Source organism: Rhagoletis pomonella, unplaced genomic scaffold (assembly GCF_013731165.1).
Source record: "Rhagoletis pomonella isolate Grant_MI unplaced genomic scaffold, Rhpom_1.0 Rhpom_scaffold_00004, whole genome shotgun sequence".
Classification (NCBI taxonomy): domain Eukaryota; kingdom Metazoa; phylum Arthropoda; class Insecta; order Diptera; family Tephritidae; genus Rhagoletis; species Rhagoletis pomonella.
In genome coordinates this window covers 13,805,012-13,877,100 of record NW_023458558.1, presented here as the reverse complement: position 1 = coordinate 13,877,100, position 72,089 = coordinate 13,805,012, and the positions used below count along the sequence as shown (strand labels likewise).

The 72,089-nt window shown below is 33.8% G+C and overlaps 2 protein-coding genes across 2 annotated transcripts; both read left to right on the top strand.

Annotated features, from left to right (window-relative positions):
- The first annotated feature begins 16,192 nt into the window (after positions 1 to 16,192).
- Positions 16,193 to 21,941, top strand: LOC118738114. The gene is made up of 2 exons (XM_036469034.1): positions 16,193 to 17,037; positions 21,619 to 21,941. The coding sequence occupies exons 1-2, from the start codon at positions 16,512 to 16,514 to the stop codon at positions 21,939 to 21,941; spliced, it is 849 nt and encodes a 282-aa protein (XP_036324927.1). The 5' UTR covers positions 16,193 to 16,511.
- Positions 21,942 to 42,366: 20,425 nt separating this feature from the next.
- Positions 42,367 to 46,490, top strand: LOC118738405 (glycine, alanine and asparagine-rich protein). The gene is made up of 2 exons (XM_036469331.1): positions 42,367 to 42,954; positions 45,780 to 46,490. The coding sequence occupies exons 1-2, from the start codon at positions 42,808 to 42,810 to the stop codon at positions 46,488 to 46,490; spliced, it is 858 nt and encodes a 285-aa protein (XP_036325224.1). The 5' UTR covers positions 42,367 to 42,807.
- Positions 46,491 to 72,089: the final 25,599 nt, after the last annotated feature.

Genomic DNA, 72,089 nt, shown 5'->3' with positions numbered 1-72,089 from the left:
GATTTTTTAACATATGAAAATTTTAATGTTTTTTAGTTTAAGCATAGCTGATACAATTTTTATGTTGTTAAATACTTGTAAAAAAGCGAATCTCGTACACAGTCAGCCAAAAGTATGTTTTCCTGTTCAATTCCTCGGCATTGTCTCAATATTAATATAAATACCTACTTCAAGTGGATATTTCCGTTGGTTTTTTTAGATCCCCTTTATTTAACTTTTAATCACATACCACACGTCTCACTCACCCCGCCGTGAATGCTTTTACCATCGAGTTTCGTTTCTCTACCTTTTCTCCGCATCCCTCAGTAGCGCGATAGGTATACCCAATTTTATTTAATTTGTGGGTTTATTGGGAATTTGAATAATATTCAACGTTTATTGTTCGTTGAACAATAAAGAAAAATAAAAAAAGCTCCTATTTATAACGCTAATTTTTGTGTAACTCATTTTCCACCAAGTATGTTGGTTTGTAAGCTCTTCAACAAGATATAGTGAAAGTGAATTGAAGATAAAACAAAACAAAGTAGGTTTTCTTGTCTCTTCTATTTTTCTTTAAAGTGTTGAATATATTCTTCAAATACTCTTAATAAAAAGCAACACTTTTGTTTGCTAAATTTTACAAGCGTAATTTATTTTATGTCGAGGTCCCAAAGGTGTATGATAGGTGGGTGGAAAAAGCAATATTTTACTTGGTGCTTGAAGTTGGCTGCTTTGAAATGTAAATAAAAATGCTATGGTAAACGTTTAAATGCAATGACGATGTCTTTGTCTTATATAAGCTTTATTAGTAAAATGATAAAATTTGCCACATAACTGCTAATGTTTGCTATTTTGTTGCAACAAATAAATAAACACGACTTAGAAGGGAGCACAGGATTGTATTTTCCATATTTAAATAGCCAACATTAAAATTGGCTCTAATCAAAATCACAAAAAAAAACAAATTCGTAAATTACTGGCGGGAAATATTAGATTTCACAATCGGTGATGCTATTCCTAATAGCGCTGCCCGGCTCTCAGAATATATTTTGCTTTCTCAAACGCAAATACAGGGCTACACGGAGTTTCCCCAGAGTACTCTTCTCCAATCCATCTTCGAGCCTCTCTATCGGCCAACCGCTCATTTCGCTGAATTTGGTATAGTCGTCCGGTTTGAAATATTTAGTCTAGGTTCAAAGTGGCCACTGACGACCGGAGAGTCAGTCGTATCAAAATTTTTTCTTTCTAAAGCCGAACAAATTTAGAATAAAAAACGGACTTAATTTTTTTTTCAAAATAATAATACATATGTATTTATAATTTTAAGTACCTACATATGTTTTAGAGGGCTGTATAAATTCATTCAAAACGGCTTTTGAATTATTCATATACAAAACGAATGAATGATTTTGGCTTCACCTTTTTTTTGAATTTGAGTGAATACCTTTTCCGATATGTGTGTCGACACAACAATATTCAAAGTGAAAATAAATTGAATTGAAATAAATCACAATTTTTTGTATGAATATCCAAAAATATTTTTTCTATGTAGAGCAATCGAAAATGCGACTAATACCACTTTTGATCTCTTTATATGGAATGAACTGTTCGCTTTTGTTCGAGCATGTCCTATGGAGAGACTAATTGTTCCCCTTTATACCCAAACGAGTCTAAAAAGCGCCTAGTAACTTTTGCGCCAGCTACGATTGTTAAGCGAATACTCTCTCTCTGTGCTAGCGTCGCACATGCCCGTTAGAAATGAGTCGGCGACTAATTAATGCCCAATTGTAATTGTAGAGTAATCCCGGAATACTCTCTTTAGAGATTAGACGCACAATTTTTTGCAGGAAATACGAACCAACTTGACTGATTGGAATGTTTTTATCCATTCATTCACATTCATCCATTTGAAGGTAGAAAATTTAAAACACTGAGTGTGTTGTATGTGAAGTAGAATATTAAAATCTACTGTACTCTGTTTGGCTAGAAGTTTGAATGAGTTCATGCAGCACTCTAATATGTATGCGCACCTGTGATCGCTAACTAAAAATTATTTGTAAAACTGTCAAACAGAAAGCTATTAAAAAAATATCAAGTAAACGCCATTGTTAATGCATCAATTTGCAGCGACACACGAGATTGCGGTAGCCGTAAACATTAGTGGCAGCGTGAATGGCAGTCACAGTGGCAAATGCGGTTATTGCCACAACAATTAGTCTGCCCGTCGAAATGGTCAAAACCCGTAAGCGAGGAAAAGCTAAAAAATACACAAAAATAATTATACAAAATACCAAACGAGCCGTTTATTTTGAAAGTGATATAAGTTATTTAATGCTGTTTGACTTCGGTGATCATTTACTTGTGTACCTGTAAATAGTTCTACGGTCATAAACCAATCACAAAACTGTTAACCTTTGGCTGATGAAGTGGATCGAATAACAAGCGCGTTCAGACATCGGTAAATGGTAACTGAAGTTAAACGGCATGAAATGACTTATGCGAATTTCAAAATAAACGGCGCAAATAGAAGAAACTAAACATAGAGTGTGAATGACCATATTTATTTCAAATGCAAACAATACTCGAAAAAATGTAAGGCAAAACTTTTGAAAATTTCATTTGTTCTTACATATCGATGGCCGAGTCGAAGATCGACCTATCTCGGCGGCCAGTTCGAAAACACCCTCTCTCAGAAAATTCGTTTCAAAAACGCCCTATCTTAGCGCATTGTCAATGTATTTTCGTTTGCGATAGGGCGTTTTTGAACCAAATTCTGAGCTAAGGTGTTTTTCAACAAATTTCTAAGATTAGTCCTATTTATGTATGTATATTAGGGATGCCAAGTATACGGAAAATTTTTATTCCGGGATTTCGGTATATTTTTTAAGTAATCCCGGTACAATCTCGGTATTTAACCCGGGATTCATATTGAGACATAACTTTTATGAACATGAGTAAAAATTCAATAACTGAAAGCAATTAAACATACCATGAAATAAAACTGTTTAAAATTTACGATGAACTGATTGTAAAACTCACATATTTATTAATACAGGCAAATCTTAAAGTAATACATTTTTTAAATTGTATTTAAAAAAAAATCGTGTGATTGAGGAATGCATACACTGTAATCTGAATTTTTAGAAAAATTTTGGGTATGCACGTTCATCGCCTATCTAATAAAAAAAAGTTAAAGAAAATTAAAAAAAACTTAAAGAAATTAAAAATTAATACATAAATTAATTAAATTTTTTTTACTAATATTACAATTATCTCTGAAAGTATTAGTCCTACATAATTTGGTATCACAACCTTATTTTGAAGAGCATTAGATTTACGATCGAATTATGCTAAGAAAAATTTTTTGAACACATTTAACTTTAATGGACTTGGGAAAGCCTAAGATATTGATCATAATTTATCATCTTTCGCTCAGATTTTTTTTTGCAGAGCATAATGAACTATATTTTTGCTATTAGAAGTAGAAGCACAAAATCAGATTTTCGGCCCACGCTACTGCTCACCCAAAATTTTTCTAAAACATTCAGATTAAAAATTTCAAAATTTTGGTACAAATAGCAATGATTAATAAAAAAAAATTAAACAAAAAAAATACAAAAACATTTTTATTCTGCTCCATCAAGAAATGGCGAATTTTTCGCCACATTAGCGACGCTATGAGTACAATCATTTAAATCTTCTTCAAAAAAGTCTCGGGCTGCAGTTTCAAGCTTCTTGTTAATTGTAGTCAAAACGGCATTTTACTAAAATCATAATCCAAATTCTTAAACAAGTTCTTATTATCAATGCGATATTTAAAATTTTTCGGGATCCCGGGATTAATGCAAGCAAATCACGGAATTTTCGGCTCGTAAAAAACAACGGGTTCCCGCGATCTCGGGACTGCCATCCCTAATGTACATCAGCACAGATACCAGTGATATTTTCATGTATGTATGTATGTATATAGTGCAGTTGCAGCGTCGAGGCAATCGATTCAAAGGAAGCAGCATTTACCATCGTCTGCCTGCAATCACTGCAGCAGTTGTTAATTATAGCTTTTATCAGTTTCGAATTTCACGCCAACACTCTAATAATACTGTGATGCATACAATCATGAAAGGGTTTGGCCGTATTTTTCCTTATGAATGGCTTTCTTCTTAATACATATGCACATTAGGTTGGCACTTATTTGAAAATTTCATTTATATCTTCTGCACTTGCTTTCGTTGTCCACCCATGGGTGCGGAGTCGAACGATCTGTTCACCAGAGTGTCGTCGTAATCCATCCGTAAAACATGGACAAGCGAGCGAAGTTGTTGTATTTTTAAGCGCTTAAAAATCTCATTGCGTTCGTCATTCCACCTCTTCCGGTTGATATCTGTCGCCCACTTGAACAAGGCCGTAGATCTTTCGTAGAACAGTTCCCTCGACCCTAAAGACTTATAAGTTTCATTTGGCATCATCCACTTTTTACGCCATACAAAAGAACAGCCATGATGAGGGGCTGCAGAGCGTGCTTTTTCTTCGTCGAGAGAGGGCTCTAATAGGCGTTTAATTTTTGAAGGGATCCAAAATTTAGGCATAACATCGAAGGGCTAAATTCGCTTCATGCTGTCGAAAGCCGGTTTTGAAATCGACGAAAATGTGTGTGTGTCGATATGCTAGTGTCGTTTTGAAAGTCTGGTCAGTTATTTCTTGACAAGTGGCGTAAAAAGCCGGATCTTACTTCTTGTACATTAAGCAAAGTACACTGAAATTCTAATCTTCGGGCATACCTACATGTATCCATCTGTCCGAATTGCTGATACAAGTACGCATTATCAGCTCTACACCGCCAGCTTTGATCAGATCAGCTAACCATCGCCTCCGGGGACCCCCCTATGAACTTAAAATCGTTACAGGCATCCTCATTAGACACTGCAGTGCAGGCTAATAGGTCATATGGGAATCTATAGATTCTGCGATTTAGCTGAGGCGACAGTATTACACCTGCTCCTTGAATGAATAGCATAGATTAAATGTGGCCAGAGAGAGCACTAGGTCGCGCTGCATACATCTTCAATCTATCTATTGTTCCTAGACATTAGTCTGAGTTCTTCTTCGTCAAACGATCCACTGGTGTCTCCATTCAGAAGCGTTCGTATTTCAGGCGTATTCTAAAAGTCTGCTACCGAATTTCCTATTTAGTTTATGCTCTCGATGCCCAATATTGCTTAAACAAACAACATCTCATTGCAAGGTTATAAACGGGCAACTTCTGCGACTTTCCTAAACCAAAAATCATATTTGGCCCACTGTCCGTCATTGTACATATGTAAATATAAGCTTATGCAACTCAATAACTTGATTTATCTTATATTACCTTTGCACTTATGTACGTACAATTTTCAAAGCCAAGTTACATGATCATACTTTAACCCGTTTTTGATGTGGTGGAAAAAGTTGCTTGAGTGATGTGGTAGGGTATGGCAATATGGGTAATATGACCAACCGTACTTCCTTCGAAAGTACAGTACTTCTTTTTGAGCTGTTGTACCTCGTACTTCGCAGTACAGTCAAATGTAATTCTTTGCAATTTGTACTAATATTTAAGTTGAGTTTTCGGCAACGGATTAAAAGAATTTTAAAAGGTTAGTGATTTCAGTTAAAAACGGTACTCATAGATCAACACATAAGTTATGACTGTGGAACTCTTCACTTCTCTAGCTGAGAAAAATCATTGTCAAGGGCTACTCAATCAAGAAAAATTAAAAGGTGTTTAAGGGTTTCCGGGATGCGCTTAGCTCAGCTGTTAGCGGTTAGCTACTCTAACTTCTACCGCTTAGACTTTGTTGCTTTTTCCATTTTTTATACTCGAGCGCACTTGCGCATAAGGGGGTAATGTGACCAACTAAATTACGCTCCCTTTGCACACAACGTAAATTTCAGAAATACGGAAACTTCGATATTTCGAAATTTAAGAACACAAATTTACTCAATGAAATAAGATTATTATGGGATTATGGGAAAATGGGCCCCGCACCGCTAATTTATGACAACACAAGTTTATCTCATTAAACTCCAGTTTCCCCAATCAATTTTAAAATTTATAATTTTGTTCGGAAAATTTGTCATTTTAAATTTTAACAGGGTGATGCATTTTAAATTGATTGGTGCAACCGGCCATAAGTCGAACTAAACGTACTAGCGAAGATCTTTGAAATAGGGGTAAAACCAACTCGCTTACCATGTAACGGTAGTTTTCGGAAAGGTGGAAAGCTATATTTAATAAGTGCGTCAGGTATTTAATGTTCGGCTTCGCCCGAACTTAAACTTTTTAGGCTTATATTGTTATTAAATAAAGTTTCGTTTCTAACTAATAAAATTGGTTTCTTTAATTTGTATACTGTCAACATTTTTATACCTGAGCGCACTTGTGCACTTTGTTCACACAACGGTTGTTTGTAACAGGCAAAACGAATCGAGATAGATATAGACAAATGTATACATAAATAATAAGAATGAAAAGATAAATCGATTAAGCGGTGACTGTCTGTCCGTCCGTCCGTCCGTCCGTCTGTGCACACGATAACTCGAGTAAAAATTGAGATATCTTAACGAAACTTGGTATGCGCACTTTTTTCGGGCGTAGGACGGATGGTATTGAAAATGGGCGAAATCGAACAATAACCACGCCTACCTCCCATATAACGGTAATTTTCAGAAATACGAAAACTGCGATAGTTTAGTAAGTATTGAAGATAATTCACTCAAAATTGATATTTAGAATAACTTTTAGACGAAAAATAAGAATATTAAAAATTTTTGGAAAATGGGCGTAGCCACGCCCACTTGTAGTTACATGTGTATATCTTGGTAACCGCTGCACCAATTTATTCCAAACTTGGCACAGTTTTTGACCCTGGTACAGCATACCAAATGGCCGAAAATTTTCAAAATCGGAAAATAACCACGCCCACATCCCATATAACGGTAATTTCGAGAAATACGAAATCCTCGATAAATCAGTAAATATTAAAGTTAATTTATTCAAAATTGATGATTGCAACAATACTTTACCAGGAAATACGTTTATGAAATTTTGGAAAGTGGGCGTGGCACCGCCCACTTATGATCACATCTATGTATCTCGTTAACCGTTCTAGCAATTTGTACCAATCTCGGTATGGTTTTTGTGCTTACCACATAAAAGCAAACCGTTGAAAATTGTTGAAATCTTACTAAAATTACGACCGCTTTTCATGTAACGGTAAATTTCAGAAATGCTTTAAATTTCAATTTTTCGAAATTTAAGGATGCTAGTTAACTTAAAATTTATACACCCGCTTATCATGTAGCGGTAGCTTTCGGAAAGGTGGAAAACATATATTTAATACTTACGCCGGGTATTTAATGTTCGGCTCCGCCCGAACTTAGACTTTCTTACTTTTTGTATATTCTGCTTTGGCCATTTTCTCATTGCTTTCGTACTATTTTTGGTTCTCAGGCCCGGTACTTCTGTGAGCTATGAAATAGTTGGTCACATTAGGCAAACCCCATACATACTAGATTTTATTTGTGGTTTACTTATACAACAAAAAACCGACCCACGCACCACATAACGCCTAAATTTTTGTGGAATTATTTCTTTTCATGTAAGTATTATACGTTCTACATATGAAATAACTCTGACCATAAACACGGATATTCCAAATATCTGAACTCCTGCGCCACCTATCGGGCAAAGTTTTTGGAGTTACGCTTTTTCGTGCAGGTGATATTCCTTCCAAATATGAACCACATCGCTCTATAAATATGGGGTTTTAAAATATTTCGACATCCGCGCCACCTAGCGCCTTAATTCGTATTTCACATTGCATTGTCTCCGGGTTCTGAGCTAAGTTAGATTTCATTACTCACAGGTGAAACAAGATTGTAAAAAATACTTTTTTTTTTGACATAAAAGAATACATATATGTACGGTATTTGATTAGCTATTAGAAAGCCTAAGTTATAGTGAATATTAAACAAATACATATGTATATGTTCTGGGGTATGGCATAATTTCCTACACCACAGCCAGGTTAAATAAGTAAAAAGCGTTGTAAAAAGGGAAGTTGAAGAAAAGAAGATAGCGCTGAACTCTTAAAAAAATGTAAGTATGTGCATAAACATAAATACTATATACATAGGTATGTTTACGTGCAACCAATTTCGTCAAAAGAAAGAATCCCAACAACAATGTCTACATATTATCGGAGCAACGCTGCCACAAAAACATCACATGAACATCATCTGTGTATGCATGTATGGAAATATGTTTGTAAAAAGAAATGAAATCGAAACCGAAAACACATTCGATGAGAGTGAAAGTTGGTCGAACGGTTGAATGATTGTTGGCAGCGTGACTACTGCATGATGTCGATGACGATGAAGTATTGCGCTTGTGTGAGCGTGTGCTATGAGTGTGATGCTGGTAGGTGAGGGCGGTGCCGCGCGGAGAGAGAACGAGGTGGTTACGCAGTCATTGTTCAATGTCGGCACGAAAGTTTATCGAAACATATACATACATATGTATGTATATTGTACAGCATCCCAATTGGAAAATTAATAAACCTCTGGAAAAAAGTTTCACGACTGAATAAAGTAAACGAGTTAATAATAGGTGGCGGGGCAGGAGACGAACAATTTTTTTATGAAAAAAATTTCAACTGAATGGGAAGTGTATATTTTTGTGTTAGAAAAATATAAAATACAAAAAAATGTGTCCTTTGGTATGCAAAGATGCGGCTACCGAATGGATATGCGCTTGCATTACTTTCGTAGGACATATTGTAATGGTTAGGCAAGATCACTTAGTACTCTACCAAATATTAACTTTTCGCAACGGGATATTTTAGTTTTTCACTTATATGTATGCATGTATGTAAATGCTAAGCTTTTATGTTTTTTTCTTCGTGGGTAAGTACTGTTAATTAGGCTGTTATTATATGTATATATTGCAGATGCCGTTAAACAACTCGAATTTCATCAGATACTTGCGTTTAATTGTTAAAATACATACATACGTACGTTATTTTAAGTATTGGGCAATATTGATGCGGAAAGTAGTAATTGTTCGATTCTCAAAGGAATCGACAATAGCCAGTTACTCAGTATTACTAAGTACAATGACTTACTTTTAACTTGTACTCTGTATCGTTTCCTAAAACTTAGAATGAAGCTTCCATACATCACTCCACAATAATTTTTCATATAAACGGCCTCAAGCTCAATAAAAATTGTAAAATACTATTATAAATCGAAGCTATCCTAATGACCATCATTTCATACCCAAAAACTATAAACCTAAACTTTAGAAAGTATATGCACTCCGAGCAAAGCGTGTTATACTTTGTTCTGGTACTGCGGTGCGCGCATAGCGCGGTATAGCATTTTATGAGTATGTAGTCTTAAATTTTAATTATATGTATATATGCACCTTAACATCCAATTCTTCTCACATTTATTTCAAACCCTATCATAAGGGCACTGTCCCATGTCGAGTGCGGCTGTGTGAACGCATCAGTGTTGCCATTTAGGTGCTTTGGGGTTTGATTTAGCTATTTATATTTTAAATTGCCCCATAGAAATTTGCTTTTAGCCCCTAGCTCTTTTTGAGCTCTTTTAAATTTGAAACAGCCCTTTGAGCCTCCAAAAATCTTAGCTTAATTTTAAACATTAAATTTCAACGTTTCTGCTATTTGTTTGGGTAAACACATTTTCAACTGAAAGAGCTATTGTAGCAAAAATTTAAATTGACCGCTTTTATTAAATTTCTCAAATAGTTGAAATTTTCTGTTCGATTTGGCCGTTCGTATGCCTCGCATATTCGTTATTGCGTTTTTTACCAACTGGAATGAATAAAAATGAACAATTTTCGAAAATGCTTTAAAACTTCGTCATCTTTCGAATTTATACGCCTGGAACTCAGAAAGTACTATGCCGATTGACACTAAAAATATAACAAAGCAATGAGGCTAAATATTATCTTTCGAAAGGTATGCAAAAAAGATAAGTTGTATCCGCTTTTTTAAATTTTTTTTTTTGGAAATAACTGCAAAAGAAAACATTTTCGTGTTTAGCGACCCTAAGTTAGTATAAAAAAAAATTCTTTTTAACGAAGTCCTTATTTTGTGTAAACAAGTGTAACTATTGAACTCGTAATGTATCTAAATATTTTTTATGTTTTCTTTGTTCGAGTATTAAATTCGGAATGTTTGTTTAGAATGAAAACTGCATTTGTCTGTGTACATTTGGCCTTTTCGATGTTGTGGATTCATAGTTTATATAATTTAATTCAAGCTCACTTCATATGTACATATATTCCCTGTTAAAACGCTTGACTATTGTGGCATTTTTCTTAGTTTTCTTGCTCATACAGAAGTTGGTGGGCGGTGCGTTTGCCTTTAAAATTTTTCACTTTCCACAAAATATGTGTTATTGTGGAATGTTTTGTAATTCTAGATACATGTACTAACGAGTATACATAGCGACTATAAATACATACATACATATGTATGTATATAGAAACATATCGAGATGAAAGAATATTTTCAAGCTATACAAAGTATACAAACATCTTCTCGCCTTCCTATGGTGAAACGAATACAGAAGGTGGCGCTAATTGTGATGCCGCTAACTCTCTCTTGAAAATTTTGGTAGAAGTGTGACGTCATAGCAGATTTTTTTTATTGCCTACAAATACATACTTGGAGATCTCTCTCAGCTCTCTCCACCGGCAAATCTGCTATCCACGTTACTCTCCCCAAATTTCACATCAACCAGCGCAATTTTGTATTCTATCGGTCCTGGAGTATCCCACATAATTTCTTATTCTGTCTGTTTTTCGGTTGAAGCTGTAACCGCAAAGACTTTCGTTCTCATTTGTCAACATTTTCCAGCGTAGATATTTTCTGGTTTGTGTACGAACTTATACGTTTAAGCAATTATGTAGTTATACATAACTACACATGTATGTATGTACATACGTAAATATTATCTTTAATACAATGGACTCGGCTGCTTAATAGCCATCTGTGACCAGTAGCTTTTGTGTAACATTTTGCTCATCGCACGTTTTCATAACTTTCATTCTCATAATTTAACATTTTTGGCTTTCATTCCTTCAAATAGTACTATTGTGGGTTGCTATTTTGTTATTTTTTTTATTTTTATAAAATGCAAATTATTTGTTATAATGCGAATTGTTAGGCTACTGCTGTACCATTGTTTTTAATATCGCCTACACTTTTTCCAATTTTTTTTAATTTTTACCAACATTTTTTTCGTTTGCCGCTTTCGCTTTTTATCCATTTTCGTTGTGATTTTCCTTATTTAAGTATTTTAGGTGTGTACTCTTTTCTGGTTTTAAATTATACGCCGAAATTTAAATAATTTTATCATTAATCTCAAATTGAGATCTACATATCTACTGATGGAAAAGATAACCAAATATACTACGACTACGAAGCAGGTTGTCCACAGAAATCTTGGGAAAAAAGTTTTCTTGTACATTGATTTATAGATATTGTTTTTGTATTCGTAGGCATATTGTGCAAACACACACACATGCGTAGATATAGCTTACGCTAGGCTAAGCCCGAAACAATTTATTAATAAGTTTGCGTCGAGAGGATTTTAACGCAACAAGCTTCCGCTTTGAATACAGCGCGGCATAAGCAGCAAGCCCGCCCTACCATATACAATGCAATCACTGAACAATTTAGTTCATCAACTGATTTGTTGTTCAATTCACACCTTTCAACTTTAAATTCAATTTGTACTACAACTTTTTAGCCTGCTTTATTATAGCACATTTTATATTCTCAATGAAAGTACATCACGCTTACATTGCCTAATACCCATACTCGTATAAGTCTGATAAGTCAGAACCAATGTCCTACCAAAGCCTTGATAGCCGCTTGAACAGCCAATACACGCTTGCTTCCTAGTTTGCTTGCCAGCTACATATCTCTGTATTAAGAGCTCTACCGTGATTCTGAAACATAAAATTGAGAGGACTTCTCCATCAAACCTTCTGTCAACCGTCGAAAAAGTTCACCGGCGCCTCTATCCAGCTCCAACCGCCTTTCCTTCATTCCATTCTAATATCGCAATGATCCAAATTTCAAGGAGCTCCAGTCTCATCGCATCCTTTGCTTCTGCTATCTTAACTCCGATACCGACAAACGCTCCATTAAGCATGACATTAAGTTTCAGAAAGCGTCAGACGAACACCATTAAGGGAAGATTGCTGTGAGGTATCATTACCTACCTAGTACACGAGTTTCATCTAACTAGGATTTACAGCGAGTCCTCTGTTTGCTGACCACCTAGCCAGCAGCTTAAAATAACTTTGGATCTGCCCAAAGGGGGCATTCGGAATTTTACTCCTCACTAAAAGTTCATATACATATGCAACAACTCGGCAGTCTCTACTCTTCAGTTACTCTAGCAGACCACATTTCAAAGAAGAGATAAGACAACCTCAGATTACTATATGTACATATAGTGTGTACAGTACTAAAATGGTACCATTTTGACATATCCTTCCGTGGGTAGCTTTTGTTAGCCAACATCATAGTTTACAAGTTTCAGTATTTGCGTATAGTTGTTGTGGAAACCTGTTCAATTTGAGTTTTCGCATTTTGTTTTACTTCGTATTAGAAAAGAAGATGAAAATATAATTGTGAAGGTGACAAAAGAGATGATAAAAAACGTTGAAGGTAAAAAAGTGAAAGCGAAATTAACGATAAAGACAAAAATTAAAAGAGTGACAAATGCACCTGTACCCAGGCATGCACATTAGGTTGGTCCAGGAACGCATGTGAAAAAGTAAAGTCGGAATTTTTATGCTCTCACCCCCTAAGATTGTTAATACCGAAAAAAGTATACCCCAATTTGAAATCAAAAAAATTATTAGAGGTCTCTCAAAAAAAAGGTTAAATTAACAATTGGGTATTGTTATTGGAAGTCTCCTCAAGATAATAAAATATTATTTGGGATATTTGGTCGGACATTTAAATATTTTTTGATATCAAAATAAAAATAAATTAGGGGTATAGCTTTTTCGGTATAGAACAATTCTAGCGTCTGAGAGCATTAAAAATCCGACTTTACTTTTTTTTTGTACCACCCTAATGTAATGTAATGTATATAAAAATTAGGGTAACTGAAAGGGTGTGAAAAATTACTGACATTTTTCGATGAGAATCGAAATATATTTAGTCATGAAAAATCTAGTTATCGAAGTTACCCGAATTTATCCCGTCAACGATATTTGTAATTATCGAATGTTTATCAAGTTATCGTAATGTATCGAGTTCTTTCAACTTATCGAGTTATAGATATTTGTTGATTTATCGAAATTTGTTGGTACTTATCGAAATTTGTCAGTTTATCGATTCAAAATCTTTGGAAATTTTAAAGTATGTCGAATTATCTAAAGTTGTAGGGTTGCATATATTAATCGAGTTATCCCTATTTATAAATTTATCGAATTTTGTCGGAATACAAGAGTGTATCGAGTTATCAAAATTTATATGTAGTGATATCCAAAGTTTCTCGAGATTATCGAGTGATAAAAACGCAAAGTTATCGAATTTTATCGATGGTTATCGAAATTTGTCGAGCTATCGATTTTGATTAAGTTATCAGAATTTAGTGTTTTTGGAGATCATAGAGTTATTAGATTTTTACGTGATATATGTAAGTGCAAAGGGAGATAAAGGAGTTCTATTTGGGAGAATGACAATTTTAATGCCTGGTGATTTCCGCCAAATTTTGCCGCGTCAGCCTAATTGAAAATTGGTCAAAATTTTAATTTAATTTCATTTAATTTTTATGAGAGACCGCCCACATGAAATTTAAGTTGCATATTTTCTCTAATTACTTTATGACTAGAAACTGCCAATGGTGAAGACACTATTGAAATTCCAAATGATTTCCTTGCTGACTCAAATAATAAAATTGAAGAATTGTTTGAGTATATTATGGGCAAAACATTTTTTCTGATGACAATTTGTATTCTGTTATGCGAACCCCAAAAAATGATGATCGCTCTTTTATCAATTCAGACATTTTGGAACGTATGCCGAGACAAGAAATCTCATACTTTAGTGTTAACGGATGTTCGGGAGCATAACAATTTGACTAACTTTAACTGTTTTGAATTCTGTTGAGTAGTGGTCGTAAGGAAAATTCGCATAAAATTATTGCTTATTAGCCGAAGCTGCTACCGAAAACCTGCCACACGGTTGCAGAGGAAATATTTTATTTATTAAAAATGTTCGACAAAAATTCTAATTGGAAATGTAAACTACCGAGTACATGAAGTTTAAATTTAAGATTTTGAAGAGGTAAAAAAGTGAAAATATAAATGCAAGGACCTGTATCGACAACGGGGAGATTAAACCGACAAAACTCTGCCACTACATTTTTATTTTTTTCCCACGCATTGGCCTTGTTTGACTACATACTTTTATTGCTGCAGATTTGTACACTCTAAAATATGCTTGTTTAAATTTACGCATATCTACTTATTAAGTGAGGTAACCAGGTTTCTGTGTTAGTAAAATTAAGCACAGCCAGTTTATTTTTAGATATAAAATTTGTCGCCTGGGGAAAAATTGCACATACAATTTTTAAAGAAGAAATTAAATAAATATTTATTGTTAGTGGAAAATGTATTTTTACGTTCAAAATGTTAACAATTTTAAACATTTCGTGTTCAAAAGCCTCATCTTATTTACACATTCTGGTTGAAAAATGAAAGCTTTTCAGTAGTAGTTTTACAAACACTTTTTAGAGTGTAGCTTTACTCCAGCTACTAAAGTTTGTTGTTATGCATTTCGAAGAATAAGCGATACCAATTTGAGTTCAATACATACACATACATACATATGCGCTATTTTAAGAATTTCCAATTTTGTTCAAACTTTTACACGCAAAATTAGCGTTCTCAACTTAAAATATGTACAACTAATTTTATAATGACCAAAGCCAAGCATCACTAATAATGCCATTAAGTTTGAGAAATTGCGGAGAATGTGAAGCTATTTCGTTTAAACAGAGGGGAGTGCTTTCATTTAAAAATGAATCGAAATTATGTTAGCCAAAATGCTTAAACCATAACTCGAGTAATTTGTTGCTAGACAACCGATAATTAGCCAACCCACTTCGCAGGCCAACAACTACATACGTACCCTCAATCCAAGTGGAAATACTCGTAGCAAACTGTTCCTTCTTTAAAAAGCGTTTTACAGCGCCTATAATTTTCCACACTTTATTGTTGGCCAACCACTGCCATTGACTCGAATGACTGCTTACTGTGCTACTCGTATTTTAAGACCTTGATATGAACATTTTTCTTTTCTTGGCATAAGATACATGCATACAGTGACTCGCAACAAATGATCACGTGTTGATTTGTTTTTTAACATTTGTAATGTTTTTCGAGCAATTTTTTTTTTTTGTTATTTTTCTATAAAATTACCCTCTAAGCTTTAACCAAAACCATATAAATCACCGTTTCAAATTTTATACAAAATTTAGGGATATTAAAAAAAATTTCATCTAAATTTCAACTTTTTAATCTAAATCTTTAGAACATTTTTGCGTCTGCAGTTTTGTAGCCAATGAAATTTTAGTCCAATAAAGTGGCTGAAAAATCCCCTTGATTTTTGAGAATTTTGTTTGTGATGAATTTTTGCACTTTTCCAAAATTTCAAAAATCAACACCAGGTTTTGTAAATTGCGTGCGTTATATAAAAAAAAACCAAAAGCAGTCTAAAAAAACAAGAAAGCCGGTTGAAACTTGCACTTCATTGGACTAAAATTGTATGTTCTAAAGATTTTGATTAAAAAGTTGAAATTTTTTGAATTTACCTAAATTTTGTATCAAGTTTAAAACTGTGATTTATAAATTTTTGGTTAAAGCCGTCCAGTTTTTAATATAGCTCGAAAAATATGATGAATATTTAAGAAAATCCAAAACACGTGGTAATTTGTTTGAATCACTGTACGGTACGAATACGCGCATGCGGTTTGGCCAATTAAGCGTTCAAAATGGAAAATCGTTCTGATCCACTCAAGAGGAAAATTACACTGCACTGCGTCATACAGTAGTGCAGGGAATGTCAAAACAAGTGCTCATAAAAAGTCAGTATGAGTCGGTGAGTGAAATGGATTGTATGATTGAAAGGTTGACGCGGCCTTTCTTTTTCATTTCTGGCACAATTTGGAATGGACAATTGTAACAGATAATTATATGGACTTTCGTTTTGTTTTAGATTTTCATTTCATAGCCCATTACTATGTTCCGGTGGAATAGGATCGTAACGCTCAAATGAGTATAAAATCTGGAGTAGTACATTGCTAACGATTTAGTATTAAATTATCACAAGTTCGCAGCAGTTCTATTGGCAAAAACGGTTTCGGTCGCGTAAAAATCTCAACGAGACGAGACAAAAAACAAAACATTTCGGTTTGTTAACTTAGCTCCTTTGGAAATGTGGCTGTCTCATTGTATTTTTTGTGCGCTGCTGCTTGGCATACTATACGACACACCCGCCTCAAATGCCACATTATTAAATACAAAAACGGATACTGCTACGCCCAGTACAGACCCGTACTTGAGTTCTCCGCCACATGAACGCGCCGCGCATACACCGCGTCCTGCCGTCCAAGCCGCCAACACGGCGTCGTCTGATTGTCTCACCAACTCGTTGGATTCGGATTCAATCTATTGTCGTGGCTCGCGTGCTATACGCAACGCTATTAACAATTTGAATCGTATGGATAAACCGTTAGTACTGATGCGCGGTCTGGAGATTGTGCCTAGTGCGCGTGTAGGTGAAGCTGCGCCTGCCGAGTCTGCACTCGAGAGCGATGACTCCTTCTTGGGCTGCGTATCGGAATATTTGCGCAATCATGAATTGAATATAAAATTTTCCGATTTGCTAGCCGATGAAAGTGAAAATTATTTGGTGCGCCAAGCAGAACGGAACGGCGACGGTCAAGCTGATGGCGTGCAAGGTGGGTATTGACTGGATGGAGTCGAAGGAGAAAAGAAAAGTGCGCATTTGAAATTGGCGAAAGAGATGCTTAAAAATAAGGCATCGTTTAAAAAAATTTGTGTATTAGGCTGAGTTGCGAAAAAAATTTACAATCAACGCGGAATTATTTTAATGTCTTTAAAGTGGAAAGAGCTGTATATGTAGCATTCATAAATTAATTTTCGCAATATATATATCACATTTAAAACGACATCGAAAATACCGAAATTAAGAAGACAGCCCCTACAGTTAATGCCGACGCTAAGCATAAAAATCCATACTGTATGTTAGAAAATGACCAACAAGGCCAACAATTTCTTAACTTCATTCGAGTGAGTTCGAGCGAAATATTCTGTGTTATACAAAACGGAAAGGCATAATGATTTGTAGAATATGATTTTTGTTCCCCGAGAGAAGGCTCTGATTTTCAATTGCGTATCGAACGAAAGTTAACAAGAATTATTCTTTGTTTGATCTCCAGGCTGAGATTATTGGTTGTGTTTATGGTGGATGCATGTATACAAAGTCTTCCACTACTTCAAAGTTATAGCTGCCAACAGTGATGTGCGCCCCAATCAGCGTTGCTACGGACATATTTTTTTACCTACCAAAAGTTCCTACCAAAACAAACTTATTACAATTTTGTTTGAGTTTTTATTTTTTTCAATGTCAAGTTTATTAGAAATGTAGATAACAGTAAAACTAAACGAGCTAGTTCAATAAAAACAAACAACTCATTTTTCTGTACAGGCTTATTCAAATGTATGTCTCTTAACACATACACTGTCGGCAAAAAGTATTGGCACCGCAAATTTCGCAAATTTTATGGAAACATTTTTTTTTCTAATATTTTTTCGCCAATTTTTTTATAAAAATATGGTTCATTACACAAAAAAAAACATAAAAATACAATTCCTAATCTCTGTGCAAAACTCATGAAAATTCAGCAAATTTTCAACTTTTTAATCAAATTTTTTAGAAAATTTTGAGCATGCAGATGTGTAGCCCAATCAATTTTATGATGATGATTTTTGGCAATTTTTTTTCACTCTTCCATACAAAAAATTTTTTCGACAATACTTTATATGGAAAAATTGCAAAACACCTTCAACAAAAAAAAAAATCTTAAAAATCAATGCGATTCTTGACTAACTCCGATCTTGCATTTTTTTTTACTAGAATTTAATGGGCTGCAAAACTGCCTACTCAAAAAAATTCTAAAAAATCTGATTAAAAAGTTTAGAATTTGCTGAGTTTTGCACAAAATTTAGGAATTATATTTTTATTTATTTTTTTTTGTTGTAGAATGAAAAATATTTTTATAAAAAATTTGCGGAAAAATATTAGAAAAAAATGTTTGCGTACATTTTTGCCGGCAGTGTACATATTATTATTGTTATTATTCTTATTATTACATCAAGAATACTCGTGCTGCAACATAGTAAGATCTATTGTGCTAAACCCGGCCCACAAAGCTTGCAGCACGTATCTAGAGAAACCCCATTTTATTCAAATTGTAGTTTAACTTGCAATATCCTCTCAGGATGACAGTGCGCGTACTAAGACTCTGCCCGTCTAAGTTCAATAAGTCTTTCGGAGTTCCCCTGGAGGAGCTTATGAATCTCTTTGATTATCTTATTCCCTTTGACTTCCGCCAGTGGACAGCAATCTGAAATTCTTCCCAGGCCCTAAATAGCTCTGCAGTGTATCCTTTAGGAGAATCGCAGCAGCGCAGACTTTTCTGGACCCTTCGTCCAAGTACGCCTGCCCCAGTACTCCCGTCGTCCATCTTCGATCCGTCGGTCAGTGTTGCCATCTTTTGATTTTCAAAAAGCACCAAAAACTTAGAAAAAAAGCGTTTTACCACACTAAAAGCACCAAATTTTTTTTAATCAAGGGATGCTTTTTTCATAACATAATACCGAAGTACTGCACATTAAAATTGGTATATCTCGAGAAAGAAAAATCGAATCACATTAAACGAAAATGAATTGTATGTTTTCATTATATAACCTCAAATATCGCTAAAAACCGTGTTTTGGGAACTTTGAGGTTAGGATATCTCAAAATTCTAGTGCTAGAGCAATTGTGAGGCCAGATTTTGATGCAGCACCAAGAGACGATGTGTTTTACTCAGGTGGTAAAAAAAAAACAAAATTTGTACAAATAATTAGAAAAGAAAAAATTAAAAACTTAACTTACTTGCGTACTAGCATTTTCAACGCGAATAGAATTTAACAAGGCGGGTTTGCAACTTCAGCTTGTTATCAATCATGGTTGTATTTTAGTCCATTTAAATTTGTAGGTTCTTGTAAATTCAGTGCTGCCACAGCCTTAAATATTTCAAATTATTTCAGGTTTTAACTATCTCGAAGTAATTTTAGTTCAGAAAAAAAGCACTAAAAAGGCACTATGCACTAAATAAATTTTTATTACGTTCTAATTTTCAAAAAGCACTAAATCTAGTGCTTAAAACACCCAGTTGGCAACTATGCCTCGGTATGCCATACTTGCGACCTTTCGTTATTATCGCTTCACAGCAGTCCCTTTCAGGAATTCTGACGTGGAAGAGTTTTTAGTAGGATAACTCGGGTCCATCCTGGAATGGCTTCAGAAACTCCAAATGACCTATCCAAATGGGCTATAAAACTGCATACCTAAAATTTTTTCTAACAGTGCTGAGTAAAAAGTATAAAATTTTGGCAATTTCTTTTGCATTTTTATAATTTTTGTACAAATTTTGAAATGCGCATTTAAATGCAGTTAATTATATATAAAATGAGGTAGACTTTTTTACAAAAATTTAAATATTAAATAAAGGAAAAAAATATATAGACTAAACTGATTGAAATAAGGCGTTTCCTTTTATTTCTGCCACTAGTATCTTCTTTCGACCACACAATACATATGTTGACTTAAGACTTTTTTGCATCGAGCTTTTTTCGACATGCCTTAAGTTCCTTTATCAGATATGTGCACGCTAAAGTATTGTTAAATGCGTATAAATTTATTTATATTTAAATAATGAAGTAGATTTCAGACCCATTTGGACAGCTTCTCAAACTATATTGATGCAATTTTTTCGAGTTAAGTTGTTGGAAAATAATGAATATCTAAAACCCGGGATCCCGGTATTGTATGAACGATATCCCGAAAATCCCGGGATCGCAAAAATCGAAACATCCCTAGAAGATTCTAAAGAGTCATCAGGCTCCTAATCTTGTCATGTCATCTCGTCAGCGTGAGATTATCAGTTCAGATTATCATTATATTTAATTCATTTCAGTTTTTAATTTAAATATTGTCCTTTTCCTACTTGAATTAAAATGGTGGGTGCCTTGTGTTGATGAATGGGCGAACAGAAGAAGCTCTGAGGTATATACATATATACATACATGGTTCTCCGTATGTACTATTTAAATTTAAAGAAATAAAAAAAAGTCTAGTTTTTCAAGTAATTTATGTCGCTATTAATAAATTTTTGTAATATTCTTATCTACCGTTATGTTAAATTACGGATTTCTGACGATTTTTTGCTGGTTCCAGATTGAAAACAAGGGTGGTCCAATTCTTTCCAACAGTTTAACCCATCAACTCGGGCCTTTTTGACCTACTGTTTAAAAAATTGCTTATAGATGATCAAAATGTCCCCTAAAATATTATCAAATTTTTCTAAGGATAATCGAAGGTAATGAAAATAATACTAATTTTCATCAAAAAGGGGGCATTTTAACCCTGTGTAGAAAACATTGCGATGCGACGGAGCAACACCTTCCTGTGGTTTGGCCACCTTATGAATGCTAACGTAATTTTCACACAACCGCCTAGTACTTGTATACGTCATTGGGACCCCAGCTTGAAATAACTTACGAATGTAAAAATTAGGAAAAGAGGGTTGCTTTTTATAAAAAGTCGGTTTAAAAAATTTTCTGTACTTTATTAAAAAAATACACAATAAAATTACCTTGTTTTTGTTTTATCTCCAATAATTGAGGAGTTAGATGGCAATAAGGGCACTTCTGTTAAAACTGCTTTCCAAGATATTTGCGTTAAAGTTGAGTTCGGCATTAGCCGATTCTTTCCCCATAAGCCGATTAATGGGCATCGGCAGCGGTACCTAAAAAAAATTGGAATCGGTCGGACTCTAATCCCTAGTACATACATATGTATTTATCGACACATAAATCACTATTTTTGCCATACCATTGATATTAGTATTATTGTCACATAAATTGTGTAATTACAGCAGACGAGGGTAAAGCGGTCGGCTGTAAAGGAACAGCTGTACAGTTGCCGCAGCGAAATCCGTCAGAGTAAACAGAATAGCCGCGCACGACGGCTTCCGTCTGTTGTAATTTTGATTTGAAAATTATTAAAATAAAAATTTGTTCGGTATGTGCGCGTCTTAATTTTGACAGCGGTTAACCGTCGACCGCTTTACCGTCGTCCGCTGCAATTCTGGGTACAGCTTAAAAATCCAACTAGTCTTCATCAATTGCAACTGTAATTACTATTTATTTTCCTCTATTATTATTTTTTTTCTTCTCTTTTCCCCGCACAGAGGGTCGCAAGAAGGACAAAGGGCAAGGTATCATCTTGGCAATGGCATTGATGTTTGGTAAAATGATGGCCGTAATGGGTTTGGGTGGAATTGGTGCAATGGCATTGAAGGCACTCGGCGTTGCAATGGCAGCGCTCATGATGGCCGCATTGGTAGGTCTGAAATCGCTAACGCAGCACGGAGGTGAAAGCAGTCACAGCGTACAATATTTGAGCGGTGGAGAGGGACATCATCACATGAGACGCCGTAGTAGCAATTATGATGCTTTGGGATTAGCGTATCGTGGATGGCGGAAAGATCAGCTAAAAATGCAGGGAGTTTGAATTTATTTAACTCTTTAGATTTTTAGCAGATATGTAATAATTTACACCGATTTGTAGGCTATTTGTTTAATAACTTATTTATTTATTTATTTTAGTAACGTAGAAAACAAATGTAATGCAATCAAAAATGAACAATTGTCTGTGTTTGTATTTCTTTTATCTTGGCAAAAGATGACACACGTAAGTTGTGAAGTATTTTAAGCGTATCTTAAGTTTATAACGGCGTTCCCAGTTAAATCATTTGCATTTGTCATGGCGCATCATTTCGTTTAACGCTGAGTGCTAAAGAGGCATGGCGAACTTTTTTTTTGCAAGAAATTGAAGACATGAATTTGGGCCGTATTTGGTTTCAGCACGAGCTGTGATTTGACGCCATTTTTTGCGGAGTACCATGAAGGGCCGACCGTATGCGAACAACCCATTAACGACTTGGGCCATTCGTGTGATAAAGTCAGAGACTGTCACCAAGGCCCTGAAAAACTCGGTTAAAAAGATGCGCTATTCTGAAGCTAGTCGAAGCATCCAAATGAATGAAGTCCTCTTCGATAAATGTTCCTATTTGCTCTTTCGAATAAATCACTAATATACCGAAAAAATTTATTTTTCTGCAGTATTTGAATTTTTAAAACGAAACCCCTATATGCACCACTCTGTACTAAGTATGTATGTATCTTTCAAACTAAATCAAGTAGGTAAGCAAAATTATTGTTATTGCCGTTAAATGCATTTGTAGTTTCCTTCCGCATACATCCAGTTTTTTTTTGTTTGCATAACCTTTCGTTTTTTTTTTGTACAATCAATTTATTTTTTGCTGACTCAAGTGGCGATTCCCACTTGCCCTTAAATCCTATTCACCAGTCACATGGTTTGTTGTTTTCTGCGCTCCAACACATTGCCGATCATTTTTTCTCGCTTGACCAGAATAACTTCAAGGCGTTCGAACATGGATTATTAATACGTATGTATGTATGTATGTAAGTAAGTATAAACATATAAGTATCTATCTGTACACATACCTATTTGTTTGCTTTTCTTGTGTTGCAGCATAACACACCCGTTTTCGCTTCTCACCCCCCCTGTCGGATTCATCACGGTGTCGCCAAATCGACGCACGGCGTCGCATCGCATCATTTTACGCTTTTTAAGAAATCGGTGAAAGTTTTCTTGTTAGCATTTTTTTGTTACGCTGCGCTTCTGATACTTTGTTTAAGGTTAATTTGTAAGATGTTTAGGTATTTCATCGCTTATATTTTTTTCGTTTTTAATATTTTAGTGTTGACATTTGGTCCAAACATTTTAGTGTAATTTGTTGTTTTTTCTTCTTTTTGCACGTATTCGTCGTCTTTAATTTTATCTACCTAATTTTTACTCTATTGTTAGGTAAAGTTGCTGATTTAAAAGTTTCTTTTTTTTCAACTATTTCCGTTGCGCACCGAAAAACAGATTGAATATTTATTTTCTCTTCTTTTCATTGAATAATTTTTAATTCAGTCGGTCTTTAAGTAGCAACTTATAATAATTTTGTATAAATTTACTTTCACTCTTTATAAAGTTTACGAAGAAAAAGAAAAAAATGCGATATATTGTGAGTTTGATACTTCGATCTTATCACTGGAATTCTCATAAATATCCTAAATTGCAGTATGATTTCTTAGCTAGCGACTTTTATTTTAAGTTCACCTTGAGATTTCACTTTTATTTACGGCTTTAATAGAAATTTCATAGTTTGCATTCAAATAAAAACACACAAGCCGTTTACAATTCGCATTTTTTAAATATTTCGCTGGACTACCTAAAATGCAAACGTATGATTGTGATTGATAGGCGACTGGCCATTATCAGTGAAAAAAACTTTTTAATTTTTTTTTCCTAAAAATACACATCTCGTAAGATCGATCGTTTTTGCAATTGTTAAATAAATTTTAAGATCACATATTTTAGGTGTCCTAAAAAGGTAATAAACAAGTTCAACGTTATGCCAGTGTTGCCGTTTTGATTAGACAGGTTTTGTTTTTATATCCACGTCTATTTTTTCGCTTTGTATAGTTTTAAGTAGGGTTGCCATATTTTGTTTTTAAATCAGTAAATACATCACATTTTTTTCGATTCATCAAGATCAGTACATTTAAGTACAGTTTAATTAAATTGAATAAGGTCAAAATCGTACTCATTAAAGCAATGGAGAATACATCACGTCCACTTGTTTTTTTTTGTCAATTGTGGTCGCCCCTTGGAGGAAGAGCTCGCAAATTGTTAGTCGCCAAGTATCTCTTTTATTAAAAGTTATAGCAGCTTATATGCAACGAGACGACTGGGGGGATTTAACTAGTGAACTGCGGCATTAGAAGGGAATGGTCTACCTGTGTAAACTGTTGTTGATTATTCCAAAAACGTCGAAAGTCTTAATAAAAAATAAAACAATTTTTTGAAATTTCAGCCATTGTCCTTCAATTTTCTATTTTCTATATTTCTATCACTCTAGCAACAGGTGTAGAGTAACAGAAACCGAACCAAAAATTTGTCGAATTTTTATCTATCTGTATGTTTGTACCAGGGTTCGTATTTGCACACACATGCTCTGCTCACACACACGCCAGAAACACATTCAACTTGTACTCACTGCTCATACACATGTGTGTGCATAAGTGGAAAACAAACTCTGCTCACAGAAAAGTGTGTGCTGTTTGTTATTAAGCACATGCTCATGTGTGTGAGCCGATTTTTGTACAAATTTCAGCCCATGCACATGCACATAATATATTTTTAAAAGAATTTGTTTATTAAACGTTATTTTTTGAAAGACAATTCAATAACAAGTGAGGTGTTGTCTGTTTTTTATATGACAGAAAACATATAAAAAAATTATTTTAAGATTTGAGATAGAAATCGAAGTGTATAAGTTTCTCTACGCAAAGCACACACATGTGCGTGTGCTATATATTAATAAAAATAAAGTACACACATGTGCCCGTGCTTTTTACCAAACAGCACACACATGTGATGTGAGCAAGTTTTTAATTTTTTATATGCACAGCACACGTGTGTGAGCGTAAAATGTTATGATGTGCTGCGCATGTGTGTGCAAATACGAACCCTGGTTTGTACGCGCATAACTCGGAAACTAATGCTTGGCATCGAATGCAGTTTTCACTTTGCAGTGTATCTTAAAATATAGGAAAAATTCAGTTTAAGTAAATTGTTAAGATAAAGTAAATATGGCAATATGGCCACGTCGAAAATATTTTTGTGGAAAGTTGACATCTGTTTTCAAATTTTAATTAGATTTAATTAATAAAATAAACAAAATTTTGAAATATAAGTATGAAAACAAAGAGGTTTAGGATATTCTACTGCCAAAAATATTTATGAGGAGGGTTGCGACCTGTTTGAAAAATTTTATTTAATTTTTAAATTGTTAAAGTGAAGGAGATTAACGATACGAGTAACTAAAGTGGTTTAAGAAAGTTTACTGCCAAAAATTTTGTTAACCGGTTTGCCACCTATTTGAAAAATTGCATTCAGTTAAAGACAAGGTACGGAAGGATACTGAAAGAAAACACCTGTAAAGAAAGTGTAAAGTAAAAGTATAAATAATTATATAAATAAAAATATATTAACTAGCACCATTATTCATAAAAAAGTAAAGGTTTCATAAATCGAGAACTTTTTTTGAAAATCTCACTTCATAAAGCTCTTCAAATCTATTTTATTTTTTATGAATGCAGCCATATGAGTTTTGGGAGGAACAAACAACACAAAAATACTTTTGAAGGCACAGTGAAGCACGCCGGATAATCGCTAGTCTATAATATTTTAGTACATATATGAAAGAATGGCTTCATCGAATTTAGTCTAGGTGGATTTTTATTTTTTGATTTTAGTTGAATTTTTTTCAGGAAATACCCATATGTATGTATATTTGGGGGTAAATAGCTCTTCTCTATATGTACAAACACATTCGCCTAAATATTACGCCAATGCCAACGTACTAGTACATGAATATTTTTCAAATATACATATTTTTTTAACCAACAGGAAAACTACCACTAAAAATACTACATATATATATTATAAATTGTGTACATATGTATATATGTATCTATTTTTGTGTTTGTGTTAATGCTGGATTTAAGCAATTATGGCATTGTCAGTAGTTAAACTTTATTTCAATTATTTTTTAGTGATTTATACTTTAATTTTTTTTTTGTATTAAAACTGTTCACCACTTCTAAGAGATTTTATAGAATTCTTTTTTTTCTGATAACTAAATTGCTTTTGCTTTTAGTTCTGACAAGTTTTAAAGAATACATGCCAATTACTCAATGCAAATACTTTAATTAACAATTAAGAACACCTAAACATACGTAAATACGTATGCATATTTATATAATAGATAATTATTCATATGCAGTACATTATATCATACGTACATACGTACATATGTAGTTATGCAGATACTTTGTTTAAAAAACCGACTAAGTGACTTTTCTTAAACTGGAATTTGCGCAAACTCCTTTTTAGCTATTATGTGAAAACCACGAAATTATGTCTTCTTAATGGTCGTCTATAGTCAACTGTTGTGATTTGCTAACAAACAACAAATCAGTCATACACAGGCAATAAACTTGTTGAAAAGTGAGTGTGAATGTGACCGAACGGATTTCGTGTATGCCAGCAACACTCAATGTTAATTCGTCAAATGTTAATGAAAGAAAATCACTTCGTTGCACAATTTATTGACACTCGTTTGGCAAAATAGAAATGAAGTATGTACAGTGGAATGAAATCATCTAATTTATTCAATTCCATATTTTGAAATTACGGAGTGATGGGCAAGTAAGTGTAAGTATCGTTAGATACACTGGCTAAGATCCAATTGCATTGTTTAAAATTATGAAAAAATACATAAATATTGCATAAATATTTTTCTAAACTTTAAAATCTTATGTATTTTATTATGCGTAATCACATTATACGCCTTATGTAGCCATAGTTTGATCAATTAATACAGTTGGTATACACAAAAACAAATTGAAAGACACATTACTTCGCCATGGGAAATTTGGTTATCGTTATGGATTATCCTTTTCAAGCTTAGTATTTGTATGATGAAATCTCCAAAAACGTAGTGTTAAAAAATAGACTAAAGCTTGGCTTCAGTTCAAAACTATATTATAGAAAGTTTCCACGCCGCCCAAATTGCTCAATTTCAACCCTCAATTTAAATTTAAAGCGGTGTTGGCGCTGCCTTGCCCGCAGGTAAAGCTCTTTTAAGCTTTCTATACATTCTGTATAGACGCGAGCAGATTAAAAGCTATCTCTGCCCATCGCTGATTTAAAGACAAGTTGTTTACAGGACCATCTCAATTTATATTTCTATTTTGATGAGGTTTCTTTACTTTTTTGTTTTGTTTGGCTTATTATACCCGAGCGCACTTGTGCACAAGGGTATTATAACTTTGTTCACATAACGGTTGTTTGTAACAGGTAAAACGAATCGAGATAGATATAGACAAATGTATACATAAATGATCAGAATGAAAAGAGAAATCGATTAAGCCATGTCTGTCTGTCCGTCAGTCCGTCCGTCCATGTACACGATAACTCGAGCAAAAATTGAGATATCTCAACGAAATTTTGTATGTAGGTTTCCTTTCAACTAAGGTGGGTATGGAAAATGGGCGAAATCGGAATGTAACCACGCCCATTTGCCATATAACGGTATTTTCGAAAAATACAAAAGCTTTGATATTCCTGCAAGTATTGGATGCAAATTGTTGAAAATAAATATGTGAAGTAGAATTTTGGTACAAAATAATAATAATATGAAATTTTTGGAAAATGGGCGTGACGCGTCCCACTTATGATCAGTCGCTTCGGCAATCTTTACTCGGTATGAGACTTGCTTAGAGTCCAGCTAAATCTGTTGAAAATCGTTTAAATCGGGCAATAACCACGCCCACCTCCCACATAACGGTAATTTACAGAAACACGAAAACTAGGATAAATCAGTAATTATGAAGCTAGTTGACTGAAAATCGATGGTTGAAATAACCACTTAGCAGAAAATTAGATGGTTATACATTCTTGGATTTTGGGCGTGGCGCCGCCCACTTGTGACCACAAATGTGTTTCTCGGATTTATCAATGTCTATTAAACTTCTAATAACCTTGGTAGGGAACATAAATTTGTTGAAAGCTATTCAAATCGGACCGTAATTTCACCTGCATCCTATCCAACGGCAAATTTCAGATATACGAAAACTTTTTTTAAAACCAAAAACCGATTTAAAGTGTTCTCAAGTCATCGTTCAAACGAGTACCTTACTCAGCTTTTAAATATTTTTTGAACAATAACGAAACACTGTAAAATTAATTTTAACTCAACTATATCGCCCAGCGCTACAGTCGTTGTTGCTGGCCGCATTATAAACACGAATATCTCACAATAACTTTCCCTTTCTGTAAATATTTAAAATCACGACAGTATTATGTGTTTTCCTTTCCAAACCTTAAAAAAAAAAAATAAAAATTTCTCGCTTGGTTCCTCATAAAACTAATTTGTGGGGAAGTTACTCAATATAAATTTTATCTGAACTTTTACGTAACCGTTTGCAGTATGTCTAACAGCATTTGATGACTTATGATTGATTGGATTAGCAACATTCGCTTCGCTTATTTGATGAGGAGATGCGCAATGAAGAAAGCCTAGGTAGCTACATATGCGAGTAATTTTTTGTTTGTTTATTTTACATCGACTTTGTATTCAGCGTTAACCCCAAAAATCATATGATGCTGATGATGACTTTAATAGAGTCATTAACGATGGTAATTTCTTGTTGCTAGCAATCGTGTATATAAACGGGTTATCTAATCTTTAAACGAATTCAAGCATATGTAGATATGTAATTCGAATTGTAAAGGGACGCGCCTGCTGTGGAAAATGAAGCATTATTCTAAAAGCTTTACAAGAAGCAAAGTTGTAGATGCCAGTCAACTAACTGTTATTAATCTACTTAATTATGGCAAGCATGTGAATGATAATTATAACGATACGTGTAATTATACCAAATGAACAAGCTTACTCTTACTTGTTGATTGAAAGTTAATCATTATACTTTCGTGCTGATATCTATTTACATATTTTGCTTTAAACGATTTTTGTTATTGTGCGCCGTTATGGGCAATTTCACTTTTCTTCATAATCACGCATCTTCACGCATTGTTGACTCAATGAATTTAGCTGACCGACTGCTCGATTCAGATGCAAATTAATTATTAACCTAAATTCCTGAAATATTTCTACAAGGCTTATTTCTTATGCATGTATCAACTATATACATATTTATGTACATACAGGTATGCATTGCGACTGTTAAAATATCAATAAATACATAATAAACGATAGCGAAAACGTGCGGCATCAACATCTCCTGCTTCTTGAATGGCGCAGTAAGTAGTAGGAATGTCGGAAATACATCGATAAATAGTCGATGTATCGATTCATCGACTTTTTTTGAAAACAGACATCTCTAGCACATCGAAACCGCCTTTTATTTTTGCAATTATGCAAAAAAAGAGAAATTACTTTAACCAAAAAATTTAAATTACTCCAAAAATTTCGGTTAGGAACATAATTAGTTGCAGTGATTAGATTAAAATTTTATACAGTTTCCTCAAAAAATATTTTGTTGTGAAATATGATCTGAAAACTTCCATGAAAAAATCGATGCATCAGTGCATGCCCTTCGATGAATCGAAAAATATCGATGTATATTTCGAAGCTTCGAATCAAAGAAATACAGCGATGTCAGGCGGGTTTGGTTTTCTTTCGTCGGCAAACTGACCCTTATTGGAAACTTAAGTGTGGCTGAATTCTTTTCCACTTGGCAACAGAAAAGCGGGCTCTCCTTCTTCCGCTACTACTAGCTGATTTCGTATCAAACACTCTCAGCACCGGGCGCCAGAATCCATTAACATGGAATATCCTTATCACTAAGAAAAAACGAGTAAAACTAAGTAATAGGAATCGATTTTGTGTTGATTATAGCTGTACTTACATTGCACGAGCGACTATATATGCGTGCGGTACATACATTTCGCTGAAATTTTCTCCTAAAAACTCCAAGAGCCACCTAGGCCGATACTGCCATCATTCATTCTGCTGTGCCCTATGGTAGTACTGGGGATAAAGGATGTGATTTTCGCTCGTCGAGAGTGGAATTTACTTTTGAATCGCCTATTTAGTCCAAATTAGCTTTTTCTTGGAAGAGTGACTTGACCCTGGAATTTCAAGAAGTACGTTGTTTTTGGTTTTAATACTAACTACCATTAAGACGAAATCATTTCTTTTTTTTTGAAATTTTATTATCAATTTTGGCGAGGGTTCCAAGTTGCGAATTCTCCAATTCATATAAGTAGCTGTTTTAACGTAATTATATATCATCCTCAGCTGTAGTTTCGGTGTCGTCGCTCTAACGAATGCCTACATTTTTCCTCATTTAGCAAAGTGAAGAAGTACTTCCCTCATAATTTCAGTATACTCTGCAGCTCAGTCAGCAAGTCACCGATCTTTTCATTGTAGGTATTCATCGCGCTCCTGCAACCTTACAAAATTCACCTGAAATTTTGATGCAAGTTTGGGGCTTTTTCCTGCCGGCAAGCTTCTAAATCTCATCGCACTCACGCGCTTCTACTCCCTTTTCTTTTCCCGAAAAAGGCGTCTCGCTCATTAACGACGTCTTTCTCTTCTGCAGAAGCGAGTCACTTCTTATCTTACTCATTGCTCTTTCGGGTACTCTTCAGGAGCGTACTAAGTGAATGGGTTATATGTTCTCACTGCGTGATTACATCCTTTTGTTTAATTTTAATTTTTGATACGAGTCGCCCATGCACCTAAGATAGTAGTCAACTACAGACAACTACTTATGTAGAGAGTGCCCTGAGGATACGAACAATGCCATGGGTTCATTCTGCCCAGACTTGGGGTGGAATGTTGACTGAAAAGATACCGATCTGCAAATATGAACAGGAACTGCCCCATAATTACTGTAGCTTATCTTAGGCTGAGATATGTGCAATTCACATGGCGGAGAAGCTGGTAAGCATGATCGACTTAGCACTATAAAAACTTGACTTTGTTGAAGACAGTCACGCTGCTATCGGATTGTAGCATGCTCTTGCACTTGCGGCTTTCCATCTAAATCTAGCAGGACACTGAACCATTGGCCGTTAAGTTTGGTCCAGCATTTCCTCTGGGACGAAGCGGCACAAATTTTTGGGTAGGAAAAAGATGGTATTTTGAAACCAAATTTTTATTGTATAAGCCTTATTTTCATTTACCAACTGCTCAACTTAAGTAGTTTCACATTTTAGATAAGTATTTTATTCTTGTCCCATAACAATCAACTTACACCACAGTCGGTATATGCGAGCACTAGGGAACACAAATATTTCTATCTGTCTCGATTAAGATAACTTTCGTTTTTTTGCCTAATATTTGTATAGAGCATCGAACGGAAACAGCCTACACAAACGCTTTGCCCCACTTAAAACTCTATAGCAATACATTCGCACTGGAATTTATACTGGTATCACATACATATGTATGTATGTACATAAGCGTGCATATACATTTAACACTATAAAGAAATGTATGCAATCTTACTATTATGAAGCACACATATTTGCTATATAAATATGTAAAATGTTAATATATACATACATAAATGTGAGTAAGTTTGCATAATAATCACAGCTTTCACTATTTTTATTTAGATACTTGATTTCTTAAGAAAAATTAAAAAAAAAAACAAGTAAAGAAGTATGTGTAAGTTCCGGCGAAACCGAACTTTATATACCCAGCGCAGGTATCAATACCTTTGCATGACAAACAGGGGTGTTTTTCCCGATTGCAAACGTTTTCGATAATGTGCTGAGTTGGACTAAATTGAACCAAGTTTGGTACAAATCGATAAATTAGTTACCGAGGTACACCTTTGTAGTAATTTAAGTTGGCTGTGCCACGGCCAATTCCTGAAAGTCTACAGCAGTCTTATTTATTGTTGTTAAGAGATTTTTATAACTATCATTTCATCATAAGTGAGCGGAGTCACGCCCATTTTCCAAAACTTTCATAACAACATTATTTTGTACCAAAATTCTCTTTCACATACTAATTTTCAACAATTTGGGAAGTGGGCGAGGTTATAGTCCGATTTCGGCCATTTTCAATACCAGCCTACAAAATTTCGTTAGGATATCTCAATTTTTGCTCGAGTTATCGTGTACACGAACGGACGGACGGATAGACAAACATGGCTTAATCGATTACTTTTTTTTTATTCTGAGCATTTATGTATTCATACATATTTGTATACAACAAAGTTAATATACCCTTGTGCACAAGTACGCACGGGTGTCAATATGTATTTGCTAAGATCGGCGCTGAATCAATACTAATACGATTAATAGATTGCCAACCAGCTGGCGGATGCTGGCCGGTAGTGGAGTATTTAAGTGGGCAAATGCGTTGTGATCATAAGACACTCACTAACTGTTTATCACAACGCTTATCGAAGGTGATCAAAATCAGATGCCGATCATAGCTCGTTAAGCGCATGGTGCAGATAGCTTTTTGCGAAATTTCTCAAGATTGATTTAAATTTATATAAAGTTTGACCAAGAAGAAGAAGAACATATCCAAGCATTGATTTAGCAACGAGTACGACAAAGTAACATTAGATAAAGTAAACTTTAATTTCTATTGTAAGAAAACGACATATTTTCCCTTTTTAATATTTTTATTGAGCTTTGTACCACGATTGTTTATTAGGAAAAATTGAAAAAGCAACAAAGTCTAAGCGGTAGAAGTTATAGCACTATTTCGGAGATCACCACATCTCCTCATCAGACTTCTTTTTTCTAGACTTCAGCAGGGATCGAACCTGCGAATTCGATGTTCAAAGTCAGAAGCGTTAACCACTGAGCTATATACATCCCGTAAACTCTTGTTGCTAATTCATTTTCCTTATTCAACCAACTACTATCAAGTGCAGCTGATTTGCCGCTATTTAAACTCGACAGCGTGGTTGTTGTTGTTAATTCTATACATCCATTTGCTTATTTGCTTTTTTTTTTTTGTTTTTTTTTGTATAGTTTCAGGCAGGCTCTTCCTAAACTATGTATTTGTCAATGTTATTGACTTTGAACATCGAATTCGCAGGTTCGATCCCTGCTGAAGTCTAGAAAAAAGAAGTCTGATGAGGAGATGTGGTGATCTCCGAAATAGTGCTATAACTTCTACCGCTTAGACTTTGTTGCTTTTTCAATTTTTCCTAATAAACAATCGTGGTACAAAGCTCAATAAAAATATTAAAAATAAAATGTTAACAAGCCACAATAACATTGACAAATACACGACATATTTTCCCATTTTCGCAAGGTATACCTTTCAAAAAAAAAAACCTAAAAAATGGAAGTACACAACTCTGTTTTTTTAATTTTATTTATTTTATTTTTTAAACACGTGGCAACTCTCAGAACAAACTCACAAACTAATTTGGATTGATACCCATCCTTTAATAGTTCATTTATTAAATAACTTGAATTTAACTTTTTTAACAGCTGTCAACCATCTCCAAACACCTCACAAAAATTCGAACGTTCAAACTAAAGTTTTCTTACCACCCTTTCGACTGACTTGAATCGACTTTTAAAACAGGTTGCAACCCTGTTCAAAATATTTCCAGCTACTACCTTATTAAATCTCTTTCGTCTGCACCCATATGGTTATATGCACATATACGCAATCATAAACAGCGGAGTCACTGCGATCTATTCGGTTTATATAAGGACTCGCTGAAGTCAGTAGGTGCGGTTGCAAACCGGCGTTTGTCTTCTAATGAGCGGCTCAAAAACGATTCTAGCTTTCTGTTGCGTACGTTTAAAGGATTTGAAGGAATGCACTTGGAATGTCCGGGTCCTTAATGAGAGAGCTACCACTGTCCGGCTGGCATCATCAGCATCTATGAAATGCGTGGCAGTACCGTTCGGCGTATGGAATAACTATGTCAAATAGCGCAAATTCGGTGTTAGACTCCGTTGCCAACTACTATCGTTCACCACGGTAAATGACTTTTTAACCACAATTAACAATTATGGATTAATGAGCGCTGGGATCTTACTTACGAGAGCTTGGCAATTTCAATGCCAGGGTGGGCAAGGAAGGGAACAATGTACAATTCAGCTTTCACCACAAAACATCCGAAGGACTGAGGCCGACTGACTTTTCCGGGGCCTGAAACATAAATACATAAATAGTAGTCTGCAAGGTTGCGTGATTTGAAATTATGTATTTTTGGAGAACACATTGAAGTAAATAACGGTTGAGAACCAAAAAACTATATTTAAAATTAGATGTATATTAAAAATAAGAGATGAAATACGAAATCCAATTTTTGAGTTGTTTCGTATTTTTTGAGTACATTATTATTTATTCGAGTAGTATTAGATAGATTGGCATCATTTAAAAGCGTCTTCGTTATTTATGTATATGAACGTTGGCTCTAATATTGGTTGGATGTCTGGTGCAGTGATGCAGTCGTCCGTGTTTCTTAGCATATACGTACATACTATGTATGAACAAAAATATTTCTCTCCAGCCAGAAAAATATGAATCTCGCCTTTATGTTCTGGACCTTCAACTTTTGGGAAAATAGTGATTATGAGGTTGGGTTGGAAACTAACGTAACTTAATATGCTACGGCATTTACCAGACGTTTTTCACAAAATATTTACTTCGTTTGAATAAGTAAAATTTATTTTAATAGTATCTTAGTAATGCTATGTATTCATCAATAATAATAATAATAATATGTATATATCAGGAAATGCAATGAAAAACAATGTCAAATGTTAATGAGTTTCTGCACAGTTGGCGATCTGGTTGCTAACTTCAAAACCATAATTTTTGTCAGATCAAAGTAAATTTATTTAGGTGTTTGTTGGGACATATGCTTGTAGATATGCACTTAAATGAGTTTACTTATGCGCAATGTGCAAAGATAAATTTCATAAGAGCGCACACGCGCCCAACAGCTAATGTGCATCAATCCTCCTCATACGGGCATAATAATATGCATGTGTCTGTATGTGTGTGTGTGTGTGTGTGTGCGCGGTATTGCCTCTATACCTTTGCATATTTTCGAGCGATTTCTCTCTCTTTTCACTTTGGTGTGGCGACATTATTTGCACTTTTGCTGAAATTGTTTGCTAATGTGTCACACAAGTGCCGCTGCTCAGCCTCAATTGGCGTTCCCCTGCTGCTGCGCTCACACGCCCTAGTCCCAAGCCCGATATTGTAAAATCAGCATCTCTGACTGCATAGTTGTACGTAACGTAAATACCGTATTATTGGACTTTTAACCATTTCTATTTTCGTCTTTTGCTTCATTATTGCTATTGTAACTTCGGTAGTTGTGGATGTGTTTTCTAACCCTCCTTTTTTGGTCTCTGCTACCAATGACTAAATTATGATGTGGTTTGTGTTCACTGCATTTGTCGCCATTGGAAATCAATGGCAGCTTCTTTGCAGACCTTTTATATACATATGGGTATATGTATGTATGTATGTATGTTGGCCTTTACAACATTTAATTTTACATACTTGTTGTTTTTTTTGACGTTTATTTGAATAGAGTTTGACTTTTTCAGATTAAAAATGAAAGTTGAACAGGTTTCACATACATATGTACATATGCACATGTATATGCAAACCAAGCAGGAAATGGCGACAGTGGACAGGCAGTTCCGAGACAGTCTTGTTAGGCTATTAAAACTAGAAAAGGTAAAACAGATGTATGGAGCTCCGGACAATACCAAAAACTTGAAGAAAAGTATTACTCGATACAAGGAAAGCTATAAGTAAAGCCATATGCAATATAGATATGTACGTACAAGTACTTATTTACATAAGACTGCATCACTGCCCATACAAAAAAAAAAATCAGCTCTGTTTTTCTACTGGAATTATAAAGTCTATTATATTTTAAGACTCGCACCCAAATATTGCGGAAAAATATTAAAATTTACGTGAGCTAGACCGATTTGAAAATATCTCCAAAAGTTTAGTTTTTTCTAAATAAAAAGAGTTTTTTGAAGTATTTTTTCAAAAACAAACGACCTCAGATGGCAAAGTAGTCTAATAGTAGAAAATTTGCACAAAAACATAAAAAACAACTTCAACGAAATCGTATCTAATGAGATTTTTGATGGAGTTTTTGAACTTTTTCAAATATTGTTAAACCAAAAAACTTGAATAGCTCAGTTAAAAATATTCCGATTCAGACTTATGATGTATCATTGGAAAGGATTTTTATCAAGGGTGAGAAAATATCACTCCACCGATATTTTATAGGTCTAAACCTGTTTAGGTTTGGCACAGTTATTCAAGGTTTCTTAAACCAATCTTTGAAAAAAAGTTCAAAAACAGCATCAAAAATCTCATTATTATGATTTCGTGAAATTTTTCTCTAATATTTGTAAGCAGATTTTTTAAGCTTAAACTGCTTTGTCATCTGTGGGGATTTTTTGTTTTCAAAAATCCTTTAAGAAACTATTTTTATTCATACAAAACTCAATTTTTGCGGGGTATTTTCAAATCGGTTGAGCTCACGTAAATCTTAATATTTTTCCAAAATATTTTGGTGGAAATCTTGAAATGTAATAAATTTTGAAATCCTGGTGGAAAACCCGTTTGTTTTTTTGTATTGATGCAGTCTAATGTACATAGGACCTATGTCATAAGTATATTGAACAAAGTCATCAAAGTCGATTTTTAAGCTAAAGATAATGGCCAGGGTTGAAATCTAATTTATATAATTTTAGAAAATGAAACTGAATGAAATGAGCAACTAGCAAGTAAAATAAAATTATTAAAAAAAAAACTTTAAAGAAAAATCTGCGATGAAGCTAAATTGATTACAATTATTTGTTTCAGAGGGAAATAAGTGCACAAACGCGGTGCCAATCAAGCGACATTCAGGGTTTATTGTGTTTTAGTGTTCAGATTCAAAGCATATTCCAGACTTCCAAAAGAAGCTTTACGGCAACACAAAAACGTATTTAGTTGACTGTATAGACACAAAATGAAATAACAATCTAAAATAGACTCATAGAGTTTCCAGCTGAGAACGGTTGTAGATTTTGTACATATGCAGAAGTAGATATATGGACATACATACATATGTACATACGTGCCAGCAAATTTTATTGTACCTACCTAGATGCTATTTGCGGCAAGTACTCGTATGTATTTGCTTTTTAACAATTAGTGTAATTATATTTTGCTTTGACTTTAGTTATTTGTTAATAAAGTGGCAACAATGATATTATCAATTGATTGCACATTGAAAACGTGAATATCATGGCGCATAGCATTTTATGAGCATTAGTTCATGCATACACATATTTCAGTTCCTCAATTAACTACCCATTGTACTTTTTATTTATAATATCCAATGCGTTTCACTTTTACTTTCCCTGTATATTGCATTGTCAATATCTGTTTTCTTCGTTATCCATTTAAATAACTTAAATGCACTGGCATCTTTTGCTAATAAAAGGAAAATAAATAAATGATCATTTTATGAGGTTTATAAATATGTTTTGGGTTTTTCCTGCTAATTTAAACTCAATAAGCTGGAAATTGTAATGCTGTCACCGCTTTAGCGACTAACCGAGCTCACTAAAGCACACCAAGTGTGGCAATTTACGTTAACTGTAAATGTTAAGTGGAACCTAAATTTTCCTCACTTGGTCTATCGGAGGGCAGAAGACTTTTAGGATTCCAAAGATATGACTTTCCAAGCCATCGGAGAAGCTGTACTTGAAACCCCTTTCGATGATGCCGATGCAATTAGGAAAATTAAAAATATAAATAAATGAGTTACAAGCACTCGTCACATTTGTTATCAAAAAGGCTCAAGTTTTAAAAAAGTAAAGTAAATAGTTAAGTAAAATTACATTAATAAAATTAATTTAAGGGTGAGTGACACAAAAGCTCGCGGTTCCGGATATTACATAATTACATTTATGTTATTCTGTTTTCCTTTATGTTCATTTCTGTCCTTTTACTCTATAGTAACATCCAATAAAATATCCATAACAAAATCGATAAAAATATCCATAACAAAATCTATAAATGTCGATAACAAAATCGATAAATATCGATAACAAAATCGATAAATATCACTAACGAAATCGATAAATATCGATAACAAAATCGATACATATCGCTAGCAAAATCGATAAATATTGATAACAAAATCGATAAAAAATATCGCCAACAAACTTGCTAAAAATATCGATAACAAATCGATGAAAATATCGATAACAAAATCGATAAAAATATCGAGTATTTTATCGATAGGTACCGAAAATATCGATAGCAAAATTGATAACAATATCGATAAAAATTTCGATAAAAAAGTCGACAAAAAATCGATAATCCCGAGAATCCCGAAATTCTCTAAAATCCCAAAATAGTTCCCAGATTGAGTCTTTGTGTCGTTTCCTCTTTAATTACCTTTATTTTAATCTTTCTTCCCCTATCTTCATCTTTACTTTTATCGGTATCCTCATCCTCTTCTTTGTCTTTACTTTTATGTTTATCATCTTCTTCATCTATATCTATATTGCTCTTCACCTTTGCCCTTATATACATATATGTATATAAGTAAAGTGTTTAAATTTATCTTGGTCTAAATTTTTGCCTTTATCTTTACGCATCTTTGTTTTGGTTTTTTATTTTTACCTCTGCCTTTATCCTTTTCTTTATCTATGTACGACCTTTACTTTCATTCTTGTATTGGTCTTTTTCTAAGTGTTATTCTTTAACCTTTTATTAGCAAATTTTTGTTCAATTAATACCATATGCAAGAAGCACCTGTTTCAGCCCCGACCATATCCATTGCACCGTTTCCTATTAAAAAAATCATATAATTATTGGAAGAGGGAAAATAGTTACATTTCACAGGCCTTTGTAATTAGGGCACTATACGTGAGTTGTTGAAGAAACTCGGCCACAACTCTCCTCATAAACGCTATAATGAATATTATTACATATTTTTAAATTATAAGCATTTAAATTAGATTTATACAAATGTCATAATTGAGTTAGATAAATTCAGCTTTCTTGCAGCTGGTTTCATTTGACACGTGCAGGCGGCATTATTCCATGTGTTTTACTAGTTTACTTAATGCTGGAAAACAATTAAACGACATATTACCAGACCAGACCAGACATTTTATGCATATATACGAATATATATATAAATATATGTACATATGTAGATATGTACTTACGTACATAATTGTAATAAAAACACAGCTTAAAGACACAATGATGGTAAGTAGAGAAAATATAATGTGTTTAACATGTTTGTACATACATATCTATACTGGATATGTAATGTATATTTTAAGTTCCAAATTTTTAGTTGTATACTGTAAGTAAGCATTGCTATTGTTGTTGACGCATTTGTGCCCATGCCCAGCGGCGACACACCAAATATTACACAACTTCCTTTCGCCGTCTTTGATTATATAATCTACGAGACGCCAAAATGTTTATAGTGCCTATAAACCAAACGACCGACCCAATACAAACAAGAAGAAGCTAAAACGGAAGGTGAAAACAAGAAATTAAAACTGGCCAGGTATTGTTATTTTTACATCACCCGGAACCTGGGGCAAGGCAAGGAGTTGTTTGCGGAGGGATAGCCGAAGTCACTATTTATGCAAACTATAAGTAACAAAACTTTCTTTTCTTGAACGAGCAAATTTCAATACCTATACAAATACATACATACATATATACATATGTACTACCATAAAATCGAAGATCGAAAGTGCCAACAACAATAACAATAAGTATTTACTACAATAATCATCGTGTCGGCGGTAATAAAGAGGAGCAATGGCGGCAGCGTAAAAAGCAGCAGCGACCAACACCTGCCCATCATGCACATCATCATCTGTGGAGGTTCCCTGTTGGAAATGTATCTAGCTATAAGTTAACTTGAAGCTAATTAGGACGGCACTAAAAAAAATCATTATTATCTGTATACTTTCTTTGAGGTAAGCTAACTATATTTATGTTGCGATGGTCGCGAAATAGTCAAGCGTGGTTACCTCTGCATTAGATGTCAACTAACTTGTAACTAACTACTTTTGAACATCAAATGTCAATCGGAAAAACCATATTTTGTTCAATCTTTTCATTTGTTTATTTATTTTCTTTTTCTTCTTTATTTAACATTGTTTTTGTTTAGATTTTTTGCTATAGGTGGTCCCATATTCGAACTCCGTCAGAGCTAAATTCAAAATGATCATATAAAGTTTAGACTTAATTTGATCTGTCTTGAATTCGAAAAAGTACTTGTAAAGTTCAGAATAAAAGTAAATTCAAAGTAAAATTTGTATGATGATTTTTAAAAAGAAACTTGTTTAAAGTAAGCAAACTTCCGTTTAAGTCTGTATGACACCTGTAATACTTTTCAACTAGTTTCAAGTTGGCTTTTTGTAGTTAACTATAAGTAATATATTTTTTTAGAAATCCCTCAAAAAAGCTGACTACTAGTGGGTTATGTTTTATCAATTGATAATATTTTTCAGCAGGGTTGTTATGGCATGTATGTAAGTGTATTGGTCGTCGTGGTTAAAAAAGAAACCATGCCAAAAAGTCGCAGCTAAATCACTGAGCAGATGCAAATGAGCCCTCGCGATTATACTGAGCGCCAGCAGGTAACAGATGACCGGTGGGGTATTGGAAGCTGTGCTGCGAATGCGCATGTCTGAGCGCTATAATCGGCGAGAATAAAATTTGGTATCCACATGCATATATCTATATGCACATATATATGTATAAAGTTATGCGGAAGATATGAGACTGTCAAATGGGAGTGGGAGAGAACATTGAGCAGCACTGAGCGTAGGAGAGTTGTGTAACCTTGACGTTGGAGTGCGCGCGGCTGGCCGTCAGGCGAGAAAGTAAACAGCAGGGTTGCCACTTTGGTAAATTGTTACCAAAATTGGTAGAAAAAATTTGGGTTGGTAAAAAGGTAAATTTTTTCTCATTTTGGTAGATTTTTGATGAACTTTCCGTTCCCGATTTATTTTTCGTAGTTATCTTTAAATATATTATAAATTTATTTGCATACTTTTTATATAATTACATACGTATAAATGTATATCGATATAAGGCGAACATATCGCGCTCCATTCAAAACTAATTTTACTGGAATTCCGAGGAGCTTTTGAATGCCTAAATATTTTAAATGATTATTTAAATATAAAGAAAAAATTTACAGGTATGTAATTACGCACCATGATTGTTCGCAACAAGAATTAAATCAACGCCATTTTTTATCAATGGAAAAAAAATAAAAAAAAATCAATGAGAATTTTAAGCAGCACATTTTGGCTATTGTTCTAAAAATTCTGAGTAAAAAATTCGAAATTTAGACGAAAATTTTTGGAATTTTTCTATATGTTGTATATAGTTTGAATCCTCGATTTTTATGGATTTAGTTAAAGCAACAAAAAATTTTTACTCGAAAAATATTGCGAATATTAAAAAAAAATCACTTTTTTGAGTCACTGTATTTGTGTATAATAACTCGAGTTAAAGTTTTTCAAATAATAAAGTTTCATTGTTGCCTTTAGTTTCATCACTTCCGCTTTTGGTTGAAGGAAACTGAGAATATGCCAATAATACGACCCAAATACCGTATAACTAGTTAAATAAAAAGTTCTTAAAAACAATTTTAATTCTTATTGAAATAATAAAAATAAAAAATAAAAAAACTAAAGTTTTAATTAAAATAAATAAAAAAATAATAAAACTATAGTTTTTATTAAAATAATTATAAAAAAGTTATTGGTAGATATTTCCCACATTTGGTAGATTTTTTTCAAGTCGATGGTAAATATTTTTTTTCGTCAGTGGCAACCCTGGTAAACAGCGAGGTGCTAAGCGCTGCTCTCACCTTGGCTTTGCGCAAGCACATACGCAGGCGCACACACACGTATGCACATACAAGCGTACGCATGCGGAAGCTATTAACATTGAGCGCTTAACGCTGAGCAATTGGGCAGTGTCGTATGTGGGTTTGCACTGCTCTGCTTCTTCGACGCCATCATTCTTAAACGCTGCTCACACTCTCACGCCCGCCACTGCCTTGTCGCTGTCGCTGTCGCAAGCTGCATGAGGGCTTTTGTCGTTGGCTGCCATCGTTGACTTCATGACCACTATGGGAGAGTAGCGTCTGCCTGCGTTGAGGGCTTTTACCGGCGCACAATTGCTCACAACTGTTGTTTGTTTTAGCTGCGCGCTCGAGTTACTTTGCTCGCTTTCGCGCTGGTGACGGTGACGCCTTGCTCACCATGTCAAAGTGGCTTTGTGTTGCAAGTGGCGTTGTTGTTGGCCTGCCTCGTGTTACAACACCAAGCGGGGCAGGTCGGTGGCAACGTTTTGACGTCGCTCAAATCCAGCAAACGGTACTCTACTCATCTTGGCCGCTTTTTTGTTGCTGCTGTCGCGGCCGCATTCGCTGTTGCTGCCGCTTCATATTCGTATTTGTGTTTTGCATAATTTTAAGATTTTTGATGATTGTTTGGAACTGTTTAAAAACAGACTGACATCGACGAAAAATTATCAAACCGCAAGTTGTTCCATTCGAATAAACACATAGTGTAAACGGTAGTGTAGCCAAATTCGAAAAACAGAAATACATACATACGTACAGTAAATATTTTTACTGTCCTGTTCGACATTAACCAACAACAACTACCTACCTATAACAACATGAATTTGTATCTCACCGCCACTTGTATCCTGCTGCTGTCTGCCAGTGCATTTGCCGACCCCATTAAGGATAATAATGTCATCCCAGCGAATAGTGGATTTAATAAGTGTTTAGAAGCAGATTCTATCTCGTGCCTGCAACTAACGGTACGAAGTGTTTGAAAATACATGCATGTATAAAATAGAAAATATTTAATACATTAGAAAAAATTAAAAAAAAAGACTGAGAATTAAAAACATTTGTTGCATAATAACTAGTGCAGCTAGAAAATCGAAAAAAGACAAAAGATCACCAAATATGTATGAAAGTGAAAATCGAAAAAAATAATTAGTGCTTACTAATTTAAAAAACACTCGAAGTTCAAATTTTGTGTACAGCAGTTTTGGTGCCCGAAAATAAGTGGTGATGAATAAGTGACTAGGCCGCAAAACTGTAAAAAAAATGTTTGCTTTAAAAAATATATATATTTGCATTAACGGATTTCAGCCAATATTTTTTATTATTTTAGCAATTTCCATAATATATTTGAGCGAAAAATTGATAAAGTAGGCTGAACCATGATAAAAATATAGTAAGGTAGAACCGCTGAGAGTCACTTTTAAGATTCTTGACGTTTCCAAACAATTTAATTTTTAAATTTACTCACAAACTCACACACACATTTTCATTTTCAATCTCAAGCAACAACAATTTCGAACAATTTCAATTTTTTATTTTCACTTTTATATGATTTTAAAATGTTGGCAAACTTCAAAAAAAAAATCATGGCCGACAAATTGAGAGAACGGTTATACCTTGCTATGTTTTTATCATGGGCTGAACAATTTTATCAAATAAAAAAAAAAAAATGCTCTGTTATCCATAAATGTGAAACGTAAATCTTATATAATACAATATTTTAATATTCTATTTGATCTCTAAGATTGGTCTAACATTCGGTTGAAAACATTTTCAAAAAGAAGTTCCCTGTAATTAATACCCGCTTAGTTTATACATGTTGGTGGTAAAGATCAAAATATAAATTTACAATTTTATATACAAAAGTAATTTTTAATAAATATGTAAATTTTGATTATTTGTCTTCATCGAAACAAAATTACTTAATAATAGCCGCCTACGTTTCGCCAATACGCAGCGAGTGGCGCAACGAACGAAATTAGTGCCAAACGTTCATCGCTGCTAGCTAACTTTGTTGCTGCTTTCCCATACAAAATTTTCATTAAGTTAGCAGGGATGAGCTTAAGTGAGCAGAAGGCGGCTAATTTAAAGAAATATATTTTTTTTGTTTCTCAGATATTAACTATTAATACAAATTATTCGTACACGTCTAATTATTCAGATTCTGCTCAAATTTTTTATATCTTTTTGGAAATCAATTTTTTAATACTTTAAAATTTTTCAATATCAATATTTTTATTTTACATTTTTTTACACTTTTTCAAATTGTTATAAAAATTTATTGTTTAAATTTACGCATATTGAGAGAGGTAAGCAATTTTCTCTCGTAATGTGTAAATTTACATACCTTTTTTATAAAAAATAAACACTGTCTGTTTACTTTTGCATACCAAATTTGTCACCAATATGTTTGTGCTATAAATATGAGCACTTAATGTTAATTGTTAGTAGGAAATTTATTTAGTCGCTCAAAATGTTTGCAAATTTAAACATCTCATGTTCAAATATTCAACCTTGAATATATTGTAAATATAGCAGATTCTGCTTGAAAAATAAACACTTTTCAGTAGTAGTTTTACATGCACTTTTTAGAGTGTAGTTTTGAAAATTTTAAGATTATTTATTTTTTTTATGTATTTGGAAATTTAAAAGTTTTGAATATTTCAAAATAATTTTTTTTTGCAAATTTAATCCTCACAAGTTTTCTATTAAATTTATTTACTTTGAGCTTTTAAAATAGGTACTTCTAGAGCCGTTCTCTCAAGTAGATTTTAAAATTTATCTGCCCTTCAAACACATTTTTCAAACAAAATTTTTGTTAAGAGGGTAGATAAATTATAATACCTACTTGAGAAAATGACCCTTAATAATGACATTATTTGTTAAAAAAATTATCACTAAATAAACAATGATGAATTACTCAAGGAGTTTGCGACAGAATTTTAAAATTTCTTTTTTAATGATTTTTTTAATTGTTTTATTCTTTAATTTTTATCTGAAATTTTGGTACAATACAGTTTATTTTTTTGTTTTTTTAATTATTAGGAAAATATTTTTTTTCTCAGCTGTAATATGGGTTTTTAATTTTTTATACATAAGTTCATATTTTGAAATCTAAAAGGTTTGAACTTTTTGAGCTAAAATTTTTTCTATTAAATCTAAAAAAAAATGGTTGAATTACTCATGCAAATTTTGGCTTCGTTTATTTTTAAAATCGTTACCAATAATTTTTTACTTAGAAGTCAACTAAGCTTATCTCGATTTTAATATTTTTATTATAAAAATTATTTATCATCAACTCTTAGCAATGTCATTAAGCTTTGTAAAGCGATTTGTTTGTTAGGCAAAAATAGAAAAACATTAAAGTCTAAGCGGTAGATATTATAGCTGCAATTTTGGAGAACACCACATCTCTTCATTAGACTTCTTTAGAGTTAACCTACAAAAAAAACAAAAATAGCACCGAGACTCTGGCTTTAACTAAAAAATTTAATTGAACCAAAGAAAACAAATTTTAAAAATTTTCCAGCAAAAAAAATATTTGAAAATTAAAAAAAATATTGGAACTTTGCGTGATTACGTGAAAAAATTTCTATCATTACTTTCAATTTTTTATTTATTTCTACATAAGTTTAATATCGCCGTAATTTTTAAGTTGTTGCTTACATTAAATGTTTTCATAAATTTTTTCATAAATTTCTTATATTATATCCATATTTTTTCCATAAGCTAATCAAACTACTTATATTTCTCTTTCTCTCTTCCTCTCACCCTCTCCTTTCTCCACACACAGCTCTTCCGCAAAGCGAAATCCTTCTTCGAAAATCCACAAATCGAAATCGTCGGCGGTGTTTCCCTCATCAAATCCAATGAAGGACGTCAAGGCAAATCATTCGATGACAATGCCATCGCCGTAGAGGCCGCACCCACCGTTGAGGCACGCACCAGCGAAATGGGCACCTACTTCATGAATCACGCCAAGAACTTCTTCGCTGAACGCTCATTGAACTTTAACTTCGCCAATGCTGCACGCTCAGTGGCGCGTGCCATTCCCGATGACATCAAGGCCGATTTGCGTGAGTTGGTTGTTGAGTCGCGTACCAAGAAGAAGAAGCTGTTGAAAAAATTCCTCCCCATCCTGTTGGGTGTTGGCGCTAAGATCGCCATTTTGGCTGTTGGTGCCCTCTTTGGTTTGCTCTTCTTGGCCAAGAAGGCGCTCGTCGTTTCGGTTATTGCTTTCTTCTTAGCCTTGGCTGCTGGTGCTTCAAGTGGTCTGAGCCGTTTGGGCGGCGGTGGCGGCGGCGGTGGTCTGCTCGGCGGTCTCGGTGGTCTGTTCGGTGGCAAGAACTCTGGATCCGCAGCCAGCTCTGGTGGTTGGTCATCGGGTGGTGGCGGCGGCGGCGGTTGGTCTTCAGGCAACTCTGGCTGGGACTCGCACGGCGCCTACAGTTCACCAGTTGCGCAAACAGTTGCCTACTCTGGCTACAAGCAAGCCCGACGATAAGCATTGGGAGCGGAAGTTGAAGCGGGGAGTGGCGTCGGGTGTCAGTCTGCGCTAAAAAGCCAAAACAACAATTAGGGTAATGTAAACAAATAAACTAAACAGAATGTTCACTACAAAATGACAACGATAAAAAGCATGCATTCACAAATGTGTGCGACTGCTGTCAACGAAAGAAAATAGCGTCGAAAAAAAATCAAAAACAAATGAAGAATGTAGCAGCACGTAACCGCTTGTGGTGGTAAACGAGTAGCAACGATTCAATACAAAAAAAAAAAAATATTATTAATTTATTTTAATTTATTTATTATCAAAAATATTTATTTTGTAATGTATGTAATGAAAAATAAGCCACGAAGAAAATGGACGAAAAAGACGATTGGAACCACATTTACATAAAAAACAAAAACCAAACAACGAATCTTCAAGTGCCTGAGGCAGTAAGGAGTTGGTTGGCAGGCGAAATGAGCAGTTCAATCACATATATGTACATACATACATAGTGACATCTAAGTATATGTAAATTGGCAAAAGTTTGCGTGAGGCCTCAGCTCGCTACTTCCTTAATCGAGGACTTATGACCGTAATGCTTTAGATCTATGCATCTATATATTTTAATGATTTAATTTAAGCTTTAAGCGCCACATTGTCATGTAGTTGCATACATACACTCTCACATCGTTACCATATATTTTATTGCTAACTATTTTCAATAATGTTGCGTAGCACTTATTTAAGTTAGCCTATGTATATGTTTGTATGTATGTTGTCAATTATTGTTGCTGTTGCCGTTGTTGCTGATGTTGATGTTATGTAATGGACGTGTTTTTTGTCAAGGTCGCCACAAGGAGGCATAGATATTTGAATATGCATATGTATGTATGTATCCAATTGTGCGGAGCAACAACACACATGCAATATCTCATTTTCATTCGCTGCATCAATAAGCACAAACACATGCACGCACACCAAACGCAAACGATCAACACGCTTTGCAAATCTACTAGTCAGCCGGTTGTGCTACAAATAGGCAATGCAAAACTACAAGCAATTAGGTCAATCACTATCACTTTCTAATTCTATTTTCATCTATCACTTGCTACTACAATTTTCTGAACTGTTCTATACTGTCCTTTTTTAGTACTATTTTCCACTACTCTTTCTAATACTAATTTTCACTACTATTTCTGTTTCTCTCTCTTGTGCTATCTTCTAATACTCCTTTCTGCTCGTCTTTCTATTACTATTTTCTTCAATTATATTCTACTACAGATTTGTGTTACTTTTTCTTACTACTATTTTCTACTACTTTTTCTTAGTACTATTTTCCTTTCTTATTTATACTATTTTTTCCAATTCTCTCTTCTATCACTATTTCGTACCATTTCCTCTTACGTTTCTATCCTACTACTATTTCATCTTTTGTAAATTATTTTTTATCATGCCTTATTTTTCGTATTTCAGTATCTACCTATTCCGCTATTTACTTTTTGTATATAATTCACTTACTTTATAAATACTCTACATGTAAAGTAAGTTTTCTCTTCTTATCTTATGCCTACTACTTTTTCTGTTGTACTATTTGTAAAACCTATAACTTATTTCACAGCCTACATTTATACACTTTAACTATATTACTGTTTCTATCTTACTATTGCTCAATTTCTTTTATTCTATCAACTGTTTACTGCCCGCTTTTGAAAAGACTACATACCAACAGAAAAATTATAACAAAAAAAAACTACATTTACGAATGAATGAATAATAATTTATGTAAAAATTATTAAAAACAAAAACTCGCTTTCTTTTTATTTACACATTCAAATCAAATCATTTATACGTTTCTTACAATTCGCAGCATTTGCAGTTTTCATTTCAAACTACATGACCATGTCTGGTAGAAAATATTAATTTAATGCAAGAAATTACTTGAAATACTAACTACACACAACAAAAAAAAAGTAATTTTCAAAAAATCAGCAGTTTACACATCAGATTGACAGTGCTGAACTACTACATACGTATTGGTAGTCGGCCAATCTCTTCTACAAAATATTTTCTTTAAAATCACCTCAAAATCATAATAACCCGTGTATTTTATTATTTTTTCTGCACTTTTTATCACAATTTTGTTTTCACTTCACTTTATTTTAACGCTTTTCACATCGATCCTTCGAAATGTTCAACGTTTTTTTTTACTCGCCCCAATACGTCACTCATACGCCTACGCATCCGCAATACATATTAGGACAATTCACACGCCTTTTATTAAGTGGTTGAATTCAGAGAAAATAGCTTAATTTTTCACTAAATGCTACACTTTTGCTCCGTTATCTTAATATTTTTTCTCAGTAATCCTATTTGGTAATATTTGATTATTTCTTATGCCCTACACTTTCATTCTCCCATACACCGAAAAGGGCGAAATCGGCAAATTTATTTTTAATAAGTGGCTTGAAATGAGCTGATAATAACATTTCACCCTTTTTAAGTCAACAACGCTGAAATATGTAAATGACTTTTTCTGAAAATGAACACGCGAAAGCGAAAGCACTTTATAAAGGTTGTCATCATAAAAATGGAGATAATTTTCACTGCACTTCATTTTTGTTTACATATATCATTTATATTTAAAACTTCATTTAATTTCACAGCTTAACCTCACTGCAACTGTCACTGCATTGCAATTTTGCCCACACTACCTACATATTCATTCATTTCGTACATTCCATTTACATTTTAGTTCCACGTGAGTGGCATATTCTTTACTTTCTTAAATTTTCGTATGCATGCATATTGGTGATGTGCTGAAACTTTTTTTTAAATTGGTTTTTCATTAGCACTTGATGAGTTCGTTCAACTTGCTGTTGCATGTTGCACTCTTGCATATCTACTTACACATATGTGCATATGTATGTTTATATGTATATTTATATACATACATACTTATGTAGCTGCTGACTGCATGCATTTGTTCATGAAACCTTGCATTTAATGTAGCCATTTTGCTCTCTATGGTCATTCGCTTATTTGCAAAACTTTCTCAAAATGATTTTTGAACTTTTAACATTATTCAGCAGCGCATGAGTGCAATATTTGTCAACAATTAACATTCTGCCTTAGTTGAGGGCATGTTAATTTTGCTTCATATTTATTATGATTTTTTTTTGTTATTTTATTGCGGTCATTATCATACATAAGTACTTATGTATATGTGTAGCATGCCTAACTCATAGCTTAAACAAAAATACTCGCATTTTCCCTTTTACTTCACTATGTGGTTTCGCCAAAATAATTAAATTTCCATGCGTTTTCACAGCGCCTACAATGGCTTTGTGTTATGCGATTTTAAACTTTTTTAATTGCAAAACAAAAGTTAAAAAAAAAAATTATCTTCAATCTTTCGAAATGATTTGCAAACCTCATAAAAATTTGCAACTTTCAAGTAGATGACATTGCAGAAAAAGTGAAAGAGAATCTTCTTTGCACGTTTGAGAATTAACTTAGCCCCAACACATGCTCAAGCCTATAAGTTTATTTTCTGTAGTCCAATGCAAAAAATTAGCTTTTTCATGCCAACTTCGCCTCTTGTGAGTCATAAATATTATTTTTTTTTCGCGAAATACACTTTTAGACAAAATTATAGACCCAAAATTCCAAATGGTTTTCCTTGCAGCTTATGTGTATTTATTTATTTTTAATAACATCGAATTAAAATAGAGATTAATCCATAACAGAAACCACAATAACAAGTTTTAAAGCCTTGTTAAAAAAAAAACAAATAAATTTTGGTAATGAGTTATATGGATGGCAGAAAACAAGCAACATCCTCGCAAAAAACTGTCAAAAATTAACGATAATTTTGAGGGACTTGATACGTGCACTAAAACTAAATGTACTACAAAACTGTGTACTCGAAAATTTTCATAAAATTCTGAATAAAAAACACAAAATTTCGATTACAATTTTTTGAATTTTTGAACAACTTATTTGAACTATTTCTGTATGTGGTTTCTGGTATGGAAAAAACATTATTTTCAATGAGAATTATTAAAAAAAAGAAATAAACATTAGTTGCGAAAAATACCATTTGGAATTTTGCAACTATTATTTTGCCCATAACTTTAACTTCTGTTTTGCTATCACTGATTTTCATCTACTTTAAACACTAAAGCTCTTTTGTCTAATTTCATATAAATTCTCAAATGCTGAATACTTTTTCACAATGTAACTTCCCTACAACGACTGGCGTGCTTTGCTGAACTCGGCCAAAATCGCTAAGGCGGTTACATTACTACAATTCTATGTAGAGCTTTGATGAAATGTCTTTAATATGCGGTTGTAAAAACTATGTAAAAGCTAAAATTTTTCTTTGTTATGTTATGTTGAGCCCAGTTGGTGTAAAGGCGTATGTCTTTAATTTTAACTACTTCGTCCTCAATGAGCATTCTACCATTAGTAATATTTATGCAGCAAAATTCTATGCATTAAGTGCATTTTCCAAGATTCTAAGATTTTTGTTTGCAATGCAAGAGTATTTATGGGAATTTTTCATAAAATCATATGCTTCTTCTGCACATAGTTTCCTAAAAGCATTTAAAATCGATCATACCTTTTTCTTTACTTTTATCTCAATCCTCACTTATTTTTATATCTGCTCCAACTTCAAATTTCCATTCCCTATACATAAGTAAGAGTCGATTAGTCATATTCACACAAATCATTCAAAAACTCAGCTCACTTCCAAACATTTCCTAGCACTGCTCATTCCGTACCTTTCATAACTTTTAGCAGTTGCTACTTCGACTTTCAGTTAAGTTTTTCGCACCGTCATTATAGCATGACACAATTTATTCATCAAATTTATAGGTACATACATACACACCTACATAACTAAATATGTGAGTAAGTACAATAACACAACACCACCACTTTCAATCTTAAACGCTTTCAAAACATCTTTCACCTCACGTACATATGTACATACATACATACAAATATACATACATATGAATGTATTGACAAATTCCTGCCTCTAATGAGTATCGAGAAATCTTCAATAAACAATCAATGCTGCTTGAAATGCATACAAATTCAATTACCCACATACCTGCATACTCGTACATACATTCACAAGTAGAAAATAGTGTCAACACATTTACAAATTAATTTCGTTCAGCTGCTTCTTTGCTCTACTTAAGCTGTTCATTTACTTTCATCTTTTTAATTTTTACTTCAAAATCAATCAAGAAAGAGAAAATATAAAAACCTTTCCTCCGTCACCCACACCGCTTTGCCACACATTTGTCTCAATTTATCAATTGCATGCTAATTGAGCCAAAACGCCCACTTGCCCACACTATGAATTTAAGGCGCGGAATTTTTTCAGCAAGATTTCTAGATATTTAACACGTTCGCGGACGGTAAAAAAAGAATTAGCAGAGTAATCAAAATCGAAAATTCTACGGGAGTAGTCAGGGCAATCCAAAATTCATAATAAAATAATTCTATAAATTTAAAATATCTTTAATGTTTGTATCTTTAAAATTTCACTTCAGAATGCAGTAGCATTCACGTGCCACGAACGTGTTAATGATCATTTATTACCCACATAAAAAATGAACAAAGAAGAACGAAATCATTTTGCATAAATTTAAGTGTTTATAGCTGTTAATCATTGTTTTTCTCTTCGCTGGCTTACTTTCTGCATTATTTTACAACTCTTTTTTCGTTTCCTAAAAATTTATTTTGTTGTCATCAAAAAGTAGTTTGTATTATTTCTATTCCATAAATACAAACATACATACATATTTACATACAAAAGTGGCTAAAAAATCACCTTCTACATACTATTTTACCGCTATGAATTCGTTGCTCTAATTTGGTTTTTTTTACTACCAATAAAAAGAGAATCAGTGAATAGCCAGCGGTAACTTGTTCACTGTGTAAATAAATAAACACTCACAGCTAATCACATACATACCCAGCTAAGAGCACTAGGGTGGCCCAAAAATGCATGTGAAAACGTAAATTCGGATTTTTTAAGCTCTCACCCCCTGTGGCTGTTATTTTTATTTTGAGATCCGAAAATATTTGTTTTTTTTCATATAAAATACATGGAAAACTTTGAGCGCTTTGAGCGACCTCTAAATATTTTTCGACTTTACTTATTTTGGACCACCCTAATGCGCATACTTATGCATAAGAATGTGTGCAAAGAATGGTTTGTACCCACCTATTTTTTTTTATTAATATCTCGTTTTACATTTCTCCTAAATATGTATAATAAATAGTATACATACATACATACATATAGTATTACATACATACATATACGGCAAGTTTGTATAAAACTGTTTGACACATAACAACAAAAAATAAAAGCATTGCCAAATAAAAACATGTAGGCACCAACATAAATAAACACCAGCAACAATCTGCGTCCACTATGCTAAAAGCGAAATCCACACCGCGCGCAAACGAAGCAAAATAAATAAATGTGTAAACAATTTAAAAAGAATCAGTGTTAATACATACAAGCTTTTATATTTTTCCATTTTTTTTAGTGCAGTCTTCTTTATTTATTAGGTCATTAATATGTAGTGGTGTTTGTTCTTGTGTGTGTGTGTGAATGTGAATTTTGTATACTCTTTTTAGTCACTTCTCATGCAAATATGTAAAGCTAGTATACAGCTTTATGAGGCAGGTGACCGGAGGCAAGCAATTGCTCAGACTGTCGCAGTTATGTATTTCGCACGACCAGGTATTTGACTCGCCACTTGTTAGCGTACCACACTCCCTCTAGGAAAATTTAAGTCCTTAACTTTGGCAGAGAATAACTCTGAGCTCATCGCGAACGTCTGTTGGTTTGAATGTGTTGCTCTCACCAGGAGCAGATTACTTTACCTAAGCTGCGCACAGTGAGGAAAAATTTAAAATAATGTTTCCAAATTCTTTGCATTCTCAGCCGATTTGATTATTTTTTCTTTATGAAAGTTGATGAAATTTACACACATATACTGAATTTTTTGGTGAAACAACTTTGGTGCACATCAACTGGAAATTTTTATGAAAATCGATTTTCCTTTTCCAGTTAAAAAAAAATAGTAATAATACATAATAATAACTAGTTGGAAATAATTGTAGGGTTCCTCCAAAACGAAAAAAAGTAAGAGCGCCTGGACCATACTGGAGAAATGAAACTTACGTTGCATATCTTGTTTATCTCATAACCAATATATGCACATATAGTCGATGTTTTTGCAAAACCGGCCATCGACCAATTCCAAAACCGGCTATCTTACGGCACTCAAATTTTACAGTAGAGCGAAATAACGGTTTTTATTTGAAGGATTTGCCTTGTTTGGCGGCATCGACGATATGCTTTTGCTTAATGTAATAATTTTTTTCTTTTTCATATATAGATCCCTACCTCTACCCTTTTCGTTCTAATTACATTTATGCCATTCTGTTTCCCTTTATTTTTATTTTTACCTTTATACTCTGCCGATAACGGAATCGATAGTAACATCGATAACAAGACCGATGAAAATATCCATAACAAAACTCGATAAAAATATCGATAACAAAGCCGATAAAAATATATATGGATATCAAAATCGATAAAAGTAACGATAAAAAAATATTGATAACAATATCGATAACAAATTTAATAAAATACATCGATAGTCATATCGATAAAAAATCGCAATAAAAATCGATAACAAAATCGACAAAAATATTGATATCAAAATCTTTAAAAATGTCAATAGTACTTTCGATAAAACTATCGATAACAAATTCGATAAAAATATCGGAAAAAATCGATAAAAATATCGATTATTACATCGATAATTTCCGAGAATCCCGAGAATGTCTAAAATCCCGAAATAGTCCCCAGATTGAGCCTTAGTGTCTCTATCTATCTATATACATATATCCTTTTCTTCCCCTATCTTCATCTTTACTATACATATAAAAAATTGTACCAGGCCGGTTTCTGTACATTATCTATAGATATTAAAGAAAAATTAATGTAGGGGGTAGTTATTAGGGCAACGAAATCCAAATCAACAATTTTTAGATTTTTAGTCTGACTGTTTGTACGCGCATCACTCGGAAACTAATGCACGAAATCGAAAGCAGTTTTCACCGATGTACTGCCAGAGGTCTAGCTTAAAATATAGAGGGGAAAACATGAGCGATTTGCCACCTGTTCGAAAATTTCAGTTTAAGTAAATTGACATAATAAAATAAATATTGCAATATGGCTGTCAAAAGAGAGAGGTTTAAGAAGGCTTACAGCTAAAGATATTTCTGTGGAAGGTTGCCACCTTATTGAAAATTTTAATTTAATTCAATTGATAAGATAAATTAAATATGGCAATGCGGGTATCAAACTGAAGAGGTTTAGGAAACTTCATTGCGGAAAATGTTTTGGAGGAGAGTTTCCACCTGTTTGAAAAAATGTATGCCATTAAATTGATAAAATAAACGAAATTTTACGATACGGGTATCAAACAACACAAAAATACTTTTAAGGCGTAGTGAGGCACGCCGGGTATTTGCTTGTCATACCTATAAATTTAAGTCGCAATTTTCTTTCTGGGTATTCATTGTGATATTTATGCAGTCTCCATAGCTTATAGTTTGCGTCCTATACCTGATACACACTCTACTATTTTTACTGGCGTTGCGTATGTTTCGCTAATTTTAAACGTTTTTGCTTTTTTTTTATCCCCTAAATTGTTTTGCAGAGGTAGAGTGATAGCAATAAATACTAAAGTACAGCTAGTCATTAAATGAATTTTTATAAATAAAAGCTGATGTGTACTTACATATATATGTGCGAATATATGTATATGGTTTCTGTAAATCTAAACAAGTCCCGATACGTGAACATCACTCTATAATGAATGGCAACCAAACTTCAGTAGCAGCAGTGCTACTCATTAGAAATGCCAACTAGTAATTGAAAACTAACAAGGGCATTTGATTTGTGTGGTTGCCGTGGAAATTGTGATTAACAATAATTGGGTAATAGCTGTGCTACTGTTTCTGTAGCTTGCTCATAGCTCAGTTCATTATTGCTAGTCTTCTCGAAATTCCATTCATTTATTTATATCAGTTTCTACAGCCAGTTTCTATCCATAAAGCCGGAAGTATATCCCTGTAGTCAAATGAACTAGTTGTAAACTACCTCACAACTTGTATGAACCGCATGCCCAACTAGTCAGCCAATTATCTTTTTTCCATGCAATCAACTGGTATTTTGGGGATGTCCTGCGAGATGAAAATTGTGAGATTTCGGTCAGAAATAAACCAGTCTTATAGTAGTTAAAAATATACAGAACAATACTAGTTCAATTATAGACCAAAACCACTACTTTGGGAGTCAAAAAATAAAATGAATTCAGGAATATACAATAAAAGACTTTTGATTAAGTACACTTTAGTATATTACATATTTTTATTTAGCAACCTTAGATTGCCAATAATTAGTGTTACATTTTTTGATTATTAATTAAAAGCCAAAAATAAATACAAAAATATGCAAAGCTTTCGAAAATAAATTTAAACGCATTTTTCATAAAGTTGTATTAAAACTAAAAGGTTTCAGATACAACAAATACTATATTTTTATCTTCTTTAATAATATTTGATATGCAAAAGAAAACATTTTAGTTAAAAATAAAATGAATACTTTGGTTCATTTTGGAGTGAACTACAATAAAAACAAAAGTTTTCATTAAAAAAAATTAAATGCCCTAACTTTGCACACTTCAGTAAATTCTTTTTAAAAATTTATAAAGTAATATTTAATGTTTAAAATTTGAGATTTGGATAAGAGTAAAATAAATAAGCAATTCAAGCAGTTATTGAATATTATTAATTTGTGTCTAATATAATATGTTAAAAAATAACTAAATAATGATGTAATTAAAATTTATGAATTAATTAAAACTAGTATCGCCCCGTTGTCGAAATTCGACCAGTTCACTTTTTTCACAAACTTTTTCATTTTGCCTGGGAAGTGTTTAGGTCCATCAGCACCTGTTAATCGTCTAGCTCGCTTACACATATTGTTTGGTGGAGTAATAAACATTCTGTTAAATAATTTAAAAATTCATAGATGGGGAAACCAAATCAGGCACCTACCGGAAAATAATACCTTTCGAACAAAAGAAGAATCATTCAAATTGGTTGAGAAACATAGGAGCAGTAGGGAGGAATAGATTTGTATGGGATTTCGTTAGCGTATTAATATATAGATAGTAGATGGTGAAACCAAAGCAGGCATTCATAGGCTTATAGAATTTTCCTGAAGAGAAGTTATTACTGGTAATTAAAAGTTATTTCACAATTTCTAAAATTTACTAAATGAAAAGTTGCACTTGAACTTATTTCATTTTAATATTTAAATAAAAAAAAAGCTAAATACCTAGTTCCGCAGAGTTGCGATTCGAAATTCATTAAATCTTATTCTGTGAAGTGTTGTTTTTAAGGTAAAATATACTCGTTTTACGGGGTTTTGCGACATCCATTAAATTATATTCATTTTCCAGAAATGCCAGAGTAACAAATTTCCACCAAATTCAATAAATTTTTTAAAAATAAATCCGCCATATTAGATCTGCCATTTTGAATTTAAAAAATTTATGATTAGATTCATATTCAGCGACTTCAATTCCACGAGTAACAGGTTTCGATCGAATTTAATACATTTTTAAAAAAATTACCGCCATATTACATCTGCCATGTTGGATTTTTGAAACCCGACTGAAGATTTGTTATCAGTGACCCCATAAACTGGTAAATACGAAGTAGTGTACGAAACCATCCAATTTCCGGCTAAATTCTCTATTCAAACCACTCTGAAAGGAAGAGGAATTGACGTTTCAATTGCCTATTTGGTCCAAAGTATAACTTATTGACTAGCAAATACCCGGCGCGCCTCATTGCGCCTTAAAAGTATTTTTGTGTTTTTTATGGTTTTTAAGCCTTCTTAAGCAGGGATCACACGATTTGTATATTTGTACAATTTGACAGTTTTGAAATTTTCTATTGAGCTGAACTCACTCTCGATACAAATTTTTTAGACAACATCACATTGCGTCTGCCAAAATGTACAATCGTTTGACCCCTGCTTTAGTTATACGTCTTTGCACCGTTCCAATATGAGCCGGCCTGGTAACTATTTCGGTGGTGAAATTTAAATTTGTTTTAAATAAGCTCTTAGTTTCCTTATATATGCCGAAATATACATATATATCTTTAAGCCCCGTTTCTTTTTTATGTCACAGAAGGAATCTGGCCCGAGGAGAAAGACCGATACTCCCTTCTTTGGGATTTTATTTTCTTCGATGCCAATGTGCCTCGGAATCAGAAGACAGGCAACAACAAGAACCACTAATTTTAATGCCACCGGGGGAAAGCGGAGAGCCTCGGCTCTACGTCAAGATAGAAGAGTTGAGGTTCCGGTAATTGCGCTTGATATTGAAGTGAGCAATTCTTTGTATAGCATATATGAAAGTCAGTCTGACAAATATAGCTACATATGTCTTGCTATTGGTTCCGAGTATCTCTGCGGAGATCCAACTGTATTTGTGCCAGTCATAACTTGTACTTACTTATTTATAATGTAAAAACTACGTGAACAAATACATGCATAACAAACAAAAACTTTTCTCTCAATACCTATTCTTCATTTGACATAAATTTTTATTGCTGCCTGCTACTCACTCTTATTGTTTAATTGTCCATTTAATGAGTGAAGAGCGCGTGCGCATTTGCTAACACAATGGCCGTTTCTACAATTTTAGCTCCACCAGTCCCTTTTCTTTTTATCATCTAGTGAATAATAATACAAAAATGTATGTACATATGTATGTGCGTACGTCGCATAGCATGCGGTCAAGTATCAACCCTGTCGGAAAATGCACTAGTGCAGAACTGGTTGTTGGGTTCTAGAGAATTTAGAACCATGACTAATTGCACGTTAGTTCTTTTTTACATGCTAGCAACTGGCGAATTTAACATCGCGATGTCCTGCGAAGTGTCCTTTGCCACACGCAGTATAAATTTTTCGCTAGTTCTCAAACAGTTATAAATTCGAGAAATGAGATATATAAAGTGCGAGCATTCCTTTCTCTATAGTTCCTAAATTCGTCATATAGATTTCAAATGAATAGTTTTTGTATTCGCCCTTTTTTCGGAAAATTTTCATATTATAAATAAAATATGTAAGTAGTTCGATCTCTTAGAAAACAATGCATTTTTAATTGGTCTTACTTCTTTCATCAAAATATATTTAAAAGAAAAAATTGGACCTACCAATTTTCACTCGAAGTGATATGTAGCTTTAAAAAGTAAAATAAATTTTTTACGTAAAAGTGTCACATCACGCTTCATTTGGACCGGTTATTATCAGACTGGATCGTTTTTGGCTATACAGAGCAAGTACTGAACTAGAAATTTGATTCACTAGTTCGGATTTTCCCTGCAGGGAATAAGCGCCATCCCAGCAGAGTGGCTCACAAAAACACTTACAAGCATTACATTGTGTGTGAAAATGTGTGCCAAAGTTTTATTGTAGACTGTGTCGCACAGATATTATGAATTTCTAAAGCGAAATGGCTGTCGACTTTCATTCTTATACAAAAAAAAAACAAGTATAATTTATGAAAGAATGCGAATAATCTTAAGCAAACCTTTTAGTGCATTTATTAAGAACTTTTAAGAATTTGTGAAAATAACGCTCAAAGTAAAACTGCAAATATGTATTTATATCTTACTGGCTTTTGTTATCAAATAATTTTTGAAAATTAATTGATGATGTCAGTTATTGCAGTCAACTTGCTTTTCATTCCACTGAATATGCTTGTAATTATAACGTAAATTCGATTTCTTCGGCACTGCATCTGACTTTAATCTTTTTGGCTAATATTAACATTTTATTGGCATTGAAATATTCAGAAGGCTAAGTGGTTACTAAAATACGTTCGTCGTTCTCAATATCAAATATTGAATATTGAACGCAATTTGTCCAGTAGCATTGTCTACATGTAGCTCATAGCTCTTTTTGCGGCTGTGTGAGATTTTACAAAACTTGGGCGACTTTCATTCGTAGCTACCAAATTTACCGCCCGCCACTTCACCATTCTCATCTGCCCTGCGTCAACTCATCTACAGTGGGGAACATCCGCAGTCCGCCGCTGCCAACTGTCAACCAACCATTGCTTAACTAGCGCACAGCATCCAATCGCTGCCAAAGCGACAGTTAAATGACCAACGACAATTAGTTTTAGAGTCGCTTTTAAGCGTTTTCATTTTAGCTTGAGCCCAAATGCTTTAGTTCATTTGCCGTTGTTAATGTTTTTGTGAAATAAGTATCTGTGCCGTTGGCTCGTGTGAGCATCGTTTTGTTTTTTTATTCTTAAAAATTTGTTGTCATCTTATTTTTCTCATTTATGTTTTCAGAAATTTCCTTTGTCATCATTTCCTTCTCTTCACAACTGAAGTGAAATTTACTTTAAAGCATCGGCTCTTATAGCTTTTAGTTTTTAAGTACACTTGGGCTTGGGGCACTGGCACCATATCTAAGTAAATACCACGTGCATACATATGTATATGTATTAGGGTGTTCGATTTTTCACTTTTCTTCCAAAACCGGGTTTCGAGTTATTAGAAAATTTTCAATTTGAAACCGGTTTTATTTTCCTTAATTTTCATAGGTGAAAATGCATATTTTGTTATGAAGTGATGACCAAAAATTATAATACAGTACGTCCCGCGTCGATTTTACTCCTTGTGAGCACCAGTATTTTGATACAAAAGTAAAATTTCATAAGTAAATTTCTTCGGACATAAGCTCAGGGCAAACATTTCAAAGCACCTACCCAACTTTTTGACGCTGACATTTTACAAGAAATACTAAATCCGTCTTTGAAAAAAAAAACGAGTCAATCACCCTAATATGTATAGGTATGCATATAGACGTACATATATGTATTTTTTTGTTTTACGGCACACATTTGTAAGCAATTGTGCTTGGTCATTTATCGTTGCCTACCTTTGACGGTGCCTCTGAAGCTCAAATCAGTTGCTCCACACTCTTTAAGGGGGCACTTAAATGACGACGAAAAAGCGAAAGTTATGAACAGTTGCATTGTCAAGTGGTAGGTTTTTAAAAGATGCTGTGTAACAGGCATTGACTTCTGCATTATATGCATATGTACATACAAATTTATTATTGAAGAGCTAAAGTAGCGGAAATAGCCCAGCAGATAATTACGAGCAGTTTTTCTTTAATATTATTGAGAAAATCTCAATATTAAATTGAGATTCATAACGGGTGATTCATCTGGACTGTCATACTGTCTTCTTTTTTTTCATTCAGTATTGTTTGACAATTCATCATGGAAAGGCTCACAGCTGTATTTCGAAAATCAGCGTTCTATGCGTAGCGATTTTCGCGCACTTCGATCCACGTATGGTGTACATCATTGGACTTTCGAGACCACTATTGTCAATACCGTGTGAGCGTGTGATATCACAGCTCAGGATTTTGTTCTTTGGGGTTATGTGAAATCAAAAGTCTTTGGCGATACGATTCAAAACTTGGAAGGCAGCATTACTCGTGTAATTCTTGAGAACCAAGTAGCAATGCTGGAAAGAGTAATTGAAAATTGGACCTTCCGAATGTACCACTTATGGCATAGTCGCGGCCAACATTTTAATGAAATTATGTAGGCCTATTCTGTAAAAAATCTTAAGCAAAATTGAGTTCCTCAAGTTTCAACGAAAAACCACTGAAAGAAATTCCACAATGTTCATTAGCCCTGCGATATACAAACATACATACAGTGGTTAAAAAATGTATTCGTACAGTGATATATGTTATATGGAGTGTTCGGCAATGTTTTCCATAAAATTTTTTTTTTGTTATTTTTTAACGAAAATATAGTTTATGTTCTAACAAAAACCATTTAAATTAACTTTTTAAACATTTTACAAAACTTAAAAATTTCGAAATTTCAAATCAAAATTTTGATTAATAATTTTTAGAACAAATTGAGTATAAAATATTTAGCTCAATAGTTAATTTTTAGTATAATAAAGTCGTCGCCTCCAAGCCATACTATGCTAAGTGTCCTTAGATTTAGTCAGACTTAGCATAGTATGATTTGGAGGCGTCGACTTTATTATACTAAAAATTAACAATTGGGCTACCATAATTGTATACCCATTTTTTTAATCAAACCCTTGATTTTTTTTTTAATTTTTAAAAAAGTTTAAAAAATTAATTTCAATCCGTTATATATTGCCGTGTAGTTTTTTGAATTTTTCTCAACCGTGTTGGACATTTTTTTTCCATATAACGCATGAACAAAATGTAGTTTTGTATCGAAGAAAACGCTCAACACCATTGAGAAAAAAATCTCAAAAATCAACGGTGATTTTTAGGGACATGAAACTTGCGCTTTATTGTACTGAAATTCAATGAGCTACTCATACTACTTTTTCGAGCATTGCAAAATAACTGTACATTAGGGTGCTCCAAGAAAAAAATTTTACCAAGATAGGGTTTGGGGCACCTTTCAAAATTTTTCTTTTACTCTAGTAGTATTGTGTACATATATTAATCAAACAATTGATTGTGTAACCTAGGAAAATTTCAAATTTAAATTATCTAAAAAAATATCACATGCTTCAGTTGTCATGGCAACAGTATCTTTTTATAAAAATCACCAATATTTTTGCCAGTTTCACAACGATCCAGTAGTGCATTTCAAGGTCATTGAGCATCCTGCATTGGCTGCAATAGAAAACTGAAAGTTGATATAGATATTACAAATATTAAAACCAGAAAACTAAAAGCTCAAACAGTCAACGACGTAACGTAGACGTAGGTTGACGCAGACACGATCTACCTTATGGGATTCGCGTGTTAACGAAAACTCACCACCGCATGGCGGTGACGTTGCCGTTGCTTCTCTCGCTCTCTCTCAACAGTAAATTTGATATGCTGCTACGTACGTCAACCTATGTTTACGCTACCTCGTTGACTAAATGCGCTTTAAAGGGGTGCCCCGTTTTCTAGGATTTTCTATGGTGTAAGAATCAATTGAATTTTGCCGCGCCAAATGCAAAGTAAAATTTTGGCAGTGGAAAGACCAAACAAGCGCCCGTGCGAAAGCTTTATTTTCGGTCAGAACACCTACAACCCCACTCCCACCCAAAATGCGCAAAAATTTTTTGTATGAAAAATGAGCAGGGAAGAAAGTTACCCATACGCCACGTACACCCGAGTAACACGATTTACTGCTCGTATTTCATACGAAAAACCTTTGCGGATTTTCATTTGCCCACTCATTATTTCGTATTTATCCATCGATTTTCTTCATCAGTAACCTGATTTTTTTTTTGTAACAAAACAGGATTTAGTACAAATGCAAAAGTTTGGCACAGAACCTATTATTTTTAAAATTTTTCTGCTGTTAAAGTTTGATTTTTTTTTTATTTTTTCTTAAAAAATAAAAAAAGCTGGAATTATTAATTAATTCGTCAGAAACTATAAGCCCTATCGGAAAGTGACGTATATACGGTTTATGGATAATTTCATTGGCTTCCATTCAGAAAAAAAATTAACTCGATTTTCGGAACCACCGAGCAATTCTACATAGGAATTGGATAGTGGCATCCATAGAACATTTTTGCTGTAAACCAGTGTTATTATATAACTTCAGTGTATGTATTTAAAAATATTATTTCTAAAAATATATTCTTCTTAAAACGCCTTAAATAAATTTAATTTTATGACACTTTCATCTTGTTTTCGGCACTATTTCTGAAGACCATTTGGCGCATTTTGAAATTTTGAAATTCCATCCCTGGTGCGGGTATATACCAGTTTCAAGTGATTTTTTAGTTAAGGTTGAGACAATTGGTCCAGTAATTTAAAAGTGGATACAAAGAACGTAACCAACATTGGGTTATAGCCTTTTTGCTACTCATTTTAGTCAACGGCGATTTTAGTTCCACAAAATTGTGTCCGTGCTGTTCCTTAGGCTATTTTGGCTGATTTGTTCAGTAGTTTTCAATACATATTTGGAATTCATATAAATGAATTTGAATTTAAGTACCATTTTAAAAATTGCATATAAATTAATACGAGGTTATGACGCTAATTATTGCACACATACTTAACTTTTTATGTACAAGCAATGCCCTTGGCAAAAACTTTTAATCCTTAACTAGAGAAAAAGCACACATACGAGCGCTATGTATGCTTGAGATTCGCATATGTACTCATAAATGCATATGAAACAAAAAAATTATTAATTAACGTGGCATATTTTCAGGCGCTACTTATGAAGTGATCATGTACTTCCGCTGTAAAACACTATTGTAGAATATAATTTTGAGAGCCATTTTTGGCTAATTATAAACACCATGATGATTCACTAACCGAATGTAAGATGTACATAGTAATCGCCGTTATCGATTCACCACTTCTCTGCTCGCTGTGTTTGAGTTCGGTCGCCTAACGAAAAATTTTACTGCCATTGCTTATACATTCGGTTATTGAATAAACAAGGTGTTTGCTGACCAATAATGGCTCACAAACTTTTATTCTACAATTGTGCGGTGCAGCGAAAGCACGTGATCACTTCATAAATTGCGCCTGAAAATATGCACTCAATTGTTTAGCATTTTTTTATGTATGTGAGAGCACGCATATGTCAATCATAAATACCCTGTAGAAAAAAAAATACCAATTGATAAAATATAGTCCACTTATATGTTGTTTTTTTCGGGACTTCGATAAATTATATAACCGTTAGTTAACTAAAAAAGCGAATTTGAAACTGGTTGAAAACATTAACATATTTAAACATAAAATAAATTATACTTTTACTACACTTCTGAAATACTTTTTCGAATTCAGGTCAAATAAAATGAAGATCGAAATTTTATATTATGATTTTGAAGTTATGTCCAAAGGAACTAGAATATGGGACAATCTACAGCAATATATGTACAAACAAATATGTAATGTTAAATCTTCTTATTTTTTATTGGCGCTGTAAACTGCTTAGCAAATTTGGCCGAGTCCAAAATAGCATGCCAGTCGTTTCAAGTCCTTTTCTACCTGGTCTTCCCAAAGCAGAGGAGCCCAACCTCTTCCTCTGTAACCAGCATCGCGAGCCGAATCGAATACTTTCTGAGCTGGAGCATGTTGTCTATTCGAACGACATGACCTAGCCAGCGGAGCCGCTGGATTTTAATTCCCAGCATTATGTCTATATCGGTGTTAAACCTTCTGCGGTATTCGTCAACCCCGAAATACCCGTACATCTTTCGCAGAATCAGATGTTCTCATTGTCCATGCCTCCGCGCCATATACCACACACAGGCATGATGAATGATTTTCCTTCAGGCGAGGCTTTAACGTGGCGGGACGCTAATCCAGCGCACGCGAAGTTTTACGCCTTCTTACTTTAGATCGCTCCCAAACGGGTGTTTGGTCGATACCCAGAGTATACGTGGATATAAATATTCGAACGTTGTCCAGCTGAACTCCTTCGCAAAAAATTACTTCTGGCCACTCCCAGGTGAATGACAGTCAAAATCTTTTCCCAATTACGTGGATTTCTGCATACAGAACCATGTTGAATAAAGTAAATAAATAAACAGTAAATAAATTTAAAAAATATATGGTTTTTCGTACTGATATTTTACGCCCAAAAGTAGTTAGTTGACATTTAATGCAGACTTGACTAATTAGCGGCTATAGATATAAATAGCTTTCCTCAAAGACAATATACAAATATTAGTGACCTCTAGTTGTAGTTTCTTCCTAATCAACTTCAAGTTAACATAGTTAGATAAATTTCCGGCAGGGTACTGCATACATAGCGCTTATACGAATACCGTTTTTATACCCGAGCGCACTTGTGCACAAGGGTATTATAACTTTGTTCACTTAACGGTTGTTTGTAACAGGCAAGACGAATCGAGATAGATATAGACAAATGTATACATAAATGATCAGAATGAAAAGAGAAATCGATTAAGCGGTGACTGTCTGTCCGTCCGTCCGTCCGTCCGTCCGTCTGTGCACACGATAACTCGAGTAAAAATTGAGATATCTTAACGAAACTTCGTACATGCACTTCTATTGGGCGTGGGACGGATGGTATTGAAAATGGGCGAAATCGGACAATAACCACGCCTACCTCCCATATAACGGTAATTTTCAGAAATACGAAAACTGCGATATTTTAGTAAGTATTGAAGATAATTCACTCATAATTGACATTTAGAATAACTTTTAGACGAAAAATAAGAATATTAAAAATTTTTGGAAAATGGGCGTAGCCACGCCCACTTATAGTTACATGTGTATATCTTGGTAACCGCTTCACCAATTTATTCCAAACTTGGCACAGTTTTTGACCCTGATACAGCATACCAAATGGCCGAAAATTTTTAAAATCGCACAATAACCACGCCCACATCCCATATAACGGTAATTTCGAGAAATACGAAATCCTCGATAAATCAGTAAATATTAAAGCTAATTTATTCAAAATTGACGGTTGCAACAATTCTTCATCAGGAAATACGCTTATGATAAAATTTTGGAAAATGGGCGTGGCACCGCCCACTTATGATCACATTTATGTATATCGGTAACAGTTCTAGCAATTACCAAATTTACCAAACTCGGTATGATTATTGTGCTTGCCACATAAAAGCAAACCGTTGAAAATTATTGAAATCGGACTAAAATTACGGCCGCTTTTCATATAACGGTAAATTTCAGAAATGCTTGAAATTTCAATATTTCGAAATTTAAGGATGCTAGTTTACTTAATATTTATACACCCGCTTATCATGTAGCGGTAGCTTTCGGAAAGGTGGAAAACATATATTTAATACTTGCGCCGGGTATTTAATGTTCGGCTCCGCCCGAACTTAGACTTTCTTACTTGTTAACACTGAAATTTACTGATTTTAAACGAAACTAATTGTAATGCTTCGCTCAGCTTTAGTTTATATCAGAATTTTTTTGCTTTGAATAGCTGCAAACTTAAAGTGGGTTTTGCTTACATTCATTTTTTTCATTTTTTTTTACTTTGCCGACCTTGAAATGAGAGTGCGCTTCGAAGGGTACATATTTATGTGATTAAAGGCTATTCAGGAGAAAAGCTATTCAGGAGGAAAGCCCATTCAGCCGCATAGTTAAAAATGTTTGCTAAGGTATTGTTTAACCTAACCTATGTATGCAATTAATTAGTGTGATATTACATCTGTAAGATTAAAGAAACTCAAAATCGGACAATAACCACTCGAACCTCCCATGTAACGGTATATTACAGAAATACGAAAACTGCGATAAATCAGTAACTATTTAAGCCGATTTACTCAAATTCGATTATTGCAATGGCCTCTTAGCAGAAAATGATAATCAGGGAAATCAGTAACCTGTTTATCAATTTCTACCTTGTCGCAAAAAAGCAATAGGTTGAAAATTTTTGAAATCGGACTAAAATTACTTACTTGTTTTAATATGATTTTGTAGTTTGAAAGATATTATTAACTCCAAATTCTACAGAAATCTTTCTTCATTCCTGCTTTGATCACCAACTTCTAGAAAAAAATATAGACATACATAAATATAAAGATGAAAATTAAGATATTGATAAACATACAGATTTGGATAAAGATAAAGATAAAAATAAAAATATAAATAAGTGTAAAGGTAAGGATAAAGGTGAAGATGAATGTAGAGGAATGCGAGTCTCTGCACTTTTCTAATTACATATTTTCTTGTTTTTCCCTTTATATAGAGATTTCCGCCAAGCTAGGGCACCATGGATAACAATTGATCTTATCAATGGCGTACCCATGAGGGTAGGCGGCCCTTTCCCCCTTACACTTACACAATGAAATTAATATAAACAAAAAAAAAATTCGTAATTATAAATTTCCACAAGGCTCTGCGTTTTTCAACGTAGATATAATGAAGTGGCAATGAATGAAATAAAACACTCATTAGATTTTCTCTTCGGCTAAGTAAAAACTGGAGCGGTGAGTAAAGTGAAGATAAACGCGGCGAGCAAATAGTCATGAAGTAAGTTGTGTACAATGCCTCCCTGGAAAAGATGATCATAATAGGGAAAGCTTTCGCTGTGGTCGCAGTCATTCATAAAAATGTATCCGTTCATTCATTACACAATTGACGTACAGTTTACCAGAAAGTTAATATTTTAATGAAATACTCGCTAATCAATATTAAAATATCGTTAAGGTGCGGCTCTTTAATTTACTGCCATTTCTTTGGTGTGATGTCCGAAAAAAAGAATTTGAAAAAAGAAATGAAAGAAATCCAAAAGATATAATCGCCAACTTACATCCGCTTGTGTAGAAATGTATGTTGCCCGACTTGTACGACGTTTCACTGATGCTGCAGAAAACCAACCGCGACGCACCTGCCTGCCTGTGTGAACACTACTTTTCCGAGGGCGGTGCAAAATACAAGTGGTATTCACCAAATTAAGCAAGTGGCCTGGCACTCTGGCAAAAGAGCAGATGAACTCAAGCAACGACTGTTTTTTGACAACAATCGTTGCTGGAGCTGATCTGCAATTTTGCCAGACTGCCAGGTCAGTTGCTCAATTTGGTGAATACCACTACAGAATTTACATACATACGTTTATATGATTGTTCGAGTATGTATGGCAATGAACGCTATATATACCTTTGCCCCCATTGAGCATGCGCACTGGTTTCAGTTTCAATTTTGAAAGTGAATCTGCGGTAGCGATGCTGTGATGCTTCCACCAGCTGCTACCTTTGCATGCACATACATACCGCCACCGATTTGCCTTGGCTCATTATGCCACAACCATGCTATATTGCTGCTGCTTGATTTTAAAAGTGAAGTGAAAACTCTCACTTCTTGCTTTGTTTTCTCAACCGAATTTCCGACTTCATTATCTACACTCTTTTTGCCATCTCGTTTCTGATACTAAAGTTCGGTACAATTTGCGATCTTCCGTGCGAACAGCGCTTTTTTTTTGATATTGCTGCGGTTTGTGCTGCATTCAAGACTTTTTGACTTAACTAATGCAGATCAAGATGATCAAGAAGATGTGCATTGCAAATTTAAGAAGTACTCTAGCTCTTTTAGAACTGCCTATAATCCTTGTTCAACTCCAACTGGCTTTTAAGTCGGCCCCTTATTTTTCGGCAGCGGCATGGCATTCCCCGTCATATTATTTTATTTTTCGAGCTCGCGGTAATCTGGTATGCCAAAAAGAGATTGCTTCCCCGATATGGTTAGAGTAACTGAATCTTATCTGTTGGTGACCAAAAATATAAAACTGATGTGGATTGCAGCGAGACGTTCCTTCATTGTGCTGAGCAACAGATAGTTGTTCTCAGGGCGAAGAATTATCTCATTCACCCAAAAGTAAATTCCGAAATTGCGATTTTTTTCATGGAAGCTGAGTCAGACGCTGCACGGCCCCACATTTTTCACCGTGGGCATTATCAAAATAATGAGACAGGGCAATTCTGGCAACTGTCTTTCAACTCAGCATAGTTTTGCGAACGACAAAAGACGAGGAGGTCCCAGCGTTATCTGTTTGTCTTTTAAAAATAAGTTTTCTTAAAACTAAACGAACTTAAACAACTATATAAAAAAAAATAATAAAAACTAAAAATTAAATGATACAAAAAAATTAAAATATAATATAAATATTTTTCTTTTTAAAATAATGAAAACTAAGAAAAATTAAAGGATATTAAAAGCAATATTTCTTTTTAAGAAAATAGCATCTAGAAAATAATAACAACTAAAAACTAAATGATCATTTAATTAAAAAGAAAAAAAAAATTATTAAAAAAAGAAAAAATTAATAACGTAAAAGTCTTAGCGTCGTCTGTTTGTCCTTTAGCAATAAGCTTTCAAAAAACTAAATAAATTAAAAAAAATATATGTATGTAGATTCAATTTTCTTTTTAAAATAGTGAAAAATAAGAAAAATTAAACCATATTAAAAAGTATGGGTCTTTTAAGAAATAACATCTAGAAAATAATATAAACTAAAAATTACTATTCACTTAAATAAAAAATAATAATTTTAATTAAAAAAAGAAAAAAATCATAACGTGGAAGTCTTAGCGTTTGTCTTTCAGCAATAAATTTTCTAATATTTAAATAAACTTTAAAAAATATATGTATATTTTTCTTTTTAAAATAACGAAAACGACGAAAAATTAAACCATATTAAAAACAATATGTTTCCTTTAAAAAAAATTAAAAGAAAATTTAATTAAAAAGGAAAAAGTAATACATAAGTAAGAAAATAAGTTTCTAAAATTTAAATATTAAAAATATATACATATATTGTTTTAAACAATAAAATCTAAAAGTTTTATTGAAAAAAGAAAAAATAAATAAATTGGAAATTTAAATAAAATAGGTTTCTAAAAATCAAATGACATTAAAAAACATACAAAAATTTTTCATTTCTAAACAATAAAACCAAAAAATTAAAAGACAATTTTATAAAACAAGAAAAAAATTCAACCATCTTAGCCAGAATATTTTTGTTAATCTTGTTGGCCACATTCTTAAAACTAAACCAAATCCTGTAGAATATTGTGGCAAATTTTAACGAAAAGGGGTCATGGTTATAATAAAGAGTCAGCAATGCAAATACACAGACACCATTTATTATACTCAATATTTAAGATTTTATGGCAATGTTTAATTTTATTTTTTCATCTCAGACGATTTCCTTGAAAGTGCCTCTTATATCTTCTGACATAATCACATTTACATCAGCGAAGATAAGCAAATATACACATATAATCATATGCATAGATTTGAAATTACACTAGTTGCATAAATTACCAATAAATTTTACAGATCTCTTTTCAAAGCAAACAACGAGTTGAGTAACACTCAATTACATATTTATTAGTTGAACATTTCCTTTTCATTTCCTGTCCGCATCAAAGGTTCAATAAAATGAAGTCACTAAACACCTTATAGCATTGAACCTAAGCAATTGAGAAATTTGCAACACACAATTCGTTGCACTATTTCTTGCAACAACAGCAACGGACTTCGATGCAGAAAGTGCAACCAAGCCAATTCACGTTTGGCAGCAGTCAATGAACCTTTTCGCTAAGCTGCGAACGTGGCAGATATTCGGATGTAAGCATAAGCAAAACATTTGAAAGGCTGTTAATGTTTATTTAGAAAAAAATAAAATAAAAAATAAAAGGAAAACTGCGAGTATGTACATTATTTGAATACTGAATTGTTAGAGGATGCTGAGGCAGCCGACCATGCTGGCGGTGATCAATGTGGCACACAGCAGCAATTGTACCAAGTGAATTGTAGCCAGTTCAAAAAATGACAATAAACAAAATAAAAAAATGGCTAACAAGTTTATGAGTAACTGTAAACCGGCGAGAAAGTGAAATTTTTATTTACGAACTGAAGCAGCGTCGCTGCCGTATGCCGTATGGCGGCGCGCCGAAGTTGAATTGAATGGAGACGAACGAAACAATGTGAATATCAAATGTCCACCAACCAGCACAGAGCCATGATCACATACGCGTACATATGTACATACCTACTAACGTAGCAGCGTATTTGGTATATAACGCCTTTGCACTTGGCTTTGCTACTTGTATACGAGTATTTTTAACAGCAACCAAAGCGAGCTGCAAGATTTCCATTTCACTTATTCGCATTTTGGCCGTTGCAATTGCTGTTGGCCATTTTTTGTCATACTCGTATTTGTATTGTTGTTTTAGTTGCACCAGTTCTGCGTGCCTTGGTTACTACTGTACCTCAATTTATTCAGCAACAAGTCAGTACAACCAGATTCAGAGATGGTCAAAGTGTGTAAACTCGCAAGCGGTCTTCAGTCATTGGTTTATACGGAGGCATAACTGGTTGTATGATCGCTTGCTTGACTGCATCCAACGAGAATCACTTTCTTTAATATCCATATACATATGCTTTTTTTTCCTTTTCAGTTTTGCCACTTTCAGACACTTCAACTTTTTCCTCAGTTGAAAGTACACATACATACATATATATTTATTTCATAAGCCAATAACGTCTGCCTCCACTATGACTTAAGAGAGACTTGGGAATATTTGCAATTTATTCCTCTAAAGCTCAGATGGGCACTTCCTTGCCCGCGGCCAAAGCTCTTTTAAGCTTTCTATATATTTTGTATAGGCGCGCGCAGAGTAAAAGCTTTTCTTGCCCATCGCTGCTCTAAAGGACCACGAGAATATACTGTCTTCTTGACAGTTAAAATGTGTATGGTTTGATTCAATCATCGTAGAACTATCTACTTCATTACGATATGGTTCGAAAACTCGCACGCCTTGGTGGAATAGGGAACTTACAAAGTTCGGAAGTAGTTAAAAGAGTCCTTCATCAAATGTTAGACAAGTATGATTTGGGTTTAGTACAGAGCAATCGTAAAGAATTATTAGAGTGGCCTACGGAACGTTAAGTAGCCGCACGGAGGAAATTTTGAAATTCCCTTCGAGAGG

Bases quoted from the DNA above. Each gene is read 5' to 3' on its own strand.
- LOC118738114 (XM_036469034.1), top strand. From the start codon at position 16,512: ATGTGGCTGTCTCATTGTATTTTTTGTGCGCTGCTGCTTGGCATACTA. The intron at 17,038-21,618 runs GTGGGTATTGAC...TTCCCCGCACAG, and splicing joins TCAAGCTGATGGCGTGCAAG to AGGGTCGCAAGAAGGACAAA.
- LOC118738405 (XM_036469331.1), top strand. From the start codon at position 42,808: ATGAATTTGTATCTCACCGCCACTTGTATCCTGCTGCTGTCTGCCAGT. The intron at 42,955-45,779 runs GTACGAAGTGTT...CTCCACACACAG, and splicing joins TCTCGTGCCTGCAACTAACG to CTCTTCCGCAAAGCGAAATC.